General features: G+C 37.9%; 4 protein-coding genes, 2 long non-coding RNA genes and 1 pseudogene across 8 annotated transcripts; 5 read left to right on the forward strand and 2 right to left on the reverse strand.

Annotated features, from left to right (window-relative positions):
* Positions 1-14,362: 14,362 nt before the first annotated feature.
* Positions 14,363-20,091, forward strand: LOC120357012 (elongation of very long chain fatty acids protein 1-like). Its single transcript, XM_039446201.1, has 2 exons — positions 14,363-15,894; positions 16,119-20,091. Exons 1-2 carry the CDS (start codon positions 15,640-15,642, stop codon positions 16,281-16,283), a joined length of 420 nt encoding a protein of 139 aa, XP_039302135.1. The 5' UTR covers positions 14,363-15,639; the 3' UTR covers positions 16,284-20,091.
* A 9,341-nt stretch (positions 20,092-29,432) lies between these two features.
* Positions 29,433-33,412, forward strand: LOC105205138. Its single transcript, XR_851266.3, has 5 exons — positions 29,433-30,263; positions 32,300-32,486; positions 32,571-32,671; positions 32,764-33,006; positions 33,094-33,412. It is a non-coding gene; the product is annotated as an uncharacterized LOC105205138 (long non-coding RNA).
* Positions 33,413-39,278: 5,866 nt separating this feature from the next.
* LOC105205140 lies at positions 39,279-42,000 on the forward strand. Its single transcript, XM_026141210.2, has 4 exons — positions 39,279-40,402; positions 40,775-41,005; positions 41,072-41,186; positions 41,278-42,000. The coding sequence occupies exons 2-4, from the start codon at positions 40,913-40,915 to the stop codon at positions 41,469-41,471; spliced, it is 402 nt and encodes a 133-aa protein (XP_025996995.1). The 5' UTR covers positions 39,279-40,402; positions 40,775-40,912; the 3' UTR covers positions 41,472-42,000.
* A 10,591-nt stretch (positions 42,001-52,591) lies between these two features.
* Positions 52,592-54,536, reverse strand: LOC113005517. Its single transcript, XR_003269514.2, has 5 exons — positions 54,421-54,536; positions 53,921-54,037; positions 53,597-53,770; positions 53,071-53,195; positions 52,592-52,989 (listed from the first exon to the last, which is right to left on the reverse strand). It is a non-coding gene; the product is annotated as an uncharacterized LOC113005517 (long non-coding RNA).
* A 10,863-nt stretch (positions 54,537-65,399) lies between these two features.
* LOC105206713 lies at positions 65,400-68,793 on the forward strand. 2 transcript variants are annotated; one of them, XM_026132217.2, is made up of 5 exons: positions 65,400-66,786; positions 66,859-67,054; positions 67,373-67,632; positions 67,717-67,816; positions 68,129-68,793. In XM_026132217.2, the coding sequence occupies exons 1-5, from the start codon at positions 66,745-66,747 to the stop codon at positions 68,335-68,337; spliced, it is 807 nt and encodes a 268-aa protein (XP_025988002.2). In that variant the 5' UTR covers positions 65,400-66,744; the 3' UTR covers positions 68,338-68,793. The 2 variants fall into 2 exon arrangements, with proteins under 2 accessions (XP_025988002.2, XP_025987995.2); XM_026132210.2 differs by having other exon boundaries at positions 66,899-67,054.
* LOC105205139 (putative nuclease HARBI1) lies at positions 68,703-70,199 on the reverse strand. Of its 2 annotated transcripts, none has more exons than XM_039457900.1 (4): positions 69,938-70,199; positions 69,701-69,841; positions 69,355-69,592; positions 68,703-69,280 (listed from the first exon to the last, which is right to left on the reverse strand). In XM_039457900.1, exons 1-4 carry the CDS (start codon positions 70,117-70,119, stop codon positions 68,750-68,752), a joined length of 1,092 nt encoding a protein of 363 aa, XP_039313834.1. In that variant the 5' UTR covers positions 70,120-70,199; the 3' UTR covers positions 68,703-68,749. The 2 variants fall into 2 exon arrangements, with proteins under 2 accessions (XP_039313834.1, XP_039313831.1); XM_039457897.1 differs by having other exon boundaries at positions 69,355-69,622; positions 69,938-70,183.
* LOC105201357 overlaps positions 70,185-72,089 on the forward strand; it is a 2,075-nt pseudogene continuing 170 nt past the window's right edge.

Here is a 72,089-nt window from a genome sequence, read left to right on the forward strand (position 1 = left end):
AAACGCATAGTGATCAACGCGCGTCACAAGTTGATTTTGATACAAGCGCGCAAAGATAACAATTGCTTGACGGCCGATTCGGTGTTGGAGCCCTTGCTCCAATTGTTTAGGATTTAATGGCGCATGCCACATTTGTCATCGAGCAAGATAAATAAACTTTCGATGCTCCGCACATTGGAGAGCGAACGTTACCTGAGCATGGCTTTTCGCTCGTAGGATTTATACGAGTATCTGTTTTTGCAACGCACGACCAAGCATTCGTGGGTAATCAAGACCGCTACTCAGCCCGAGAAGCCGCGATACGTCATCTTCGCTCTGCAAATCAATTAAAAAGATATCATGGCCAAGGACACGAGCCAATTTGACCATTGCAATTTGACTAATGTGAAACTCTATCTGAACTCTGAGTGTTATCCGAAAGAGGATATGAATTTGGATTTTGGTAAAAACAGATGAGCTATTCTGTACGACATGTACGCGTGTTTCTGACCCTATCTCGGATATAAGAATCTCCAGCCGAGTAACGGAGTTTTTATATAACGTTCCATTCACCGTGATTGACTGCTGTCGACAAAGCGAATTGATTAAAAGCGCAACCATCGACGTGCGATTGGAATTCGAGACTAATACTAACGTGCCGGCAAATAATAGCGCCTATTGCCTTATAACACACGATCGCGTGATTCAGTATAACCCGTTGACAAACGTGCGCAAAATTACTTAATTTCACGCAAATATTTATTTTACGATACATCTACGTGAACCACAGTCTTCGTTTCGAGCGCAACATGTCCGTGTCGACGTTCGTGGACCTGCGAGGTTTTCTCCTTGGACGATTAAGTGGTTTTGTCGTAAAAGAATTCGCTGCTCTTAGAGGAGGAAACGTTCTCGCGCATTATATCTTTGACAGTCCCCAATCATGGGATTGGCTGATGAAATCCGAAAGATCCAGCGCCTCTTGGCTGACTGCTATGCATCATGGGCTAAGATGGGGCACCGACGGAGTGGTTCCGTATCGGAAAGCGAGGCAAGTGATTACAACTGCAGTATTGGGTACTGAAAATTATGACAACAAGGATGTTGTATACGTCAAGGGGCACGAGAAACGAGAATGGCTGAGGAAATTGATTTTGGACGATTGTCCAGAATACGAACGCATTGAGAGCATGGATGTAGATTATGAAGATGTGGATTCTTTCAATAATCTAGATAATACTAATACTTTTCAATGTGGACAACACCGTACAAATAAACATTGTGCTTTACAAAATGTATTCAAACTGCCACGTATACTGGGCAGAAGGTTTCCGCTAACCTCAATTTCCTACAAATGGATTGATGTAGCGATCAACGTGGGATCTGTTTCCTGCTTCGTGGAGATATCGCTCGACGATACATGCGGCAACCGGATTGTCCTACCATATAGATTGTGGAGAGCTCTGTTAGAGAAACGTGCAGATTTCGAGCGATTCGCCTAGTAAACCGAAGCACCATCGTTAACGATTCATGACCTTAATGTTGCAACTCGTGAAATTGCGTGACGAAAGTATTGTCAAGTTATCTTTACTTCATGCATGTATTTATCTTAAGCCTACAACCATGTTTTTCACGTTTAAACTAGAGCTCTGTGTGGAGCACGTATATTATACGCTGCATCAAAGCATTGCCACCGTGACTGAGAAATTTAAATATTTCGTAACTTTTTTGCGTCAAAACTTTGCCTTGAACAAACAAGACGCGACAGAATTATTGCGCAAATCTTACGATAAGAGTTCGCAAATTGAGTGCGAATTAATAGCCTACGCTATTGATACTATTATATACGATGCATTAATTATTTAATAGAATGATTGTACACAATGTATTACATATCAATAAAAAAAATGTCTTTTGAAACGTATGAAAAAAAGAGTTTATTTTGTTATAAACCTTTCCCACGTTACAATGCATGTTAATGTTACAAGTTGCGCGCAGTCTCTTATAGAATAGCCTTGACAGTGATTGCGTCAAGCGGACGATAACATTCCACAGGGAAGCATTGAGCATTGTCAAGGCCATGCCTGAGAGCTGTATCGGCAGAGCTGTATCTGCATCAGCAAATATAATTTGAATAAATAATATTCTATAACTTTTAAACGTTTTTTATTTCCTCTGTCCGCTGATTTCGCGCGCGAGCGCTGGCGCGGCGGCGGCGGCGGGCGCAGACGGCGGGCGCGGGCTCCGCGGAAATAGCCGCAAAAATCGCCGCGGAAATCGCCGCGGAAAATACGGGCCGCAGAAAAACGCCGCGGAATTCGCCGCGGAAAATCGCCGTGGTATTATAAAAATACATGTCGGTTCTAATTACGGGCTTTCCCCCTCTCCCACTTTTATACCGCACGGGTGACCCCCCATCCTTTCAATCAGTCCCACCTCTTGGTCAGTGAGTAATACCACCCACTACAACATGACGATCATCACCTACTCTTCCCACTTTCGGGTAGGACCGCAGGGGCTGACTCTCACGCGCGGTCAGTTCAGCGGGTTAACCCCCACCTCCCAGGTCAGACCTCGCGGATCACCACCTGTTTCGCGGTAAGTACCGCAGGTACCCTCGCGTCTACATCCCCCCCCCTCCTCGACCCACACCATCCTCATTGCCCCTGAGTTAGAACCCGCCTAGACTATCTACTAATGAACAGTGAATAATAAATCACGAGTGACAACAGCAAATAGCAAAATGGCTAATCTGCTCCGGAACTCCTTCTTTTTATACTCGATTCTGTCTGTTCGCGAACTGAGCTCTGTTCGCTTGAGTTCGGCGGAACGAACGGCTGGTTCCGTTCCACGAGAACGCGGGGTGTTGGCGCGAGACGAGGAGCACGGCTTCGATGCGTGGTTGAACGGAGAGCAAGCGCCGTAGCAAGCGCACGCAAGGAGAGTGAGCGAGAGAGTATGCGAGTAGAATGCGGGAGCGTGAGAAAGCGAGAGAATGCAAGAGCGGTTCGAGACTGAGTAAGTGGAGAAAGCGATAGAGACAGAAGGGATAAGATAAGCGAATGAGGTGATGGTGAATCAAGCAACACCGTTAATGATTGCACAGTCACACAAAGTTTATATTTCCTTTTAAAACAGTTTGTTGTTAATCGTCAGGTACAATTTTAAATTTAAGTTGCAGTTTACAGAGACGCCGATTCGCGCCGCACTCACTCACACCACTAGGTGAGGCTACACTCCGATGATCGAGTGACGAACGGATTAGTTATATAGTTTTAAACTGAGAAGTCGATTTTAATGAAGTCGTGTACACTGTAAGCACGTTCGTAAAATGTACGACGCTCCTTAGTTTGCACAGGAGTTTTTCGCGTAACCACGGAAATTCGGCTAAGTCTTCTCTATCGCACTTATAATAATACGTCTCAACCGCGCGCTTGCTAACTCGCTTCTGCCTTTTGGATTCGGCAGGAATTCTTATCCGCGCCCGAATTTGCCTATTCGATGGTGGGGCATCGTTAGCTTTACAATATCAGGCGAGATCGCCTTCTAGTTATCGGTATGCGGACGCGGAATTTGAGCAAACACGCAAATACGAGTTGTTGTTGAAACCGTGTCTTAAGCTGAGATATAATGCCACGAACGAAAGTCGTGGCCAAATATGAAATTTATAGAATGCGAGAAACTAAAGGGACGAACGTTCGCGTGATATTAAATAGAATTATCGGATATCTTTCTTACGATCTTTAACACTGCCTATGATTCATATGGGGTTTTAATCCCCAGATATATTATTTCTTATTATCGCCCACGCAATATTTCTCAGAATTTTGGCTTCTAATCTGTTTTTTATTTGACTAATCCATCCTATCAGTTAGGTTCCTTAGGAGATCGTTATCTATTAATTCTTGTGCGGCAGCGGTTTAGCATCGAAGGAGTCAATCATCCGCGTTTTAACACTTGCTTTCGGCGAAACCGACACGTGTCAAGCGTAGAGCAACCGTATTGACTCGACCAAACAATTCTAGCTTATTTACGCGGCTAAAGTGGACCACTTATTCGTGATCTCTGGTCGCTTGGCCGCATCGATTTTGAAAGGAAAGAATTGTTATTTCGCAGGACGTAACATATAAATATAAGGTGTAACGAACCGCCTTCCGACCCCCCCCGGACCGCCAAATCGTCCGAACCGTCCGGTCGAACATCCGCCAGACGGCCGTTAAACGGCGCATAGCGCCTAACAAATACACGAATATCGGAGCAAACAAGCGATCGCTCCCGCGCTCTCATCTTCGCGCGCACGCGCTCTCGTTCCCGCGCCGTCCGCAACCACGCTATACGCGCGTGGTCCGGAGCAAGAGACCCGAGATCGAGTGGCGGGGATGCTGCCGCCGGACCGCTCCGCCGTAACACGCCGCGCATCCCCCTCGCCTCGATTCTCGGATATATAAGGCGACGTTCGCCGGAGGCAGGGACCTGATCCGCTTCTGGCCGGTCCGCCGAACAGAAGTCTCCCCAGGTTGTCACTGAGATCGAGCGCCTCGGTCTCCGCTAAGTTACTTAGCTGGCAGCCGCTTCCGAGTCCGCTCCCGAGCTCCGCTTCCCGACTCGTCAACCTGGGCTCAAGTACACTTGGGCCCCGTCAAGTCACTTGACACGAAGGCGATTCTCCATCTACTCCGCCTCCCGAGTCCGACGCCACCTCACGTACGGGGGTACGGTGCTCCGTGCCTCCACCAAGCGCACTTGGCGTGAGGGGGTGTCCCCGGCGAACATTCGCTGTCTTAACCGCCTCGCGACGGTCCGCGCTGCGAAGCCGACGAGGAAACACGGATCCGTATACGCGCCGCACTCACCGCCCCCCGCGCCGCGCTACCACCGAACGTTACGGCCACAAAAACAAGGCCGCCGGGATTCGCAGAAAAACACGCGACTAAATTCCACGAACCGCGTCTCGCACGACAGGTGAACCTGTAAATAGATTCCCGCGTATATAGACTACGCCGAGCCGAATTTCTGTGTCACGTCCGTCCGCGCGCTTAACCGATTTAACTCCGGATATATGTATCGCGTCCGTCCGAGCGTCTAGGAGAATTAAGTTTGTGTCGCGTCCGTCCGCGCGTCTTGTAAATCTAAGTTCTACATGTTTGTATCACGTTCGTCCGCGCGTTCGAACACAAGGCTCTGTACCGCATCCGTACAACCGCCGATGTCAATGTAACAACGTCTAGTAGAATAAACACGTTGATATTTTCTACCTTTAAGAAACGTCTAATTCCTCCAAGCGACCTTTCGCACCCGATCCTGTACCGTCGACCGTCCGTGCGCGAAACACGGTCGTTACAATATCTTAAAAGAATTGACCAAGTTAGACAATCAAACAAACAATTTAGGTCTGGAAAACACTTAATCACACGCACGCACGCACACACGCACACATACACACACTTGTTGCACTCAAACAACACAATCAGATAATCAGTCAACACTCAAATCCGCTCTATTAAAGATAAAAAATTTAGAAAGTAAACTCAAAGAAGCAAATGGAAAACTCACCAACAAGATTGTTTGCAGAGTCAATAAAACACACAAAAATCTACAACAACGTATAAGAAAAGTAAAAAACTTAAGATCACGTATTGAAAAAAGTTTATTAAAGTTTTTAGAGATATTACATAAAGTAATTTTAATAATGATCAAATTAAATGGCTTCAAAATGATTTTTCTAAACTGGAGTATATAGATGGTCTGACGAAACAATGAAGAAAGCAATTTGAATAAAATTTTCTTGTACTACAACCGGTTATAAAGAACTTCTAAAATAAAAGATTCCTCTACCTTCATCACGCACACTGAGACGAAGTATGGAAACATTTAATTTTTATCCAGGAATATGTGATGACATGTTTGAGGTATTAAAAGAAAAAGTATTACACTTTCAAGATGATAGAGACAAGGATTGTATGTTGGCTCTTGATGAAATAAGTCTTGCATCTGGCGAACAACATGATATGTCAACTAATTTTCTCATTGGAAGTACTAACATTCCTAATAGTAATGGTAAATTGAATTTCTCTAATGCACACAGAACGCAGAAAAGTTTGTGCCGCGCGACAAAGAGCAACAGGGTAGTTAATGAACTTATAACTTTTCCATAATAGTGAGATTGATTATAACGTCGCCTTTTGCCACTCGGCAAACATTTCCACATCCTGTGTGTAAAAAAAAATTATATAAATCAGAATGTCAAATATTAATATTACTGATATTTTGTTTAAGGTGACATAGGCTGTTTTCTTTTTTGTACGCGAAAGTGGAGCAAAGTGAGCAAGAGGCGGTGAAGAAAAAGAGGCGGGAAAACTGAGAGGGCGACTACCCGAAATAAATCGCTGAATAATTGTAGAATAAAGTTTTTTTAATTTACTACACTCTTTTACGTTCAAACAGCGCAAATCTACAACGACGTGATCGATAGCAAAATCTTAGCTCGAGAGACGTATGCCAATTCTAATATAAAGTCCGTGTACGCGTCGATTATTAGTGAGCTCCGAGTTATCTCGCAAAACAACTGCGGAGCGCGCTTGATATTTGTACCATATATAGACAACAATTCCTCTCGAAAGATCCAGGCGTGAATTCAGTAAATACGAGGTGTGATCAAAAAGTAAGGTGACTTTACATTTTTATAAAAAAATATTTATTTATTGATCTAAAATTATGTTATCCCCTTCAAAATAATCCCCCTCTGATACAATGCATTTGTGCCAGCGTTTTTTCCAGTCGTCAAAATATTTCTGAAATGCACTTTTGGGTATTGCCTTGAGCGATGCAGCCTTAATCTCCTCAATCGTCGCAAATCTTCGTCCTTTCATAGGCCTTTTCAATTTTGGGAAGAGGAAAAAGTCGCAGGGGGTCAAGTCTGGTGAATACGGTGGCTGAGGCATGATGATAGTATTGTTTTTGGCCAAAAAAGTACTTACTAGTAACGACGTGTGCGCAGGTGCATTATCATGGTGCAGAATCCATGAATTTTCTTTCCACACTTCCGGACGTTTTTTTCTTATTGATTCACGCAAACGCCGCATAACCTCAAGGTAATATTCCTTATTTACTGTATGACCTTGTGGTAGGAATTCTTGATGCACAACGCCATGGTAATCAAAGAAAACTGTGAGCAAAACCTTCACATTCGAACAAACTTGGCGTGCCTTTTTTGGTCTTGACTCTCCTGGGCTCTTCCACTGGGATGATTGGGCTTTGGTTTCGACGTCATAACCATATACTCATGTTTCGTCACCAGTTATAACTTTTGAGCAGATCAGGATCATCATTGACGTCGTTCAACATGTCTTGGGCGATGTTCATGCGACGCTGCTTCTGATCAAAATTAAGCAGTTTTGGAACGAATTTCGCTGACACACGTGTCAGCAAAAGAAAACATTCGTTAAAATTGATTGGCATGAGCCAAACGATATGTTAAGATCATCAGCTATTTCTCTAATCGTGATTCGACGATTTTTCAACACAATTTCTTTCACTTCCTGAACATTTTCGTCGGTTTTTGACGTGCTGGGGCGTCCAGAGCGAGGTTCATCGTTAACATTTTCTCGGCCCTCTTGGAATAACTTATACCATTTATAAACATTTTTTTTGCTCAAAGTTGACTCACCGTACGCCACTGTCAACATTTCAAGAGTTTCTGAACACTTAATACCATTTTTTACACAAAAATTAATACAAACTCTCTGCTCCATTATTTTCAACAGCAAAAAGTCGCCGAGCACGCAAACACGAGTCTAACCTTTATGCCTCTCACATAAAAACAACACATGCTATATAATCAAAACTATGAACATATGATCGTGACGAGTGTACCAACACAAAAAAAAAAAAATATTTGAAATTAGAGTGTACAGAGCGCGCGAAATTCAAAAAGTTACCTTACTTTTTGATCACACTTCGTATATACAGGGTGATTCAAAATACCTATTGGTCCCGAAGCTGGCATATTCGTAATCGAATTCTGAGACGATTTTTCCTTTTGCAAAAATTTGTCCGGAGCTTAGTTTTCAAGTTACAATAAGAATTAGTTAGCGTATATAACGGGTCAGGTACAAGTGGTAGACAGGGGCGGCGCGACTCACTGTTACACGTGGGTGTTTCCGTGGGGCACCTCCTGCGCTCAAATGACTGACAAAAGTACATGGACAGCACATTCCTACTTAAACTTTCTCTCTCTCTCTCTCTCTCTCTCTCTCTGTCACTTTAATTATGCTACCCACATAGAAATTGACCTCCAGTGGATGTCCATCGCCCTTCCATACCTCTATGGGACGTCTATCTCCATGGTGGAAGTCAGATGGACGTCTATTAGAAGTCCATGAAACCTCCATACCTCCATGGGATTTTACTTCCATCATGGAAGTTAGATGGACGTCCATTAGAAATCCATGAAACCTCCATAGCTCCATGGAATTTTACTTCCATCATGGAAGTCAAATAGATCTCCATTAGACATCCATCCAACCTCTATAGCTCCATGGGATTTTATTTTCATCATAGCAGTCAGATGGACATCCATTAGAAGTTCATGAAACCTCCATAGCTCCATGAGATTTTATTTCCATCATGGAAGTTAGATAGACGTCCATTAGAAGCTATAAAACCTCCATAGCTCCATGGAATTTTACTTCCATTATGGAAGTCAGATAGATCTCCATTAGACATCCATTCAATCTCCATAGCTCCATGGGATTTTACTTCCATCATGGAAGTCAGATAGATCTCCATTAGACATCCATCCAACCTCCATAGCTCCATGGGATTTTACTTGTATCATGGAAGTCAGATAGGTCTCTATTAGACATCCATCCAACCTCCATAGCTCCATGGGATTTTATTTCCATCATAGAAGTCAGATGGACATCCATTAGAAGTCCATTAAACCTCTATAGCTTCATAGGATTTTACTTCCATCATGGAAGTCAGATGGACGTCCATTAGAAGTCCATAAAATTTCTATAGCTTCATGAAATTTTACTTTTATCATAGAAGTCAGATAGATTCCGTAAAGCATATAATGCGCATGACGTTATCCTTGTTGATCATTAGAAGTTAAACAAGGATAAAATGTTATATTACGTATATCATGCGCTCTCTGTACGGAATTTGATCATTATCTCTTTATTAAAACAATTATGCAACTAATTTGTTTATAACAATTATAACAACTATGACAATTAAAAAAGCGTCATATATGTTTTTTTAGTAATTTTTCTCGGTGAATCGATTGGCGCAATCAGTTCTCCTCTACAGTCAGTTTTGACAATTTGTTTATAACAACTAATTGCAAAATTAACTTTGGCAACGGGCTTTTTACGTCATTAATGTTTTTTCATGCTTTGATACTATTTCTAATTGTTGTTTTTTGACTGATTTGGCCATGGGCAGAAACAAGTTTTAATTATTTATATAATTTATATTAAAAATATCTAAGGCTAAATAAACAAAAGGTTAATAAGAGTGTTCGCGCGATACCCAAGACGCCAGTTTTTTCTTGTTCAAATCAGCTTTACTTCAAATACAACTTTTTATTAATAATCTCACAAGTGTACGTTTAGCTCAGTGTTAAGATACTAGGTTATCGTTCCGAAGATCTTAGGTTCGAATCCCGCCGGCGCCGATGCGTTTCAAAAATTTATAAAATAGTACATAATTGTAATTAGTAAATTAAAATGTTGTATGTGAAACAGTGAATACAGATTAAGCTATAAAAATAATAAAATTTGTTTAAAAAAAAATTTTTTTTACCGTCCATTAGATGTCCACTGAAGGTCCGAACTTCCACGGTACACGTCCATTAATAATCTAAGTAACATCTGCTGAGACTCCATAAAGCCTCTACTAATAATCCACGTGACATCGGTTTGTCATCCACTAAGGCTCTATGAACCCTTTATTAATGATCCACGTAACGTCTAATGGACATCCGTTGTTAACGTCTAATGGACGTCCAATGGACGTGCGCAATGCGGAACTGTGGATGTCTAGTGGCCGTCCATTGGATGTTCATGGGACGTCCACTGGAAGGTCCGTACTTCCACGGCAAACATCCATTAGACGTCCATTGGAGGTTTTAGTTCTATGTGGGTACATTTAACTTGTCAAATTTCGATCTGTCATCCGGCCGTCAAATATCGGGATAACCGTGAAATCTTCAAGTAAGTTTACATTATTATAATAAATGTACGCCCGCGAATAATAAAAATTAATGCAAATTAGATTACTTAAATGTGCACTTGCAAGTTAAAAGTAGCACTTTTAAAACGCACAAAAAGGGATAGAAAGAAGAGAGAGAGAGAGAGACGGGGGGGGGGGGCTTTGAACAAGTTTAAGCACGTTTACTTACGCACACGGCGATCAGTTTATTGTTTCCACGATGCGACAGTTCAATTTAAATTTGTCCTTCATCCAGATCTATCCCTCGAAGTTGTTTCACCACATTTACACTATTTACTCTGCATTTGATTGATAAACGCGGAGCTACGCGACGAACCGATCGATCGACTTTGACTTTGAAACATGATTATGGTGCGAAATCAACAATATTCACTGAATACCAGGAGGATGTTTTAGCGTATATAGCAGGGTTTGTTGCTAAACAAACAGAAAAAAAAAATGTAATTCCTGTATTGAAGGCTTAAAACAAACCGTATCACCGTCTCAGTTGCAGAAACGAAAACAATATGGCAAATTATTTAATGCGTCAGACAATGTTGTAAAAATTTGCAAAGCAGCAGAACATATTTTTAGAACAAATGAGAATATCTTACATTCTAAAAATGTTATGGAGAAATTAATAATATTTACAATAAAAAACCTTCCTGTGAATGATTTATTTACTGAAGTGGAGCATTCATTTAATCAAGCTCCATTAGCGGATCATAAAAATCAATTGATCCGAATTTTATTGAAAAAGTTTTTCATCCTTCGTCTTCACCATTATGCAGCCTTGAAGAATAATAAAATTGATCGAGTACGAGCGAAATTTACAAAATTTATTTTATTTAAAAATCAATAATATTGATATAAAATTATTACATTCAATTATTAACTTTTGACGTTTCATAGTTTAATTTCATCACTCCTTAATCTCCTTCATTCCCCTACTTTTTTATTCTACTTCTTTTTTCCCCACTATACATATTAATAGACAGAGAGAAAGTTACTGTTCGAAGTAGGTTGTCTCTTTCTAAAGTGAGGACATTTCCTTAACATGGGCAGAATAGGGAACGCGCAGTCTATGTATTATAATTCCAGTCTTGAGGCTTCTGTGGCCATTGCTATTGTTAATCGAGAGGGTTTCCGGATAGATGCCACGTGCGTGTTGGGCACTTTGCCGACGTTTCGCAAACGTTGCAGCTTGCATCATCAGGGCTGAGAGCTCTGATATTGAGCTCCCTTCGGTTGTGTTAGTCCTTATATATCCCCATTGCGCCCGGTGGGGGTTGGGGTGGGGAATTTGACTTGGTCAGCCAATTAGAGCATTTTGATTGACCGGCCGGTCAATTAAAAAACCCGGGAGAACGGTATGCCAAATAGGATTTACTTGAAGGCCTTTGTCGCGGTTGAGGTTGTCAGGATGTTTTAAGATTTCCAGACTTTCCCGATATTTTCTGGCAAAGTAGCCTTGTGACGGGGCCAACATGGTAGACTTATCATACTGCACGGCATGTCCATTGTATTATAAGTCTATGACTAGAGACGTGATGGTACAAATGCAAACCAGATACTTGATAGTCTTTTTTTCTTAATATAAATAAGACTGTTTTGACCAAATCAAATATTTTTAACAATAAATAAATCCATGCACATCTAGTAATCTACAATAAGATTACTGCATTACTTTAACAAAAATATACATGAAATTGATAGAGAGAATTACAGAGAAATACTAAATTTTCAAATTTATGAATAGGATACCTGCTGATGGCATATATTTTCTTATAAAAATGTTTAATAAATTATTATTATCTTTAATGCATTATAATTGTAAGAATAATCCGGACCGAGACATATTATTTTATTCGTAAATAAACCTGCATTAGTTGCTTCGTAAATTATCCACGAAAATTTGAATGATATTATACAATTGTATAAGCGTCTTTAATTTGTATGGTGGCTTGTTCTTCATGAATTTTGGCCCATAGACGAGCACAAAGTACAGATATGCGAATGTTATAAGTGGTATTTGATAAGCAGAATCTACGAACAATAGATCGGCTACTCTTGATTCTGAAAACCAAATTACTATGTTGAAACATTTTGCAAAACATATATATTTAAATATCACATGACACATATTTTATTAAAGAAAAAAAAACATTTATTATTACAACAGAAAGCAATCAATTATAAGAAGACATTGCTTTTCGGTCAATTTTTACGATTTACACATATAAAATTTAATTAAGTTTAAACTACAGTAATGTTTAAATTGGCAAAGGAATTACATGTTTACAAAATTAATTTATTAAAATTAAATCTATTTATTTATATATTATTGTTTATTAACAACATTAATGTTCCATGCATTTTCTCACGCTGAAACTGTTATACGTGCTATTTTACGTCACATTTCTTTTAAAAATTTTCGTAGGAGTAACTCATTTCTAAAAAATTGTAAATTGTTATAAGATATTGTTAGTAAATCTCAAATTATTACACTATCAAGAAGCACAGTCACGTCTTGCGCCAAATGATACGCAAAGTGATTGTTTATTTGAAAAGTTTTTGATAATACTCACCGAGCTCTTTCGTCCAATAATATAGCATGTCTTGTAAGAGATCTATGATAGATAATTGCCCTGTATCGTCTTTGAATCGTTACTTTTCTTATATAACAAAATATCACCGTTTAAATATATGTAGTATTATTCGTTTATCTTATATTGCAAAGCAACCGTATTGGCGTGATCGATTAGAACCGATTGTACCCACTCATCGAATACGCACGATCATTTCTACGCACTCGAGCTTTTATTTACTCTATATCTATACTTTGTACTTTGCTCTTCATTCCGCATATTAGATGAGTATAATCTTTCAATATGACTTTACTATATGTTGGCAACAAATGCTATTGTGATATATGTATACTAATTACAATTGGTTGCAACAATACGATTTTAATTTTACAATTAGCATAAGTAATTTTTAAAAACGATATTTAGTGGAGTAATTAAAAGAAAAGCAGATTTTATTTTGTCTATAACTTAAAATAAATTTTTCTACGATTACATTTTTTTAAATTGTAAATTGATGAAGCTTGAATTATTGCATTATATAATTATATAATTTTACTTTAATAAAGTTATAAATGAACGAACTTTTGTTATATAATAGTAACAATGATGCATAACAGACTGATTTTTGTATATCTTAAGTAATCATAATAACTACTTTAATTTTTATACAATCGAATTATGATAAAAATGCAACCGAAGGAGAAAAAGATTTGATAGATTTAAGATTCAAAATTGTAGAAGATACTAAGCATCATTGAGAAATACAATTTTAAAAATTGCTTTTAGCTTTAGGAAAAGCTCTTAGATGAATTAACTAAACTTAAAAAATAATTATTTTTTGATGAACTGATTTAAATTGTAATTTTTTACTTGTATTTTTAATTTTTTTAATTTAATTCCAAAAAATTATAGACTCAACAATCAATGGAAGTGCAACACAAAAACTGCTCTAGGTTTTGACAAAAAATTATTACATGGCTGTGGTTTCCTCCTTTGCGATCTGGGTCTGCACAAATATGTCTAATTCATAAGATAAATATACAAGTGAAAGAAAAGAAAAATATCTGTTAACGTTGCGGAGATTTAAACAAAATAATAGAAGATGCTAAACTAAAAGAATTGAAAAATAGGAGTTTGAAAATTGCTTCCAGCAATGGTTAAAACGCTAAGACTAATTTATAAAGTAAAAAATAAAATTAATCATAATAAAGAAATAGCTCAATCTAAATGTATCATTTTTTTAATGTGTAAAATTTTTTTAATATCCTATTGTTCAAACATAAATTTAATGCAAATATTTAAAAAAGAACATAACATATATAAAAATAGAATATGATAATTATGTACTATGTCATTATTTTATATACGCTTGTATAGAATTTCCGTAAAATTTATTATTTTTAAAGCATGTATGAGAAAATTTAGATGTTATATTGTTAAGATGTCCCTGTGGGCTCATTGTCGATGCGTTGCGATACGCGCGTTTCACTGTCATGCGCCCCCTGTCGTATTGGCTCGCGTCTGACTATCGAGTCTACCGATCTAGCTGCGCCACACACTCTTGTTCTGCTTGCCCGCTTCTACGTGTCGTCCTGTCCACCCGCAAATAAAGACCTCCATTTTTCTTGTGAATACGCTGTGTACGAATTTATCAAATCTGCCTCCACCCAGTGTGCTCTAACATATATATACAATTTAAAGTTTAATCTACTATAGAAAATACAAAATTTTTATCATAATTCGATTGTATAAAAATTAAAGTAATTATTATGATTACTTAAGATATACAAAAATCAGTCTGTTATGCATCATTGTTACTATTATATAACAAAAGTTCGTTCATTTATAACTTTATTAAAGTAAAATTATATAATTATATAATGCAATAATTCAAGCTTCATCAATTTACAATTTAAAAAAATGTAATCGTAGAAAAATTTATTTTAAGTTATAGACAAAATAAAATCTGCTTTTCTTTTAATTACTCCACTAAATATCGTTTTTAAAAATTACTTATGCTAATTGTAAAATTAAAATCGTATTGTTGCAACCAATTGTAATTAGTATACATATATCACAATAGCATTTGTTGCCAACATATAGTAAAGTCATATTGAAAGATTATACTCATCTAATATGCGGAATGAAGAGCAAAGTACAAAGTATAGATATAGAGTAAATAAAAGCTCGAGTGCGTAGAAATGATCGTGCGTATTCGATGAGTGGGTACAATCGGTTCTAATCGATCACGCCAATACGGTTGCTTTGCAATATAAGATAAACGAATAATACTACATATATTTAAACGGTGATATTTTGTTATATAAGAAAAGTAACGATTCAAAGACGATACAGGGCAATTATCTATCATAGATCTCTTACAAGACATGCTATATTATTGGACGAAAGAGCTCGGTGAGTATTATCAAAAACTTTTCAAATAAACAATCACTTTGCGTATCATTTGGCGCAAGACGTGACTGTGCTTCTTGATAGTGTAATAATTTGAGATTTACTAACAATATCTTATAACAATTTACAATTTTTTAGAAATGAGTTACTCCTACGAAAATTTTTAAAAGAAATGTGACGTAAAATAGCACGTATAACAGTTTCAGCGTGAGAAAATGCATGGAACATTAATGTTGTTAATAAACAATAATATATAAATAAATAGATTTAATTTTAATAAATTAATTTTGTAAACATGTAATTCCTTTGCCAATTTAAACATTACTGTAGTTTAAACTTAATTAAATTTTATATGTGTAAATCGTAAAAATTGACCGAAAAGCAATGTCTTCTTATAATTGATTGCTTTCTGTTGTAATAATAAATGTTTTTTTTTCTTTAATAAAATATGTGTCATGTGATATTTAAATATATATGTTTTGCAAAATGTTTCAACATAGTAATTTGGTTTTCAGAATCAAGAGTAGCCGATCTATTGTTCGTAGATTCTGCTTATCAAATACCACTTATAACATTCGCATATCTGTACTTTGTGCTCGTCTATGGGCCAAAATTCATGAAGAACAAGCCACCATACAAATTAAAGACGCTTATACAATTGTATAATATCATTCAAATTTTCGTGGATAATTTACGAAGCAACTAATGCAGGTTTATTTACGAATAAAATAATATGTCTCGGTCCGGATTATTCTTACAATTATAATGCATTAAAGATAATAATAATTTATTAAACATTTTTATAAGAAAATATATGCCATCAGCAGGTATCCTATTCATAAATTTGAAAATTTAGTATTTCTCTGTAATTCTCTCTATCAATTTCATGTATATTTTTGTTAAAGTAATGCAGTAATCTTATTGTAGATTACTAGATGTGCATGGATTTATTTATTGTTAAAAATATTTGATTTGGTCAAAACAGTCTTATTTATATTAAGAAAAAAAGACTATCAAGTATCTGGTTTGCATTTGTACCATCACGTCTCTAGTCATAGACTTATAATACAATGGACATGCCGTGCAGTATGATAAGTCTACCATGTTGGCCCCGTCACAAGGCTACTTTGCCAGAAAATATCGGGAAAGTCTGGAAATCTTAAAACATCCTGACAACCTCAACCGCGACAAAGGCCTTCAAGTAAATCCTATTTGGCATACCGTTCTCCCGGGTTTTTTAATTGACCGGCCGGTCAATCAAAATGCTCTAATTGGCTGACCAAGTCAAATTCCCCACCCCAACCCCCACCGGGCGCAATGGGGATATATAAGGACTAACACAACCGAAGGGAGCTCAATATCAGAGCTCTCAGCCCTGATGATGCAAGCTGCAACGTTTGCGAAACGTCGGCAAAGGGCCCAACACGCACGTGGCATCTATCCGGAAACCCTCTCGATTAACAATAGCAATGGCCACAGAAGCCTCAAGACTGGAATTATAATACATAGACTGCGCGTTCCCTATTCTGCCCATGTTAAGGAAATGTCCTCACTTTAGAAAGAGACAACCTACTTCGAACAGTAACTTTCTCTCTGTCTATTAATATGTATAGTGGGGAAAAAAGAAGTAGAATAAAAAAGTAGGGGAATGAAGGAGATTAAGGAGTGATGAAATTAAACTATGAAACGTCAAAAGTTAATAATTGAATGTAATAATTTTATATCAATATTATTGATTTTTAAATAAAATAAATTTTGTAAATTTCGCTCGTACTCGATCAATTTTATTATTCTTCAAGGCTGCATAATGGTGAAGACGAAGGATGAAAAACTTTTTCAATAAAATTCGGATCAATTGATTTTTATGATCCGCTAATGGAGCTTGATTAAATGAATGCTCCACTTCAGTAAATAAATCACAGGAAGGTTTTTTATTGTAAATATTATTAATTTCTCCATAACATTTTTAGAATGTAAGATATTCTCATTTGTTCTAAAAATATGTTCTGCTGCTTTGCAAATTTTTACAACATTGTCTGACGCATTAAATAATTTGCCATATTGTTTTCGTTTCTGCAACTGAGACGGTGATACGGTTTGTTTTAAGCCTTCAATACAGGAATCACATTTTTTTTTTCTGTTTGTTTAGCAACAAACCCTGCTATATACGCTAAAACATCCTCCTGGTATTCAGTGAATATTGTTGATTTCGCACCATAATCATGTTTTATATCCCAAATCAAATCTTTCGTCTCACTATCTTCCTTATTATAATTATCTTTTTCAGCATTTAATTTCAAGATAACTGTATCATCTTTGGGAGTGCAATTATCATTAAATATTATATTAGTGTTAACATGTGCATGCAGTTTTTTTAAAGCTGATTTAAATTGTCGTACTGTTGGATTATTGTTGCACCCACCAAATCGTCGAACACAAGCAAAAAATGTTTCGACGTGATCCTGGGACATTTTATATGTTAATAAAAATGTCATATGCTTTTCTGCAAATAATTGTTCTGCCAACAGAATTACTGATTTCAAACATATTATTGGTTCCAAAAACCCTGTCTTGTTTCTTGTTTCGAGTATAGGTTGATCATATATTTTCAATGATTCAATGTATTTAATAATTTTTTCTGCACTCATTTTCATGCTCTCCAAATTTTCTATGCTAATTGCTTGTTGGGTATATTTTTTTGTTAAAAGATTTCTTGAATTAAGCAAGTCAAAAATATCATTCATTATTTGATAAAATTCTGCTGTTGGCGTTGCACCTTGAAATTCTAATAGCTTAAAATCTTGTTCACAACTTTTGAGAGCATTAGCAACGCTGGAACTGAAGGTCTGAGCAACTAATCGTACTTTCATTTTTTCATTCTTAAAATCAATATGTCTGATTTTAGTCGCTAAATGAAGTCCTTGTTCTTGTTTGTTTACAAGCAAAATAAAATAATTCCATTTAATAATCTTTTTGTTAATATCTGTGAACCATCCTTTAGCAGCCAATGTATTCCTCATCAATTTTAACATGTGGCAAGCATCCAACATTACAGTTATGGGCTCTTGGGTTACAGGGTGTTCAAAATAAGTTTTTAATATATTAGAAGTTGTGATTTTAGCCCCTAGCTCTTGAACCATGGAAATATTCGTAGAGGTACCATCAAAAGTTATGTTGCAGATTGAAATTCCATGAGCGTGTGCAACATGTAATATATCACTCAATATATTATTTTTTTCCTTTTTTTGTTAACGTGTGGATGAAATAATAAGCTATAACGATTTTAAAATGTCTATTAATGCCTACTAGCATAAAAACTAAAACATTTGTTGCTTCAGTCAACAAATCGTTTTCACAGTCATCAGTGTTATCACAGTCATTATTTCCAATATCAACAAATCCATGCCATTGCTTTCCATCATATTCCATGTTTTCTAATCGCCATCTGATTACATGTTAACGAAAAATATAATTTCTTATTAACATTTTCAGCTTCTCGGCATAATTCCAACACATGCTTCAGCGCAGTAATTGAAATTCCCGGCTCATTATTAGCTGAACTTAACCATTTTCTGATTGTGCTTTGATAGGGCAAAGCATTCATAAATGTCTTCCTTACATATTCGTATGCTGCCGGCGAATAAAAATGTAGAGTACAAGCGAAATGTTTTAATTCATCTGAAAAAGAGCTTTGTTTTTTGTGTAAAATTTTGTTTATTAATTGCTGAATTAAGGGACAGGTTTTCTACGGAAGAAAAAGAAATAAACACATTTTAAATAAATACATAAAAAAATTTATATAAAAAATTTATATATAAAGTTAATTATACGATTGTCATAATTGTACATTAATTATACATTTTATTTGTCAAATATTCAATCAAGAGTATATATAATTTGATAGAGCTCTAAAATAACTTCCCTGATAGTTAAATGTTAGCAAATGTTGACAGATTGACAGCAAAGGACCACAAAGATTGGTGCGGGTTCCTTTGATCAAACATAGTTTGACCAAATTTGCTGTCAATCTGCCAACAGGGTTATTAAAATTAGTTTGTTTACATTCAATATATCCATAACAGAATCGGTCAGCAAATTTTTTTTTTTAACTCTTGAATTAAGTCTTTGAACGTGTGAACTTTTGTAAACAAACGTTTATTCTTGCAATTTAACAATATTTTTTCTCGTCTTAAGTCTTTCAATGCTACCGAAAATCGATTCCATAAAATTTTGTTTTTAAAATCTTCTTTTCTAAAAATACCAAATTCCTTCAGATAATGACGTTTTTTTTGGTGAAACACTATATTCATCACCATCGGAATAATTTTTCCTAAAAAAAAATATTAGCACATTATGACTGAAGATCTATTAAAAAAGCTAATAATAAATATAATAAATATATTACTTTTTCAAACATTTCACAGTTTCATTCATTGTTCTTAAAGAACCATCATCAATAATAGCATTTTCATCAACACTAATATTTTCTACTGTCTCTTTGTCACAATCCAGTTTAGCCATAGAGTCTTGGAAATTTCTAAATAACACAAAAATAATCAACATTTTTAAAACAATAGAAAAGAAAATTGATTTATATTTCATAATACTAAATTTGAATACTTTACATTGCAATGTTTTCAGTGGATTGGAAATATAATGTTGTGCCCCGGTGATGGCTCCAGGGACGTCGGTAGGTATATCGGGATCTTTTCAGCGCCTTAGGAGTTAGGACTCGTAGGAAGGGCCGCTCGGTGATCAAAGATACAACACTAGCTCGTTCCAACGTTAAGATAATGTATTTTCTTCAGTATTGCCTTCGTTACACTTGTAGTATGATTATGTATGTCGCTCGTTTTCTTGTTCTTCCCGGACGGCCCGGTATATATAGGTCGGCTGTTATCTCCGGATGGTGTTACAAGCTCGACGTGTAAGTCACGCACGGCGAGTAACACACCGGACAGCTGTTTGTCAAACTCTTCCGTCGCTTTCCGATTTTGTCGCGATATTTATACGGAAATTCGTCGTTTGGTTCGGCCAATCGTGTTCCTTGCGGTATGCAGCTCCCACGCTTAGCCGAAATCCGAATACCGGAAAGCGACTCAGCATTAGCTGGCGCAGCGCGATGGTGTTGCGGGCCGGAAGCCCGACAGACCATCAGCGTCTTTTCGATATTTCTAGCGTATGCGGAATTCGAGTCCGCTACGCGTATGCATAGCAATAGGAATCTTGATTTCCTGTTGCTATGCGTATAATTATCGTAGTTGTACAGGGTACAACACTCTTCCCCCGCCGGGAAAGAAAAACGAGGAAAAGGAGTTTTTCGCTTTTAACACCCCTCCCTCGCCGGGAAAGAAAACGGAAGCATGTAGTTTTTCTATCAATATTTACATTTTATAAAATATATTAGATCGATTTAGTATTTTTAGCTTGTTGGGTGTCTAGAAACGCGTGCTTTGTGTGCGTTTTAAAATTGATCTAGGTAAAGTATTATAATGCTTGTTTTCGTATTCTAACGTTTCTCTCTTTTTGCTCCGTTTCCTTTTTACAGTATATAATATTATCCCTATTGCAACTGCTACGATTATTATCATGGTAACGCTGCTTGTTGCCATAGGGTAAATAAAGTTTTTTGATTGAAAATACGGAGTGTCAAGACCCTCATTTAATTCTTTTAACTTAGTTTCTAAATTTTTTAATTTTGGATGGTCTTGCACTATTCTTTCTATTTTTATTTGAGACATATTCATTTTTTCTTGCGTTATTTCTTTCGGTAATGAAATATTGTAGTCTGGCATGTATGCCTCAATTTTTGTCTCGTTTAATATTTTAGGTGATTGTAGTGTTACCTCTTGTGTTATTAATTTGCAATTATTTTTTGATGTGATTTTACCTGTATTTTCAATCGTTTTCTTTATTTTCCCGTGGTCTTTACATTGGATGATTATTGATTGTTTTCTTGTTGTCGAGTATAACCATGAATGCGGGTTACCTAGAGGTATCCAAATTGTGTTATTAGAAGTTATGTATCTTATTTCGCAATTGTCGCTTTGTACTTTATTTTCTACGTATATCTCTATCTCGCATGTTGGACTTGTGTTTATGCGTTGTATTGAAAAGTTTTCTTCGCATAAGTATTTTCTATCTATATTTTTACATGTTTTTAGGTTGTTTTGCAAGAGTGTAATATATGAGCGTTTTTCTGTGTTAATCGCTATTACCGGATTTTTTATTTTAATGATAGCATATTGGTTTTCATTTCTTGGTATGGGTAATGCAATTACGTTAAGTATGCTATATTCCGTGTGTGAAATTAACGGAAATTTTAATATCGTAAATATTTTACCGTTATTATAGTATGCGTTTATTGTGGTTATTTTTTCGATTTCAAACCATTTATTTATGTTAATCCGAAATGGAAAATAAAGTCCTTCCGGTAATTGCAAGTTTGCTTCCTTTAGACTATCTATTACACTTGTTACTGGCGTTAATTGTGGGTGTAGTATCCCTTGTTTTATTAATACTAAATAGTCTGCTATGTCTTTTGTGTCACGTTTTAAATTTCCTAGTATCGCGTTAATTACTAGAAAGTGTTCGTGTATGTTATTTTGTCTGTCATTGAATTTTAGTTGTTGCCTTAAATTTTTCGTCACGTTTCCGAGGAGGTCTTCATTTTTTTGTATTGTTTCCTCGGTTTTATCTATGTGGGCTATTGTCTCTTGTAGTATCTTAATTTGGTTTTTCGTCGCGTGTTGTATCGTCTGCTGTTCGTTTTGTAATAAAGTTAATTGTTCGTTAATTAGTTTTTCGTCATTTGCGTCCATTGTGCCAAACAGAGATTTCGCGATGGTTCCTATTCCATCAATTATGCCTCTTTTTTCTATCCGTGATGGTTGATACATTAATTTTATTTTTTCCATCTTTTTACTTATTTCTTCGAAATCTCTTTTTGCTATTTCGTAGAGGTTGTCGCATGTTTCCTTGTGCGCGAATGCGAGTAGTTGGCACATGTTTTTTGTTTTTTGCATGTAATCATGTAATTGCTCTTGTCGTTTTATTAGTGAGGTAAAGTCTATTTCTATAACTATTTTCCAAGTTGATTCTAATGGGTGTAATTCTCCTAATTTTTCATAATATATTCCTGGATGGTGAGTGAATTCTTCTACTTCGTACGGCTCGTTGCTCGTTGATTCTCTTACATCTTCTGATAAGGTGGGATTTTGTTTCGTTTCCTGTACGCTGGTCCATATGGTGTATAACCTGTAATCATCCGGTTACATATTATCGTATTTTATTCCGTGGATCCTCTTCTTGGCACTGGTTGTGCCGTCTTTATGTTTTACTCGGTTTATCAGTCTTCTCGTCGCTTTTGTCGAGTGTCTGAGAAAATGTTTCGTCTCCCGTACATTGAGGCAATTTCGTTCGTTAGGGAGGAATCTCCTATAAATATATGGGATCGGTTTTCTCTTCCCGATACAGTGTGTGATTATTACGAGGAACTGTTTGAATTTGACGAGGTTCCTGGCGTGCTTCCTGAGCCTGGGCCGGAGGTACTCTCGGATGACGAAAGGTCGTCCGATGATAATTGTTCTCTGCATTCTGCAGAGACAGTTTTGTTAGACGATTTTGATTTTGGAGGTGCTCTTCCTGGCAGATCCTGGAGAGGTTCTGGTGAGTTTCTCTAAAGTCTTTGAACTCTCTTTCTCTCTCTTTTCGACTATCAGGTTCTTTTACCTGGTGTCGCTTTCCTCTGATAATTTTTTATTCTGCTGGTTCAGCTTTGATTATTTTTTCTTCTTGCGACTTCTGTTCTTTATTTCTTCTCAGTTGTTCTTTGACTGCTACGTAGTTTACATAAAGGAATATGTTTGGTTTAGTGCCTGAGCCGGATGTGGAGCTCGAAACGGGTGTTGTCGGGGATATCGGGGATCCTGGCGTGGATCCCGAGCTCTTAGAGCTGCATTTCGCCGCGGAAGTTCCTGATGAGGTCCGCGATGATGAGGAATTTCCTCATCTCCTAGACGTTCGTCCTTCAGATGATGAGTCGGAGGGCGATGGGGAGCTTGCCGATGATCCCATACTCGACGAGTTTCCCGATGACTTCGAGGGTGACGTTGGTAACATAGATTTCATCTTTCCCGAAGAAGTGAATGATGAACATAACGTTCAATTCTTGCTGGATCCGGATTTTCCTCCAATGTTCATTATGGACAATTCTGATGGGGAGGAAGACGAGGACGAGGTCCTCTCTGACTGAGTAGTTTACTATTATGAGGAAACGTTTAGCTTGTAGTGCAGTTAGTTATAGTTTTAGTGTAGTGACTTCTGTTTTATTTTGTACTTCTCCTTTGGATTATACTTCAATTTTTTGGACTGTGGATTACTCCTGGGTTATTGGATTTTTCCCATCCTTTTGGTGAGTTTATTATGTTTACGTTATTTTTTCTTTTGTATATAAGTATGTATATAGTTATATATAAATTTTTCCCCCTTTTTTTTTGGTTTTGTATTGTTATTATTATTATTATTATTATTATTATTATTATTCCGTATTTATTTTATTCTTGTTGCTCGCGTCGCGTTAACGATTTATAAATAATTTTAATCTGTTTGCGTGTACGCGTATTTCCTTTCGGCCTTTCTTTATCGTAAGATTTATGTCACTGTGTTTCTTGATCACAGTGTACGGTCTTGTCCATTTCGAGTCAAGTTTTTTCGATCTTCCTCGTCGTAGGGTTTCATCAAACAGTAATACTTGATCTCCTATTCGAAAATTTTCTTCTTTGGTTTTTTTGTCAAATTGGAGCTTTGCCTTTTGTTTTTCTTCTTTTAATTTTTCTCTTGCCACTTGATTTGAGGCTCTTATTCGTTCTCGCACTTCTTGTGCATAATTATCGTATGTATATTCTTGTTTCGGCGGTTTTGTTAACGCCGTGGGCATGGTTGCCTGATATCCGTACAATAATTCGAATGGCGTGAAGCCTGTTGCTGTGTGGGGCGTGGTGTTGTATGTGAACATTGCGTAGGGTAACCACTCGTCCCAATTTGTTTGATCTTCATTAATATAATGCCTTAGATACTCTGCTAAGGTTCTGTGCGATCGCTCTAATGCTCCATTCGTTTCTGGGTGGTAAGCGGTCGTCTGAATTTTCTCGATTTTTAGAAGTTTACATGTGTTCTTAAAAATTTCACTTGTAAAATTTGTACCCTGGTCTGTGAGAACTTTTTCGGGTATTCCGTGTTCCAGCACGATTTTTGTTACGAATTCTTTCGCTATAGTATTTGCTTCTTGATTGGCTAATGCAATTGCCTTGCTGAATTTTGTTAAGTTGTCTTGAAATGTTAGTGCGTATCTATGTCCGGATGTAGTGACCGTTAATGGTCCTACTATGTCTAATGCACATTTCTCGAATGGTTTTTTAGCCGTATCCGTTATTACTAACGGCATTTTAGTTTTTTGCCTTAATTTATTTTTTTGGCAATATTCGCATTTCGCGATATATGTCTCTATGTATTTTTTCATTCCGTACCATTGATGTTTTAATTTAATTCTCTCAAGAGTTCTTTTTACTCCCTGATGTCCTCCGAGGGGGGCATCGTGGTATTCATATAATATTTTCTCCTTTTCATCTTCGGAGTAATTTACGTGTCCTTCTTCATCTTCTTCGTTTTCTCCTTCCTTGTCGTCGTCATCTTTTATCGCGTTTATATGCTCGTCCGTTCGGATCGGATTTCGACTCAAGGCATCGGCGTTCTTATTTATTTTACCAGCCTTGTGAATTATTTCGTAATCATATTCTTCTAATTTAAGTCGCCATCTGATTAATCGAGAACCCGGATCGTTTACATTGAATAGCCATATCAGTGGTTTGTGATCCGTGATAATTTTAAATTTTGTACCGTATACATATGGGCGGAAATGTTTAACAGCCCAGACTATGGCCAATAATTCCTTTTCGGTCGTATTGTAGTTCTGTTCGGCTTTTGTTAACACTCGGCTTGCATATGCGATCGGCTGATCCTGGCCTACGATCCCTTGCGAGAGTATGGCTCCAATGGCGTAATCTGATGCGTCCGTCGTGACGATAAACTCCGCGTTGAAGTCTGGATACTTCAGTACGGGTGCCGTTATTAATTTATTTTTCAATGCATCAAATGCATTTTGTTGATCGTTCGTCCACTCAAATTTTTCTCCCTTTTTCATTAATTTTGTGAGCGGTTTGGCGATCTTTGAAAAATTTTCTATAAATTTTCTATAATATCCTGCTAATCCTATAAAAGCTTGAATTTCTTTTACTCGACGAGGAGTCGGATATTTGCTTACAGCTTCGAGCTTGGATGGATCTGGTGAGATCCCCTTTTCTGTTATAATGTGTCCCAAATATATCACTTCCTTTCTTAGAAATTCACATTTGTCAGGTTGCAGTTTTAGATTACTTTTCCGTAGTCGTTTAAATACTTCAATCAATCGTTTATTATGTTCTTCTAAACTCGAACCGTATATTACGATGTCATCGAGGTATACTAGACATTTTAGTCCTTGCAATCCTGTCAGAATATTATTCATTAGGCGTTGGAAGGTTGCAGGCGCATTCTTCAATCCAAACGGCATTCGATTGAATTCGTAATGTCCGTGCGCTGTCGAGAATGCTGTTTTTTGTTTATCATTTTCGGACATTGGGATTTGATGATATCCCGATGCCAAATCTAGTGTTGAGAAATATTTCGCATTTCCTAGCTGGTCCAAGATGTCAGTAATATTGGGTATTGGAAACGAATCTCCAATTGTTAAATCATTTAGTTTTCGAAAATCGACTACGATGCGTAATTTTGGTTTGCCTGACGCATCTAATTTTTTGGGGACTACGAGTAATGGCGCATTCCATTGACTCGTGCTCGGCTGTATTATTTCTTGGTCTAGCATGTTTTTTATTTGCTTATTTACTTCGATTTTATGTTTTTCGGGTAATCGGTACGGTCTGACATTTACACTTGCTGTATCCGCGCGTGTTTTTATCTCGTGCGAAACCTTAGAGGTGCACGTTAGCTGTTCTCCTTCTAAGTGGAAAATATCGCTAAATTCTTCGCAAATATTTAAGAGAGTTTTCTTCTCTTCTTCATTTAAATGGCTTATTCTCAAGAGGTTATTTATTTGCTCTTTTCTTGAAATTTTTGGTGCGTTTTTCTTCTCGATTTTATTTATTGATTTTTCGAGAGTATCTTCACATATTAATTCCTCGATTTTTACCTGTGGTGCTTGGATATCTATTTCTTCTTCCGTAGTATTTAATATACTCGCGGGGCACGTGAACTCATTTGGTTCTACCAAGCAGCATCCGATATAGACTCCTGCTTTTAATTCTTCTGATTTGATTATACCAATTTTATTTTGGTTTGTTGACACTTGTACGATAGTTTCGCTTCGTGGTTTTAGTATTATCCTTCGATATGGAAATAAGTTGATGCTTGTTTGGCCAATGGTCACTTTTCTCGATCCATAATCGCATGTCATATTATTTTTCCTGACAAAGTCGGCCCCGAGTATTCCATCGTACTCTAGAGGTTCGTTGTCTTTAATTACGTATACTGGGTGGCTTATTTTTGCATCTCGTACCTGTATATGTAGATACGTTTTCCCAAGTGTAGTAATCGAATTGCCTGTTATCCCAGTTAGTTTTATTTTTTCATCTTGTATTATAGTTTCATCTTTTAATGTCTTTAATTTTATAATCGAGATCGTTGCCCCTGTGTCAAACAAGAAAGCAATGTGATTTCTTTGGGCCTCTTTTACCGGCAGTGATATCATATCCAGCCCGGTATCTTCCCTTGGCGCGTGTCGCATGTGTGATACTCGATACGCGGCGGCGTTGCGCGACGTTATCTTATTTGTCTCTTCCTTCTCTTCTTCTTCGCTGCTTTGTGCCCGAGTTTTTAATGGCTCGTATTTTTCTGTTTTATTATTTTTACCGTCTTGGTATGTTTTTGTTTCTTTCGTTGCGATGCCTCTTTGATTGTTTAGCCACCAACATTCCTTGCGGGTGTGCCCCTTTTTCTTGCAATGATTGCAATATTTTTCGAAAGTATTTATGTGAGAGCGATTGTCCGGTCTCGGTAATGAGAAGCGGTTTGTATATCGGCTACTACGGCAGTCTTGTCCGTAGTGCCCGGTTTTCCCGCATTTTTTGCATTGCGGTTTTCTATACGAGGAGATCTGTTTTTGGTACTCTAATCTATTCCTTGGATAGAAATTCGGATTTCGATTGCCTGGGCCTTTAATTTTTTCCTCGGCCGTTGCGCCGGTTATCGCTTCGGCTAGCGTCGGATATCGCTGTGCGCGTACGAGGAGCTTGATATCCTCGTGCAATCCGGTTTGATAATTATGGAGGGCTTGTTCTCTAATGCTTTCTAAAATGGCTCGTTGTTGCTCTTGAGTATGCTCCTTGCCCTCTTCCATTGATTCGTACAGATCCATTGCCAGTTTATCTACTCGGCGTCCGAAGTCTTGTGCGCTTTCTCCACTTTTTTGTTTTAGTGAGTTAAATTCGATTTGTAAATGCGCAGTGCTTCGTTTACTTAAATATTCATTTTCTAGCTCTCTTTTTAATTGTTCGTAACTTCTTATATCCCGTGTTTGGAAATCCGTCATTGCCTTTCCTTTAAATTTTGTGCAGATCATGGCCTCAAGCAGTGAGTGCTCTTCTGCTGGGTGAATATTTTTCATAGCATATGAGCTAGCGTTTATAAATTCTTTTACGCGTTCTCGGGAAGTTCCGTCTATATCTGGGATCATGTTTCGAGCGTCTTTTAACGTTAAAAAATTAACCGTTGATCCTCTCTGATTTCTAATATCGTATACTGATCGGCCATAAGAAAGTTCGCGGGCGTGATCATAAAAACTCCTTGTTTCTTGGTTCGTGTCCCTAGGTGGGGTACTGCGGGCTTCGGGTACGGTTCCCGTGAAAGATACCCTGAGTTCTCTTATTTCGCGCAATAGCTCATGCATTAGGAAATTTTCTGTTATTGGCAAATCGTAAGTTGTTCTTGGCGTTGCTACGGGCTCGGCGTATTGCTGAGTTGTATCATTTTCTGCTACCTTGGCAGTTAGTTTTCTCGACGTTCCGACGGGAGAGCGTGCCGTTGTGGCGTCGGTCTGTTGTGTCGAGGTACCGGCTTGTCCGTCCATATTTAGTAAACTAAAGTCGTGTAATTTTATAGGGAATTCTCTAGTTGTTATAACGAAGTCTGTATCGTCTGTCTCGCTCGCCGTTTCGTTTAACACTTTATTAACTGCGTCGCGAATATCTTCTAACGCGGTTGCCGCGATTTCTATTGAGGACGATGATGAGTCTGACCTAACGTCGTTTGTTTTTTCGTCGTTACGTGTCCCTTCAGGAGCGCGTTTCCGTCTGGGCATTTACAAAAGAATTTTCTAACTTACAATAAAATCACCGTGGTCGCTCGCATGTTGTCGAGTGCCGCTTATCTGCTTCTCCTCAGCTGGCTCGGCTTGCGTTGCGCTGGCTGTTGAGGTAGGTCGGCGATCCTGATGCCTCGTTCTTGTTGACGTCTTCTGTGACTCTGGGTCCTCTTCTTTCCGTTGTGATCTCGCAGGTGTTGTCTCCGTCGTTGGGCGTGCTGCTTCCTGGCGCTTCCGCTCGATTGTCGTCGTCACGACTTGCGGGTGTACCGTCTTTTTGAGCGTGATCCCACCGCTGCCACCAAATATATGTTGTGCCCCGGTGATGGCTCCAGGGACGTCGGTAGGTATATCGGGATCTTTTCAGCGCCTTAGGAGTTAGGACTCGTAGGAAGGGCCGCTCGGTGATCAAAGATACAACACTAGCTCGTTCCAACGTTAAGATAATGTATTTTCTTCAGTATTGCCTTCGTTACACTTGTAGTATGATTATGTATGTCGCTCGTTTTCTTGTTCTTCCCGGACGGCCCGGTATATATAGGTCGGCTGTTATCTCCGGATGGTGTTACAAGCTCGACGTGTAAGTCACGCACGGCGAGTAACACACCGGACAGCTGTTTGTCAAACTCTTCCGTCGCTTTCCGATTTTGTCGCGATATTTATACGGAAATTCGTCGTTTGGTTCGGCCAATCGTGTTCCTTGCGGTATGCAGCTCCCACGCTTAGCCGAAATCCGAATACCGGAAAGCGACTCAGCATTAGCTGGCGCAGCGCGATGGTGTTGCGGGCCGGAAGCCCGACAGACCATCAGCGTCTTTTCGATATTTCTAGCGTATGCGGAATTCGAGTCCGCTACGCGTATGCATAGCAATAGGAATCTTGATTTCCTGTTGCTATGCGTATAATTATCGTAGTTGTACAGGGTACAACAGATTGTACATGTGTATTTAATTCACAAATATTTAACCGTCGAATCGCATCTTTTTTTTAGAAATGGTTTATCACAGAATTCCCGATAATCTTCAGCTTTGAAGTGTTGAGTACATACAATAAGAGATTTAACATCGGTTTTCTTTAACACTTGCAACCACTGTTTTCGTACGTTTGGATTCTTTGGCAAACTAAAAACATAATGAGTATTGCATGAGAGGAATGTGAACAATATTTTGGTTATAATAATTTCATATTTTCACCTATGAAAAGTAATATGCAAATTTTTCAACGATTGTTCCACTCCACATACACAACAAGAATGAACCATTTTGCTTAATAAATAATAAATAATAAACAACTCTATCAAATGCTATCAAACGTAGTAGGTTAGGTCAAGCGTAGTGGCTATATTGAATTTTTCCTCCACTACAGATATTAACAGACAGAGAGAAAGTTACTGTTCAAAACAGGTTGTCTCTTTCTAAAGTGAAGACAACTTTTCAGCCAAACGCGTAGTCTATTCTTACTATGTCTATGTCTCTAGTGTACTTATAGTGTGGTTATGTGCAAGATATTTGAATACTACTTTCATCGGAGTTATTGCCAACCAACCAACCAACTGCTTAATTCACGTGACAATGTATACGTATTACTTCCTGGCAACCTGTGGACCGATCGTCTATAAAACTATTGCACCAAAATGATGGATAACTATAGCACAAATGGTAAATTCTCCTAATTTTCTCCTAATTTTCTTCACATATATTTTTTATATCGTGAAATTTTTATTTTTTTTATTTTTATATATTTAGTTGATCCTCTGACTACACACGTGATTAATCGTCTTATCACAACCACAACAGAATAATGTACTCGTAATTTTAATAAAATCTGTTTTTCTTGTTTTCATTTCTAAAAAAAAAATAAAGGATAGAAGGGACTCGAAGCCTCAGAGCTGTCACGAAATATCAATATATATCATTTAATACTAATAAGGAATCTTTTGGAAGTATCCGCCTCAGATTTAAACGAGCCTTTCAGACGTTGTAGTACAAATGAAAATAAGGGACACATATTCTTGTATACGTGCTTAATCTCATTTTTAGGGGGTGAAACACTCCTTTGAAGAAAATCGGTTTTCTACTTTCGAAGTTTATATCATCGTAACTATAAGAGATAAAAAAAATTTTCTAATTAAAATATTTTGCTTATAAAAAGAAATAAAAGTAAAAACAAAACAGATGAGTGGTGGAACAAAGTGTAAAAACATTTAAAAAAATTGAAAAATGAATGGCTTCAAGAGTACTTTGTGACAGTGGTAAATAAAATGTTTTTAAATATTTTTTACACCATCTTAAACCATTAACCTTTTTTTTGAAAATTTTTATTTCTTTTTATAAACAAAATCTTTTAATTAGAACATTTTTTTCCTACCTCTTAAATTTGTGTCCGTATAGGAGTATACATACTTCGAATGCAGAAAACTGATTTTCTTCAAAGGGATGCTTCACCTCCAAAAAGTGAGATTGAGCACGTATAGAAAAAACGTGTGTCCCTTATTTTTATCTGTACATCATATTAAAAGCTTGTCAAGATCAAAGGAGGACACTTTCGTAGCGCACGGACTTGTGCGCATACTATATTTTTTTTCTCACTGTTATAAAGTACACTTCAAGCCATTTAACTCTCAATTAAAACATTTTTCTTTATCTCTTACAGTTTCGACGATATACGCTTAAAAAAAAACCGATTTTCTTTAAAAGAGTGTTTCGCCCCTTAAAAGTGAGCACGTATAAAAAAATACGTGTCTCTTACTTTTATCTGTGCTACAACATATTAAAAGCTAGTTTGATAATTATTCAGTTTATTTATTTCACGTCCGATTATTATGAAACTAGTCTCATTCGACGAGTTTTCACTTGAAACGAACTAATCTGGCAGAAAAAAGTGTCGCTCTGCCCCGTGAACCGAGATATCAAACGTTAAATTTGGCGATTGTGCAGAGTAGGATACATGTCATCTCGGCGTATTGTGACAAACTGCGCATGTGCTGTGATAGAAATGTGCACGAAATTTGAAATGTTAATCACTGCCACATCTACTACACTTGAATGTATTTGCCAGAACACTGTGTTGGATTAAGGAATTTATTAGTTTTTGTGCGATGTAGATTTTTTAATTAAAGCATTAATATAATTTATTTTATAAAATAAATTGTTTTAATGCCTTAATAAAAAATCTACATTGCACAAAAACTAATAAATTCTTTAATCTAATACAGTGTTGACATTTTATTAAACATTTTTATAATATATTTTTTAATTAATAGGGGGGAGTAGATAAAATATACATTGCATAATCAAGTGTAGTAAATGTGAGAGTGATGTAATTATTAATAAAAAAACATTTCAAATTTTATACACATTTCTATCACAGCGCATGCTCAGTTCGTTACAATACGCCGAGATGACATGTATCCTACCCTGTACAATCGCCAACTTTAACGCTTGATATCTCGGTTCGCGGGGCAGAGCGACACTTTTTATTACCAGATTCGTTCGTTTCGAGTGAAAACGCGTCGAATGAGACTAGTTTCATAATAATTGGACGTGAAGTACCTAAACTGAATAATTAGCAAATATTTTTTCCTCCAGCGTTTAATATTTTAAAAATTTAAAATATATTTTAATGAATATTATACGTTAAGGTATTATGAGAAAAATTCTCCATAAAGTATTTAGATACATCGCTAATGTTATAGATAGCAGAATTGCAATAATAACGATAATAACTCAGGGATTCTCCAATATGACGACCAATAATCTGGACGTGTTAATGAAGATAGGATTAAGTCTGCGCACGAAGGACAATCTTTTTTTAGTGCAAGATATTTGCAGAAAGTTAAAAATAAAATAAACTAGCAAAGACGTCGAAAAACCATTTCTAATGTAAGTTTTCAAAGTGGTAAAATTAATTAAAAAGATAATTCAAAACTTTTGGGAAATTAATTAAAAACAAATTTTCTCATACAGATATTCTAACCATGACATATTCCAAGAGATCTTGTAGATGTTTTATTACACAGAAGAGAATGCTTATATTTCTTTTGCGGCAGATTCATCTAACGCTATATGTCAGTGCGATTATTATGTGTTAATTAAATACAACTGGTATGAAAACATTGCATAGAAAGAATATTATTTTAATTAAAGTTTGCAAATCAAGGTAAAAGAAAAAATCGGAAGGGCTCGTACGACTCCAGATATTAAAGTTAAAATTGGCGAACGCATCAATCTCGAGAAATTCGAATGCATGACGCGAGTTCCTCGAGCTAGAGATACCTCGATGCCCAAGATAATGGTGAAGAAACCTTAGAGAGTGCGATGAACGATGCCAATAGGCGAAGTTTGTGAATGGCGCACTTGAACATGAAATCGTTACTGGGAATGGATTGCTCGTGAAATTTGTGTATGTATTTAAATAATAAAAATGGCAATAACTTAAACTTAATCGATTATTAAATATTGCTTTTATCATATGCGCAATTATTTGCAGTCCGCTGGTATTGGATGTATGCCAGTATCCCGACAAGTGTAACAACAAAAATGTACGAACTCGCACTCAGCAAAATAATAACGATGAGCTTTGAATTTTGCAAACAATCTGTGCAACTTTTGATCACCACATTGGAGTGATCGCCGCATCCCGGGACTCAATCAAATACACTACTGAAAAAAAAAAATAGGGAACACTTTTCAGACACCAAAAGTTAAGCTATCTTCAAATAACTGTAACTTAGTGAAAAATCGTCGTAGATAAAAAATAAAAAAAGCATTTTGAAGCTTGAAGATCCAACCTTAACGCTCTATCAGCAGATTTTCAAAATTCTTTTAACTTCCTTGTCTTATGCAATAAAAAGGCACACCCTGTTTTATTCCTTAAAATTACGTATTTTTGACACTTTGCAGCTTGACCAACAAATTTTTTTCGAATAATTCAAGTGAAGCTTCATAAACTACAACATTTTGCCTACAAAATGCTTCTTTTAAAATTTCTCTATGATTTTTTTTGACCGAGTTACGCAACTTTGAAGTTAAACTTCCATTTTTTACAAATGATATCCGTACTCCGTGAAAAATTATCGTAGACAAAAAATCAAAAAACCATTTTAAAGCTCAAAATTTCAACTTTAACATGTTATTAATGGTTTTCAAAATTTTTTTGAATTTCTTGGTACCATGCCCCAAAAAAGATACACTGTTTTTTCCTTGAAATTACGTATTTTTAACAGCCTGTAGCTCAATAAAAAATTTTTTCTCGACAAATCCAATGCAAGTGCCATAAAGTATGACATTTTCTCTACAAAATGCTTTTTTTTAAATTTTTTCTACAATTTTTTTTGACCGACTTACAAGACTTCGAAGAAACACATTTTTTACAGTATATTTTTCTGAAAAATGACGTTTACCGCCGATATTAGCATTAGCCGATGTGCATCACGTGGAGGTTGCCGGTCGGATTTTTGCACATCGTGTGTGTGTGTGTGTGTGTGTGTGTGTGTGTGTGTGTGTGTGTGTGTGTGTGTGTGTGTGTGCGTGTGCGTATGCGTGTGCGTGTGTGTGCGTCTGCGTGTGCGTGTGCGTGTGTGTGCGTCTGCGTGTGCGTGTGCGTGTGCGTGTGCGTGTGCGTGTGCGTGTGCGTGTGCGTGTGCGTGTGCGTGTGCGTGTGCGTGTGCGTGTGCGTGTGCGTGTGCGTGTGCGTGTGCGTGTGTGTGTGTGTGTGTGTGTGTGTGTGTGTGTGTGTGTGTGTGTATCATAACAGAGATAAGGACCCCACAGTTTGTCATTTCTGCAGTATTTAATGACTCCAAACCCTCTCTGCTGTGTGTGTGTGTGTGTGTTTGCGCGCGCGCGCGCATGAGTGTTCAATAGTGTGTATTTCCTCCTCTCTGATCAATTGTTGCTTACAAGCATTCTCGCATATTTATACATCTTGCAATACGATCTTGCGGAATGTTGTGCCAAATTTTCGTTAAAATTTCTCCCAATTCTCTAAATTTTGCGGTTGTTCTTCGCGACGCCTTAATCGTCGTTCTTGGCGTCGATGAAATAAACGCTATGATCGACGTTGCGTTATGCCAGTACGATCTTACAACGGCGGTTTTGTGATGGTGTGGGGTATATATTACTTACAAGACAAAGTGATCTAGTGATCCTGCCACCTCCGGCAATGACGGGTGTTTGTTATATCAACGATATTCTACGACCACACGTTTTGCAATTAAATCGAACCTGTCGGAACTTTATTTTTAGGCAGGACAACACTTGACCTCATACGGCGAATATAACGCGACGTTTTTTTGAACGACACGCAACTAGACTGTTAAATCCAATCAAGCACATTCGGGATAAAATAGAACGACGATTAAGGCGTCGCGAAGAACAGCCGCAAAATTTAGAAGAATTGGGAGAAATTTTAACGAAAATTTGGCACAACATTCCGCAAGATCGTATTGCAAGATGTATAAATATGCGAGAACGCTTGCAAGCAGTAATTGATCAGAGAGGAGGAAATACACACTATTGAACACTCATGCGCGCGCGCGCAGACACACACACACAACAGAGAGGGTTTGGAGTCATTAAATACCGCAGAAATGACGAACTGTGGGGTCCTTATCTCTACTGTGATACACACACACACACACACACACACACACACACATGATGTGCATAAATCCAACCGGCAACCTCCACGTAATGCACATTGGCTAATGCTAATGTTAGCGGTAGACGTCATTTTTTCGAAAAACGTGTTTCTTCGAAGTCTTGTAACTCGGTCAAAAAAAATCGTAGAAAAAATTTAAAAAAAGCATTTTGTAGAAAAAATGTCATACTTTATGGCACTTGTATTGGATTTGTCGACAAAAAATTTTTTATTGAGCTACAGGCTATTAAAAATACGTAATTTCAAGAAAAAAACAGTGTATCTGTTTTGAGGCATAGTATTAAGAAATTGAAAAAATTTTTGAAAACCATTAATAACATGTTAAAGCTGAAACTTCGAGCTTTAAAATGGTTTTTTGATTTTTTGTCTACGATAATTTTTCACGGAGTACGGATATCATTTGTAAAAAATGCAAGTTTAGCTTCAAAGTTGCGTAACTCGGTCAAAAAAAATCGTAGAAAAATTTTAAAAAAAGCATTTTGTAGGCAAAATGTTGTAGTTTATGAAGCTTTACTTGAGTTATTCGAAAACAATTTGTTGGTTGAGCTGCAAAGTGTCAAAAATACGAAATTTTAAGGAACAAAACAGGGTGTGCTTTTTTACTGCATAAGACAAGGAAGTTAAAAGAATTTTGAAAATCTGCTGATAGAGCGTTAAAGTTGGATCTTCAAGCTTCAAAATGCTTTTTTTCTTTTTTATCTGCGATGATTTTTCACCGAGTTACAATCATTTGAAAATAGCCTAATTTTTGGTGTCTGAAAAGTGTTCCCTATTTTTTTTTTTTCTTTAGTAGTGTATATGCTGATTGGATTAAGTGATCTCGCTACTAGATTCCTTAATTAGGTAGAACCATGGTCGAAATACATCTACGCAAGTAAATTAACTTTTATGCATCAATTTTTAGCATTTATATCAATATTTTATAATTTATATTGATAATTATGTTTCACATAACATTTTAAAGTATAATTTTTTACAAAATTTTGTATATAATACACATTATCTTATTTCTTATAAAAAACGCAAAAAAATGAAAGAATTACCTTATGGTATTATTATGTTAATGTTTATTTTTATAGACCTCGAGATAATATGAACGTGCGTAGGACATGCGTTTGTATGTTGTCAAATCTAGCTGTTAATGAGAGAAATGATACGAGTGAAGGGACAGCTTTCAATTTACGAAGGCATTCTTCGTTCAACTTTTTCAAAAAGGCAACATTTTATATAATATAGTTTCGGATATATTGTCGCTCTTAGCGGATCTTCATTTAGAAGAAGAAAAGGGAAAAGCAGAAGCTGGAGAAATAGATCTGGACGCTGATGGGTGGGGAAAAGGGGATAAACATTTGTCTTTAATATTAAAGGTCAAAATAATAAATTAATTTGTTAAACCTGAAATATACAATTTGATTTATAATTTTCCACTTTTTAATATTTCAAAAATATTTTCTTGTATTATTTCATTATAATTAGCTGTTGTGGACTGACAAAATTTGACGTCACTTGGACGACAATAAAGCTAATAAATATTTCTTTTTTTTAATCAACAATGTGCAACTTTGCATAAAATAATTGTAAAAATCACACGGGTTTATATATTTGTTTTTACCATTTGCTTTGAAAAAACAATTTTTAGAAAATTGCTGTATTTATTTTAATCATTGTTTAACTTTAATTTTTCGAAAATGTTTGAGTAAATTGCATTTTTTCTCTTAGTTAATAAAGGTTAATATCGAGAAGAATTTGATTAAAATCTATTAGTTTACCGACTAACGCTTCGATACCTCATATTGTATATTATTATATAATTCTATATTAATTTTTTTTTGTAAGTTTTGATTAATCTTTACGTGATATTTTGTAAAAACTGTTGAAAGGTTGTATTGAAATCAGATCAATAATCCTCACGCATGTAAGTTAGAGAATAAAAATAATACTCCAATATCTATACCCACATAACAAAACTTGATCCCAGGAGTATCCTGCGGATGTATGTCAAGGAATTTCTAATATCCTGAGGATGTGCTTAGATAAACTTAAGAGGTCCTAAGAATATCCTGTGGATGTCTGAATGTCCGCTATGTAGAGCCTTAGGATATCGTAATTCAGATATCCTCAGGATGTCTTTAGATAATCAAATTTGATCCTGAGGATGTCCAATAGATGTCTTAAAATAACTTTTAGGACTTTCTAATTCTATGAATTTTTCCAAAATATTTACATAAATATTATTGCACCACATAATTCCAATAAACCAAACAATATTTTTGTAACATTTTAAAAAACATTTTTTGCCAAAAAAAAATCTTGGGAATTTTCTTTCGCAAATTTCCAAGCGGTCACCTACCCAAGTTGTGACCGCGGTGGACAATGCTTGACTTCTGCGAACTGGATCCCTCGTGATGAACTGTGAACACTTTATGCTAATACATTTATATAACTGATAGGTTAGGTGAATATATATTATTAAAAAGATAAACCGTATAATTAAAGCATATTATTTATATAAATATATATAAAATTATAGTTTTTTAGTGATTTTTAAAAATGCGAAATAGCATCTGAAATAACTTTTTTTATTTGTTTAAATAAAAATGCAACTAGAAATATATGCCAATATAATATAATAATTAAATTAAATATGAAAAAATTATTTAAAAAACATTTAAATAACATTTAGAAATATTGTTTGCTCATTGAGATGTAAACCGAGGTTTTTTCATCCATAGACTTATTTTGTCTATCGATAATATTTGTGTTTCTCATTAGTACTGTGTTTAAGATAGAAATTTCGAACTTTCAAATCAAAAAAGCAAAAGCACAAGTTTTAAATAGTTAATATATGCTATTCAAAAACTTAAGTATTTACATATAGCTCAATGGAATAGTCTCACAGATGAAAAAATCATAGAGGTTATCAAAATCATACGCATTTGACGTGTTTATAATCCAGACGGCAAACCTCGTAGGGACATCCTAAGGACGTCCATGAGATGTTGTAACGCTCTAAACCTATCCCATTCACGCCCCTGGACATTCAGAACGGATTCAGGATCGTCCTGAAAACGTTTTGTGTTGTTAGGATTTGTATATTATTAATAATAAAAAAATTATTTTCTTAGATCAGAATAAGATATACTAAGGACTTTAATGACAATTACAATTGTCCTAAAGACATCCTATGGATGATTTCACATTTTGAATCAGAATAGGATCAATCCGATCAAAATAGGATATCCTAAGGAAATTCATTGCTATGTGGGTATATTCCATTAATTTTTATTACATTGTTGTTATTATTATTATTATTATTATTATTTATTTTGCCATATTAAACGCGCGTATTGTCATTTGTAAATCATGCATATGCACGCATATGCTATTGTAGCAAAATAAAAAACATTTATAAAAAGTAGGCGCTTTCTGGCCTCTCTACGTCCCTGCCCAGAAACCGTCCGAAATCCTCTTTCTGAATTTTACGGCCTAAACGTAGCACGGAAAACGTGATCGGAAAGAGGAGAGTGGGGAGGAGGGTATCCATAGAAATAACATCGCCGCTCGCTCCATGTCTATCACCGCGATGCTTTCTCTCTCTAACTGGTGGCCTAAACAAAGGACGGTCAAAGATCGATTGTCCGTCTTTATTTAACCAAAGAGAAAATCGAAGGTTTGAACTAAAACAATCACGTTAAAAGAGAAAAAAAGAAAGAGAGAGAGAGAGAAAGAGTTGCATTAAAATTCAAAAAAATTAAAAAAGCTAATTTTCTTAAAAGTATAATTTGAAGACTTTTTAGTAATAAAGAATTTTGTAAAAATAAAAAGATGGTATATTTATTCGTGGAAAAACATTTATTTCTTCATCATATGATGCAATGTTAATTACAATTATTTTTTAAGTACTGCGAAAAATAAAATGTTCTTTTATTAAAAAACCAAATTATCTCTGTTATTGTTAAATACTTTTTTTATGTAAAAATATAAATATGCAAAATATGGGCATAAACGTATTGATATATATGTATTAATATCAATGTTAATCTAAATAATTCAGACTAAAATAAATAAAAAATTACGCAAAAGTAGACGTAATTAATCATTTGTGCACATTTTCGAGCCCTGTTGTGGATGCAGCACACGCAATACGCGTCAAATTTTATTTAAGCAAAATGGATGCTAGCACGGACAACAACCCACATCCATTTCTCGTGAAATGGATGTGGATTGTTGTCCGTGCTAAAATCCACACTGTTTTTAACGGCGGGTTGCAAAATGAATGTGACATGTAGTTCTCATTCTGGCCAGAATGGATGTGCGTCACTAGTACGGGCGTTTCGAAGCATTATAGGAAAAAGGCCGCCGTTGCCGCTCTCCGGTTCTTCTCTGCTAGCGCGATGATGCAACACGCGATTCGCGATACGAATCGCGAGATTAGAATTGTCTATTTATTCACACAGACGCAATGATGTTTTTATCTAATATATGTTTTTACGCGACCAGCAAATGAGTTATTGAAATTCTACAAGTATTATAAAGCAATATAAGACAAATATTGTCAGTAACGAGTAAAATAAGGTAATGTAAATATCAAATTTTTATTAAATTAAGTCATACAAAATCTAATAAAGATATTTAAAAATCTAATGGCTTTACATTTTCTTTTACTCGTTATTGTTTTTACATATTATTTTATATTTGCTTTTCATAATACGAGCTTATTACTTTTATTTTTATAAATTCTATATTATTTTTTAGAATACTAATGATGAGCAGTAAACAGCGAAAACGGTTTTTACTTTATTATATCTTTTACAAAAGAAAGGTAAAAAAATTGATACAAATATGAAGTAACTTATAGTTTATTTGTGGATTAGATTAAAAAAAACTAATATAAATGAACGAAAACGTCGATGGTGGGTTTGACCTATTAATCAAAAACGTTATGTACAAGGTGATGACTTCATTACTTTATTGAAGAAATGAGACTTTATGATACAGAGGTTCATTTCCAGTATACTCGTCTTACTATTGAAAGTTTTGATAATTTATTACGTATAGTGGGACCCAAAATAGAAAAGATATCAACACATTATCGAGATCCTATATCGGCACGTAGCAGGTTATATTTAACATTGAGGTATGTTTTAATATGTTATTATGTTTTATATACTATGGTTAATATATATTAACAATAATAATAAAGAAAATACCATTTCTCGGTCAAAGCAAATCTTTGGGTGCTTAATATTTTTATATAAATTATTATTTCATATTACTTTATAATTATATTTTTTAACTCCAATCACCATATTGACATATAATTTATAAAACTGAAAAATGTATTAAATAATTTTGATATGAAAATGTTACTAATCACTAATATTTATTTTGACAGAATAATGTCACTTTCTCTTAATTCTTGTATTACTCACATATCTATGATATTCTATGTAAAATTGTATATGTATATTTAATGTTACGTTATTATATTTAGTATCATTTATTATAGGTTTTTGGCTACTGGAGACAGTATGTCTTCTATTGCCTTTGCTTATCGAATAGGACACAGTACTGTTTCTATGATAATATCAGAGGTATGCGAAAGCTTATGGGATGTTCTTCAAAACGAATTATTTAAACCATCCGAATGTGGGTGGAAAAAGTTGCAAAAGAATTTAAAGATTATTGGAACTTTCCGAACTGTATTGGTGCTTTAGACGGTAAACATATAAATGTTAAGGTAATCTATACTATGTATTCAATAATGTGGTTATGCAATTCAATATTCATTAACATTTTTTTGTAGGCTCCACTACATACTGATTCAGTTTTTTATAACTATAAGGGGAATCACAGTATTAATTTAATAGCAGTAGCATCGGTACCATACAAATTTTTAATGGTAGACATAGGTGGAGAAGGTCGGCATTGGCAGAGAAATTTTCAAAAATTTTGTAATAAATTACAGATTGCAACATAATCAATTATACGTACATGCTCCAATTATTACAGAAGGAAAAGCAATGCCTTACATGTTGCTTGCAGATGAAGCTTTTCAATTAAACAGTTTTACATTAAGATCATATCCAAGGAAAACATTGACCAATGAGCAAAACATTTTTAATTATCGATTGAGTCGTGCACAAAGAGTCGTAGAAATTCGGTATTATGCTGGCACGGTGGTGTATTTTTTTAAAACTAATTAATACATCTTTGAAAACTACTGAAAGTATCGTGAAAGCTTATTCTTGCATAATTATTGTATGGACAAAGTCGGATATTATAGTAAAGGTTTTGCTGATAAATTTTGTTATAATGGACAACTTATCCCTGGCAAATGGAGAACAATGGTACAAAATTCTGGTATAAGATCATTACGAAATGATGGCAGTAATACTCATTTCCGTTTTGCAGCTGCTATAAGGAAAAATTTTAAAAATTACTTTTTAGATGAAGGAGCAGTTCCGTGGCAGTGGAACTTAGTTCACGGATGGTGATCCACGGATGGTAGTTCACAGAGTGTAAATATATTTTGAAATAGGTTAGATTACGTTTTATATCAAATGCGTATGTAAATGTGTGTGTAAAAAATATAATATAATTTAGTAAATTCGTGCATTAAATACACTGCCCCTACTAAAAATTTAGGAAAAATTTACCAAACTTTAAACGCTTGTAAAACAAGAAATATTTATGATACAGGGCTGTTTCAAAAAAGGAATTAAAGCTTGAAACCAGTACTTTGAGAAACTTTTAATGCCGATTAAGTGGCATGATTAATTTGCTAATAGCCGATGATAGAACAAAAACTTGCAAAATCGATAAATAGAACGTACAGTTGCTAGAATTGTGTGGAGTGAAGCAGTTGACGTAACTCAATGAGGTAAAAAGCGCGTGAAAGTTTGAATTTTTCCCTTTAAAATGCGATTTTGCGGAACTTGATACGATAATTTTTTACTAAGTTATGCCAATTTGAAAAAAAGTTGTTTTTTACGAGGTAATAATGAATTATGAATTGCAATGTCGCCGTTATCAATGTAAATCACTACAATTCTGTCCAAGACATGTTGTTGGTTTGAAAACATATCCGTGTGTGTGTGTGTGTGTGTGTGTGTGTGTGTGTGTATGTGTGTGTATGTGTTTGCATACCACAAGAATAAGGACCCCGTGGTACGTCAATTCCACAGTATTTAAAGATTCCAAACCCTCTTTGTGGTGTGTGTGTGTGTGTGTGTGTGTGTGTGTGTGTGTGTGTGTGTGAGGGGAGTATGTGTGTATTTGCATACCACAAGGATAAAGAGCCTGTGGTTCGTCAATTCCACAGTATTTAAAGACTCCAAACCCTCCTTGTGGATTGTGTGTGTGTGTGTGTGTGTGTGTGTGTGTATGTGTATGTGTGTGTATGTATTTGCATACCACAAGGATAAGGACCCCGTGGTTCGTTAACTCCTCTGTCAGCAGTGTCCCGAATTTGTATTACACTGTGTTCAGATACTGTCTCAAGCGGTTGTTCGGGACACCGCCGACAGAGAGCCAAGCAAAGAAGCTCTCTCATAAGAAAAATTTGCATACAATGCATTAAATGTAATTATCACATCCGTGGAAAATCTAGCAGATTTTTGATTGTGCCAAAATCCTTAAAGAAAATCTTCATAAACTTGTACTGTGTCGGGAAATTTTTTTCCTTGATTTTTTCCTTTTGAGACGTTTTGTGCGACTTTAATTTAAATTATGCAATGTCTCGTCCGGATGGATAACTCATGTAGTGCGCTCCCCTGCGCAAGCATTAACAGGCGATTTTAAAAGATTGAGAAAGCGCGCGCGTGTCGCGCCACCGCCGTGCGCTCGGGTCCCCGCCGCGCGTGTGCTTCATTGTTTTCCTGTTGTGCACAGCGTTAACAGTGCGTTTAGTTTTTGATCCTTGTTAAGAATAGTTTACTCTAGCCAGATGGGTAAATCCGATCGTAAGTCAAGGAAGAGAAAGAGGTCCGAGTCTAGAGACCGTTTTGCAGGATTGGAAGATAAGTTATCGCATCTTATCGAGATTTTATCCAGGAGTGAGGTTAGGGTCCCCCGCGGCTCTTCCTCTTTGTCATTTTCGCAGTCGGAACAGACGTCCCAGGAGGTTCGGGAGGTAAGCGACGAGGAAACTTCAAGGGTCAGCTTGAAGGATGAAAGCGACAATGATCCGGAATCCATCTCGATAGTTCGAGAGAGGTTGAAAGATCCATACGTCTCAGGTGTGTATGACATCCCAGTTCCGTATACCGGACAGAGGAGTTGACACAACCTTTTCCGACTAATCGGAATACCCCCTCGGTTTTGCAGCAACAGTGATTGACCCGTCGACGGAACAATCACCTTCTTTGCCTCCTCCGACAAACGCTGCGGCCCCGGCTTCCACGGGGCCTGACGAGGTTTCGGTGGATCTTTCCAAGGATCTGTTCGGATTCAGAGGCAACGGACCTTCGACCTTGGAACAATATGGTCAGCCAGAAATGGACTGACCTTACCCGTAAGGGTTTGCCTACGAGTCAGCGGGAGGTCTTACTCAAGAAGTATTCTCCCCCCGAAGATTTCGCTTTCCTCAGGGCTCCCAAACTCAACCTTGAGTGTAAATCGGCATTAAAAAACAATGTCATAGTTAAAAGGGACGAGTACAGCTGTTTAAATCAAAATCAGGTAGGTACCGCCCTGTTCGCCTTAGGAGAAGCAATATCTGACCTCCTCAGACCAGAAATACAGCAATTTCTCAACCCGGACGTTCGAATGGCAATTAGTAAAATCGCTGACGGCGCTCAGCTCTTGGCGGATCTTTTCTATCGCCTCTCTTTGTCAAGAAGAGCCCTGATAAAACCGGCCTTTAATACCTTGGCCAAGTCCACTGCAGACGCCATTCCAGCGGACAATTTTCTGTTTGGCTCTTCCTTTGGTGAAGAAATAAAAAAGGCAACATCAATGGAGAAATCGGCCAGGGATATTGTTAGCACATCCTTGACGATCTCCAAGAGGGTGCAGCAACCGATTAAATTACCGGCACAGACGGCTCCATCCACGTCGGGAAACTCCCGAGCCCCTGCTTCGAAAACGAAACCGTCGGCGACAAGGAGAACAGGGGCGTCGAGCAGCAGTCGCCGATCGTCGGTCTATCAGAGATCGAGGTCGAGGAGGCGTTAGTTGACAGCCAGGTAAACATTGCTGGCAGACTAAGCTCTTTCATTTCAAAATGGATGAAAATTACGACCGATCCCGTAATCTTGCAAGGAATCTGCGGTTACAAGCTGCCTTTTAGGCACCATCCCCCTCTCCAGGCATCCGAGCCGTCAATCCACCTTTCAGAGACAGAAGTCTCAATATGCCGTCAGGAAATCGCTAGACTCTGTAGCAAAGGTGCGATAGAGCCAGTATCAGGCTGTGAAGGCCAATTTCTGTCATCCTTTTTTGTAGTCAGGAAACCTTTCGGGAGGTGGAGGTTTATCCTTAATTTAAAGGGCTTGAATAAATTTATTATTGCTCCACATTTCAAAATGGAGAATTGGAAGACAGTCATTCGTCTTCTTTCTCCAGGTGACTTCCTCGCCTCGGTCGATCTGCAGGATGCCTACTATCTTGTACCGGTCTGTCCGGAGCATAGGAAATTTCTCCGATTTAAATTTCAAAATCAGCTTTTCCAATTCAGGGTTCTGCCTTTTGGCCTCGCTTCGGCTCCTTATATTTTTACAAAAATTTCAAAGCCTGTAATATCATCCTTGAGAGAGAAGGGCTTCCTGTCAGTCGTCTATCTGGACGACTTTCTTCTTCTTGCACCGTCTCACGCGGCATGTATACGAAATATTTCTGCAACCATAGATCTTCTAGCTTCTTTGGGATTTTTAATTAATAAACAGAAAAGTGTTCTTTCTCCATCGAAATCCTGTCGGTTTTTAGGCCTCATATTCAATTCAGAGCAGCTCTCCATTTCTATACCTTTGGACAAAAGAAATAATCTTTTACAATTAACTCTTTATTTTTTAAATATTAACTCTTGCAGGATTCGACGTTTTGCTAGCTACATTGGATCTCTGATTTCAGTCTGTCCAGCGGTGCAATATGGAATTCTACATACCAAGAGATTGGAGAGAGCAAAATTTTTAGCCCTCGCAGCTGCAGAGGAAAATTTTGAGGCCCGTATGGTCCTGCCGGAATCAATTAAAGAAGATCTATGGTGGTGGCAAGCAATCTTCGAAGACCTTTCCCAGTGTAACTTCATTCGCTCAGGTCACTTCAGCTTAGAAATTTTTACAGACGCCTCCCTAACGGGCTGGGGAGCCGTTTCGGGTGAATCTCGCACCCATGGGTTTTGGTCTGCAGAGGACAGACAAAATCACATCAATTTCTTAGAACTCCTTGCCGTCTTTCACGCTTTGAGATGTTTCGCATCTCACCTAAGAAATTGTAATCTTCTAATAAGACTAGATAACTCCACCGCTCTTTCATACATAAATCGAATGGGGTCAATTAAGTTTCCCATCTATCAGAGCTTGCTCGCAAAATTTGGGAATGGTGCGCAGAGCGCAATCTATATATTTATGCCTCGTATATTCCATCGGCCCAGAATTTTGAAGCAGATGCGGAATCACGCGTTGTCTCAGAAGAGACGGAATGGTCCTTGAGCCGAGATTCTTTCGATAAGATCGAGTCCTCTCTAGATCCTTTCGACATCGATTTATTCGCTTCATCAATAAATGCGAAATGCCCACGATTTGTGTCCTGGTTTCCAGACCCGCTAGCTTTTACAGTGGATGCATTCTCACTAAATTGGAGTGAGTTTCGCTTCTTTGCATTTCCCCCTTTCGCTTTAATTCTGCGAGTTCTTCGAAAGATCATTACGGACAGAGCGGAAGGAGTCATAGTGGTTCCCTGGTGGCCCGCTCAACCTTGGTTCCCACTGTTTATCCGTCTTATTATCGATCAACCAGTCTATCTCGAGCCGAACATTAATATGTTAACATCTCCTTTCAGGGAGATTCATCCGGCTTGGGACAGGATTACCCTGGCAGCTGCGAGATTATCCGCCAGGCCTTCATAGCCAAAGGTACACCGACATCGGCAATGGAGGTAACACTTGCGTCCATCACGCAAGCCACGAAGACTCAATACTCCAGGCCGATTAAACTTTGGTGGCTTTATTGCAAGCAAAATCAAATTGACTGCTTCTGTCCATCGCCTTCGGCAGTCCTAGAATTCTTATCAATATCAGCTGCCAGTAGTCGATCCTACTCCAGCCTAAATACGGTTCGTTCGGCCGTTTCCTTAATTTCGGTGAACGAGATAGGTTCTCAGCCGCTTGGAAGGAGATTCTTCAGGGGGATTGCGGCACTAAAGTCGCAACGTCCACGCTACGACTTTATCTGGGATACGGCCCCAGTAGTTACCCGCTTGGCCTCTCTATATCCCCACGACAATCTCTCACTGGAATTACTCTCAAGAAAGCTTGCAACCTTGCTTGCACTCACAACTGCTCAAAGGTTGCAGACATTGGCGGCAATACAAACTTCGAATATCTCCTTTGCGGATTCTTTGGTTATTAAAATCCCAGCAAGGATCAAAACTTCCGGAGTCGGAAAATATCAACCCTTGCTTGTTTTTAAACCCTTTCTGGACAAACCGGAGCTATGCCTTTTTTCCATAGTTAAATCTTATCTGGACCGCACGCAGAGTCTCAGACGGGGAGAAATAGATTCTCTTTTTATCTCTACTCGTCCACCGCATAAACCAGTCACTTCTCAGTCCCTGGGTCGGTGGATTAAGACCGAACTAGCAGCTGCGGGCATAGATACTTCCATTTTCTCGGTCTACTCAACTCGCCATGCTTCGACCTCTCGAGCGGCCAGCAAAGGCATTAGCTTACAGGAAATCCGTAGGACTGCTGGCTGGAGCAGTTCCTCCGAAGTCTTTGCGCGCTTCTATAAGCGCCCGATAATTAGCGAACCGGCCTTTCAAGCATCTATTCTTAATCCTACATAAGAATTTTTATTAAAAATATTGTAAGCCTAAAGAAGTTCAAGTTATAACACACTCTTTCTATATCATTAAACCTTAACTAGACAAATCTGAGGCTTTAAATATCTACATGAGTTATCCATCCGGACGAGACGTTGCATAATTAATAAGTTGAACGAACTTACCTAAGTGAAGTTCGACTGTAATTATGCTGTCTCGTCCGGATGGATAACTCCCTCCCCTCCCAACCCCTCTTTCAGATTTGTAGCTTTAAAAATATGAAGCACACGCGCGGCGGGGACCCGAGCGCGCGGCGGTGGCGCGACACGCGCGCGCTTTCTCAATCTTTTAAAATCGCCTGTTAATGCTTGCGCAGGGGAGCGCACTACATGAGTTATCCATCCGGACGAGACAGCATAATTACAGTCGAACTTCACTTAGATAAGTTCGTTCAACTTATTAATTATAATTAATTTTTTTGCCTTCGAATTATTGATTAATTATGACGACAATAGATCCTGAAAAAGCTGCCTAAGTTGCTTTAATTGAAGATGGCAAAATTCGAAGGTATGTTGCTGAAGCACTTGATTTGTTAGTGTCTACTGTGCAACGTGCTTACGCTAGGTACTTAGACACCAATTCTTTCCAGAGAAGGTCTAGTTCGGGACGACCTCGATGTACCACAAATAATGATGATCGATTTATTGTTTTTAATTCATTAAGAGATAGACATTGAGCAGCTGTCCAAATTCAAAATAATTTAAGGGATGTCCACAACACGAATGTATCCGTTAACACTGTTCGGTGAAGATTAGCGAAACAAAATCTGTTTTCGCATAAGCCAGCGACTGTGCTTTTGCTTACACGTCGTTATCGTGTAGCTCGACTCAATTTTGCACATGAGCATAGAGACCGGACTTACGCAGACTGGAGCAAAGTACTCTTTAACGATGAAAGTCATTTTTGTCTTTATTCTTCAGATGGACGAGAACGAATTTATCGTCGCAGTAGAGAACGTATTGCAGATTGCACTGTAAGTCAGAGACGTAGCTACAATGGAGGCGATGTAATGATTTGGGCAGGAATTTCAGCGAATGCTCATACAGATCTGCATTTCTTTGACAGGAACATAAACGTAGTTGTATACGTGGAAGAAATACTCATTCCATACGTTGTTCTGTACGCACCCTTTATTAGAGATAATTTCTTGTTTATGCAAGACAATGCTCGACCACACATTGCGAGAAGTGTGCTTGATTTCTTGGACAAAGCTGGCATAAACCGACTCGATTGGCCAGCAAATAGTCCAGATTTAAATCCCATAGAACACTTATGGGACAACCTTAGTAGGAAAATACAAAATCACGTACATGCTCCTCAAACACTGCGAGAACTTCAAAGAATTCTTGAAAACGAGTGGAATACGATAACGCAGGATGAAATTAAAGGACTAATAAGAAGTATGCCTCATCGTATGAATGAAGTAATACGCGCACGAGGAGGTCATACTCATTATTAGTGCACATGCGCGCACGCACACACACATACCACAAGGAGGGTTTGGAGTCTTTAAATACTGTGAAATTGACAAACCACGGGGTCCTTATCCTTGTGGTATGCAAATACACACACACACACACAATCCACAAGAAGGGTTTGGAGTCTTTAAATACTGTGGAATTGACGAACCACGGGGTCCTTATCCTTGTCGTATGCAAACACACACACACACACGGATATGTTTTTAAACCAACAACATGTCTTGGATAGAATTGTAGTGATTTGCATTGATAATGGCGACATTGCAATTCATAATTTATTATTATTTTGTAAAACACAATTTTTCTTCAAATTGGCATAACTTAGCAAAAAATTATCATATCGAGTTCCACAAAATCGCATTTGGAAGGGAAAAATTTGAACTTTCACGCATTTTTTATCTCATTGAGTTACGTCAACTGCTTCACTCCACACAACTCTAGAAACTGCACGTTCTATTTATCGATTTTGCAAGTTTTCGTTCTATCATCGGCTATTAGCAAATTAATCATACCACTTAATCGACATTAAAAATTTCTCAAAATACTGGTTTTAAGCTTTAATTTCTTTTTTGAAACACCCCTATATCATAAATATTTTCCCAGCAAACACAGAAAATAATAGTTATATAACTTGTGTGTGTCACGTTATATAACGAATTTTTACAATCTAGCAATATTGTAGTTATATAAAATTGAATTGTTGATATTACAACACAATAACAGTCATATAACTGCCGCTTATCAAGTTTATATAACAAACATTTTATTTTAATAATATAACTGTTATAAAATTGAATTATTAATACGACTCCTCCCTGCCAAAAATGTGCGATTAAAACCGATTAAAACGGAATCCTTTTTAATTGATTTTAATCTGTTTTAATCGATTCCATCCACGAGCAGATTAAAAAGTAATCGGTTTTAATTATATACGAATCGTAATTGATTTTAATATCGCTTTCGTGAATTATTTAAGTATAATGCATAATATAAAATTTTTAAAAAATTTTAATTTATTTGCATTAAGACTCCTAAATACTTTCAGCGACCACTTTTCAAAATCCTGATATTAGTAGCGAGAAATGATATGCTGAAACGTTGAAAATTCTTGCGTGCTATTTTTTAAATAAAAAGCTATTTTGATAAAATAACATTGTACATCATTTTTACTAACTTGTAAAATTGTTCGGAAACTATTTTTTTCTTGTCGGTTGTCAAGTATTATTAATTGCCAAAAAAAACATAGCTTTCGGACAATTTTACAAATTTGTTAACGTGATTTATAGTGTTGTCATCAAAATATCTATTTAAAAATGGTACATAAGAATTGTTAGCTTCTCAACGTGTCACATCGCATTAAAATTTGATTTAATTATAATTTATAAAATTCTGTAATTTTGAATTGAAATGAATTTAACAAGTGAGTTCTGGCGCCACCACTAGGTGGCCACGCCGTGAGAGATTTTCTCGTGAGTCGAGTGCGGTCACATGCGTTATATCTAGGCGCCACGACGGCCGACTCCCCAGCTCATACTTCAGTGAGACTTTTAGGAGCCGCTTATTGTAACCTCGAAACGGATACTCGCTCTCACTTTTTTCAAACATGATGTGTATGTGTGGAACGCTGTTCCATATAAAATTTTATATTTTTATGTGTAAATAACAATTTGTATTGTTATTTAATTTTGTACTTAAATGAAATGTTTAATTCAAATTTTATCTTTTTTTAATCCTTGTTAACGAAAAGGATACAAGAAATATTTTTTGTAAATTAAACATTTATTACATTTACATTAATGTATTTTGTTTTAATAAATCTATCTGGCTTTCGATTGAGTTTTTATTTTCAATCGGTTTTAATACTATATTTTTGGTGCAGAAATCCCGATCGATTCGGATTACTTTTTTTTTTATCGGTTTTAATCGTACATTTTCGATAGGGCTGTATAACAAATATGATACAACTGTTATGTAACTGTTATTTTTCTTATGAGTGGGAAATTACAACTAACATGGACATTACATGTAACGCGCATGTTATATTGCGTGTTACTTTTGATTTTATTTTATTAACATTGCCGTTATGTAACTGTGTTTGCTGGGTTCTGTTTTACAAGCGTTTAAAATTTGCTAAAGTTTTTAGTGTACCGCTTTTTTTGGTGGGTAGTGTGTAACGTTACGTCTCTCCGCCGTGCCACCACTCCGGTCCAAACGCCGAACGCAACGCGTAAGACCGAGCACGTGCACGCGCTCAGCTAAGCTTGCCGTGATCTCGCGCTACCATGCGTGTCGCGCGCCACGTTCGGCAAACGCTCCTACTCCGGCCGGCCCTACCGCGCGTGCTGATTGGTACTTGCGACCGCGCGGACCGCTATATAAGCCGGCAGCGGGCAGCCGAAATCAGATCGCTCCGAGCCACCGATCTCGAACCTACTCCGCTCCTGCGCCGGGTATTCTTGACGCTCCTTAGCTTGGGCATTCTCAAGCACTTCCTCGGGAACGGGCATTCTCGTCGGTCCTAACGGCTGGGAATACTCGGCCGATCCCATCCTCCGTCCGCGACGGGAATACTCGTCGTCTCCTCGGCTGGGTATTCTCGGCCAATCGAAACCGTCCGTCCCGCAATTCCGTTCTCGGGGATTCTCGAGACCAGCACCGTCATCGGGAATGCTCGACGCCGTTCTCCGGCTCAATTCCGCAAACCTGTTCTCTACGGGGTGACAACATTCCGCAGGGAGAGACCGCTTAGGTCTCCACCGTCGACCGCTCTCGCGTATCGCGGAACTATCCGCTGCACCGAACACTTCCGATTCCACGATCGCGACCGACCGTCGCGCGGGCCAATCACGGCCCGTTTAACCGTAAGATAAGTTAGCCGCTTCACGGCAACTCCGACCGTTACTTCCGAGCGCCTGGCGCATAATGCCTGTCCGCCCGTTGCTATAATTATCCGAGTCCGTTCTTTAGTATTAAGTGACACCGCGAATTATATTTTCTTGTCCGTGGAACCGATTATTGTTTAACCGAGCAATCCCGATTGCTACCTCCGAGCGCATAGCGCATGACACGTATCCGTCTGTTTCCAGAGTTGCTAAAATCCGTTTATTCTAAATGTCTAGATATTAAGTACGCCGCGAATACATTGTGACCGTGCTCTTAGTTTCACGCGGGCCGACGATCGCGCAATTAAGCACTCCAGTGCCGTAATACTAATCGTGGAGTTCAGTATTATCCGATAACGATATCGGAACCTTATGATTCTTTTGTACTAAACCATAGCAAAATATATTTAAACTATTTCGTTTTCACTACCAAACCACAGCGTTATCATTGGACACGAACCCGGACATCCGGCGAGCACATCCGAGCAACCGATCCTGAACATAAATCCCGTAACCTCCGACACCGAGAAACTACCAGCGTTACAAGTGTATTTTGGAAAGACGATATCTTTATTACCTTACAATATATATATATATATATATATATATATATAACATCATTATATATATTATACAATATTGTTTTTATTTATTGTAATTTATCTTAATGAATTTGTTCGTGTCAAAAGTTTTATTTTCTATATTTTTAAGAAAAATTTTAAGAAATTGAGTATTTGTAAAACTGAACTTAAAAATAAAAATAATTTAATAAACTTTATTAATAAAATTTAAAAAATAAACAAAAAATTTTTACATTGCACTTAGTTTTTTTGTTACACTTATACTTTAATATTGTTTTAAAGTATATAAAAAAGTAATAAATATTTATTTTTGGTGTACACTTATATTTTTATACTTTAATACTGTTTTAAAATATATGAAAAAATATTAAATATTTATTTTTGATGTTCTTCAGCTTTTTTTCCAGTTTTATAAACTCACTCATAATATTATGCGTTGCTTCTAAATAAAATTGTCTGTTAAATTTTTTTAAACGTGTTTTAATAAAATTACAAAATGCAGCTGCTTTACTTTGGGGTTGTGCAACTTGTCCCATAATAAACTCTTTGAATCTATCAGATTGTTCTGTAGACGACTTTTTGAAAGCATCCGATTTCTTCCTTTTCTGTGAGTTGCTTGCAGACAACAAAGGAGTTGAACTTCGACTGGATGGCGATGAAGGAAAAAAGTCTCACATTGCGCAATTTTAGTTTTTGATGACCATGCTAATGTACTGATACATTAATTTCTATCTCTATCTATTGCAAATATAATAATAATAGAAATATCATTATAGATCTCAACAGATAGTGTCATGAAAATAAATATAAAATAGTTACTTTTTAATAATGTTGGAGATCTGCTTTCTATACATATCTCTTCTATATAGCTTTTGTCTGCATTCGATTTTGAATAACATTTAAATTTATTTAAATCTGTAATCACTTGTATATTGCTGAATGTTCTAAAAAGATAAGCAAAAATAGTTTTATACAACATATCTGTATAAACTTAACTCTAATTTATTCTAAATCGCTACCAGTTATTATGAAAATAATACTACTAATACAAGATATAAAATACAAGATGTAATTAAAAGCTCTGACCAAACTTGAATAGTAGATACTATATGTATAAAGTATTATATATGTATATATACATGTGTAATACATACATACATACACATATCAATAAAAAGTTCATATACACAGAAAACTTTTTTTCAAGATTAATTTTATATAAATTTCGTTTAGAGATATAATTTAATAAAATATGATCAAATCTTTTGATTGCATCCTGTATATAGTAATAGAAATAATGAAAATTATTTAAACAAACTGATATCTTTCAAAGTTTTAAACACACCTTCTGTGTTCTGTGATCGGTTTTAAAAATTGCATTTGTTTATGATATTTCCAATTTGTTATTTTCTTTGTGGCTGCACTACCACTTGCAATATAACTTCTCTCATTTTTATATTTCCTCAAAAATGTATCACGTAAATTTTGCTATTTTTTTGGAAAATTTTTGAATCTGCATCTTTTTGAGGAAAAATTGTATATTAATATATGTTATATTATGTATAATATATTAAGTAATAAATGCTAAATAATTTTTAAATTCATAATATAAAATCTATATAAAATATGCAATATAAAAAAAATATAAAAAGAATCTAGGCATACATACTGACGGCTTTACCAACTTTTTCCCATGATTTTCGAATTGTATTCATTCCTCTCATTTTTATATCTAATCTATGATCCCATAAACACGGCCTCTCTTGCACTTCTAATATTAATATTTCTTCGAACACGTGTGAGTTTATTGTTAAAAAATCATTATCGGGTTGAAAATTGTATATATGAAAATTATTTACAATAATAATAAAATTGTGAAATGTTTAAGAGAAAGACAAGGAACCGTCACAGCTGAATTTTCCATCTTAGTTCTAAATAAAACTGTATTTAAGACTAAAAATAAAACCGCCGTGCAATTTGAAAAATGTATTATATATAAGATCACATAAGAAATATTATGCATTAAGAGCTTGTTTCGTTCCTTAACTGTTCTCTTCAATTAATTGTATTATAAGTATTTATTTAAAGTGACTATTAAAATAAGTATTATCATTAAGTAACATGCCTAATCTTTAATTCTTTAATGAATTGATTAATATTTATACTTACATCAATATTTTCTGTATCAAATTCTCCTGCTTCGTCTAAATATTCGTAGTTTTCACAATCTGACATGTTTCTTATTATCTTTAAATTCTTTATATTTTTAAATTTCTTTGTGCACGTCTTGTGTCCCGTGTCTGCTGCAGTCTACCGGTATCTGTAACGGGATTCTGTAACTCTTTAGCGACAATTCGGTATCGTTATAGCGTCGTTACGCAGATATTATACATGATAGAAAAGCTGCGCACCGACACTGTAACGATACCGAATTGTCATAACGAGTTAGAGAATCCCAGCCCTGTAGGCCTATTCTCTAACTTCATAACGACAATTCGGTATCGTTGCAGCGTCGTTGCGCACAGAATATAAATAGTAGAAAAGCTGCGCAACGACACGTAACGATATCCCTAGCTGTCGTTAAGAGTTACAGAATACGCCTACTGCCCGTGTTGATTTGTTATTTGTGTCGATTAGAGGATTAGGTTGGGTTGTGTCATTGTGGAAGAAACAAGGTGTGCTCGTTTCTTGAACGCATTTTTGTCACGTTCTGCGTAGTGACTGAAATCCGCCATCTTACAATCATAGATATCAAACGCGCGTAATTTTGATTTTACGATGCTGTCGTGTGCAATAAAAAATTCTAAAAATAATTTTTGAAACACAAAAAACAAAAAATCAGTTTTTTGACATTTCCGAAGAAAACAGAAATAATCGAGAGGTAAAAAATTGTATGCAAAAAAATGTTAACCCTAAAATTGGTATGTACACATACGAGTACTTTCGTTGATATGATTTATTCATAGTTAACACACGATATTGTAATTAATAAAATATAATTGATACTGATTTATTAAATGTATTATTGATTTGTGTAGCTCGTGTTTGTTCGGAGCATTTTCATCATACACAATTTAAAAATCAATTGTGGTTAAAAGATTTAATCGGAGAATCTGGGAATGTACGAGTAAAACTTAGACATGATGCAGTTCCAGTGGAAATCGTAGAAGACAACAAAATTTCCACGGATAACGATTTGGGTATACATATAGTCTATTTTCAATATTTAAAATGATTATTATAATATAAAACATTTTAAGCGACGTTTATAATATATACCAAAATAGTACTATTATCTTCTACCATGCCTTCTTATGTATTAAATATATTCTCAGAAACAGATGTTGCAAAGCCTGCTGCAGAATGTAATCCAGATACGGATTATGTTGCATCGACTTCTGCATATCGAGCCGCATTGAACTGTGCAACTCAAGCCGCACTGAATACTGAATAGTCGTTCCTAACTTTGGTACGTTTTGTCACGGTATTTCATTTGTTTCCTAATTACTTATTACTTAAACCAGCAACACGATACGTTTTTGCTTGCTAGATTGATTGCGAGTAAAATTCTAGAAATGCACTATACAGCAGACAGTATTTTTTAAATCTATTTTTCTATGTACGAGCAATGGGAGCAGCAAATGATAGGCCAACAGCATTGGACATTCGCTACAGACTTTGCTGGTACATATTAGGGAAGCATTCTGTAAATATTTTTACTGAAGGAAACAATACTACTGCACACAATTCCACAGTAGATGAAACTTGTCTGACCAGTGGCATTGACGTTGATTCAGAGAAAGAGTCTCCGACTGAAGATGACGTCAAATGTGGAATTCTTAATGTCACAAATTTTCAAAACAAGTTACTTGATGATCATAAAATAGATGTTGGTAAGATTTTTTCTTTCTCATAAAGACTTGCATTCATAGTAAAATAGTGATTAATCAACCTTGAATCGTTCAAATCCCGTATAATCAAAAAAAGCAATTAATGGTTTAGTTTATACCGATCGTTTAATTAGTACGAGTAACAAACGAGTACTAAATTTGCTTCTCCAATTGGTTTAAATCATTTGTTTATTATTATTATTATTATTATTATTATTGTAACGTTACGCCGCACCGCCACTCCGGTCCAAACGCCGAACACAACGCGTAAGACAGAGCACGTGCGCGCGCTCGGCTAAGCTTGCCGCGATCACGCGCTACCATGCGTGCCGCACGCTGCGTTCGGCAAACGCTGCCACTTTGGCCGGCCCAACCGCGCGCGTTGATTGGTACGTCCGACCACGCGGACCGCTATATAAGCCAGCAGCGGGCACCCGAAATCAGATCGCTTCGAGCCACCGACTCGCACCTACTCCGCTCCTGCGCCGGGTATCCTCGGCGCTCCCTAGCTTGGGTATTCTCAAGCCCCTCCTCGGGAACGGGCATTCTTGTTCCAACCATCTCACGACGGGCATACTCGTCGGTCCTAACGGCTGGGTATACTCGGCCGATCCGATCCTCCGTCCGCGACGGGAATACTCGTCGTTTTCGCGACTGGGTATTCTCAGCCAATAGGAACCGTCTGTCCCTCACGTCCGTTCTCGGGGATTCTCGAGACCAACACCGTCGTCGGGGATACTTGACGCCGTTCTCCGGCTCTATCCGTAAACCTACTTCCCCCGGAGTGACAACACCCCGCGGGGGTGAAACCACTTAAGTCTCTAACTTCGACCACCCTCGCGTATCGCGGAACCGTCCGCTGCACCGCGCGGTGTCGATTCCGCGATCGCGACCAGCCGTCGCGCGGGCCAACCACGGCCCGTTTAACCGCATTTTAAGTCAGCCGCTTCACGGCGACTCCGATTATTACCTCCAAGCGCATAGCGCACAATACAAGTCCGTCCGCCAGTTCCTTTAGTTATCCGAATCCATTCTTTTGTTTCAATATTAATTTACGCAGCGCATTATATTTTGTCCGGCCCGACCAATCGTCGTTCTTTTACTTTGCGCGGGTCCGATTATTGTTTAACCGAGCACTCCAGTGCCTGATTATTACTTGTGTATTTCAACTATATCTAATAAATATATTGTTACGTTTGTATCATCGTACTCAATACGGAGTTCTCATTACTACCAAAAAACCCTGGCATCCGGCAAGCACACCCGAGCAACCAATCACGATATCCCAACGCAACGGAAGATATCCCGATATTTTCGCCGCACCGGAAAAGTACCAGCATTACATTATTACATTATTGTAATAATAATAATAATAACTATAATATATATGTAATAAAAGAATGTATGTAGTATTAAAAAATAAAATAAATAAAGTAAATATATACTTAATATAAATTTCACCTTAACTTATTATTTATTATTATACAAAATTATATATTTTTAATTTTTATGTTTTTAATATTTTTAATATATTTATAATATTTTTTATGTAACGCTGGTACTTTCTCGGTGTCGGTTACGGGAATTTGGTTCAGGATCGGATGTTCGGATGTGCTCGCCGGATGTCCGGGTTCGTATCAAATGATAACGCCGTGGTTTGGTAGTGAAAGAAAGAGTTAAATATATTTTGCTATACTTAGTACAAAATAAAGTATGCCGTCCCGATATCGTTATCGGAGAATACTGAGCTCTACGAATAGTGTTACGGCACTCAATTGCGCGGTCGTCGGCCCGCGTGAAATCAAGAGAACGGTCACAATGTATTCGCGCGGTACTTAATATCTAAACACTTAGAAGAAACGGTCTCGACAGCTAGGTAAACGACTGACGAGTACTTAATATCTAAACGGAACGGACTTTAGAAATTCCGGAAACGGACGGACAGTGACTATGCGCTCTGCGCTCGGAGGTAGCAATCGAGGTTGCTCGGTTAATAATCGCGGACAAGAAAAATATGATTCGCGGCATCACTTAGTGTTAGGGAACGGACTCGGATGAGTCGTGCGATATACGGACGGATTCGGCTTACGCTCTACGCGTATGGTATCCGTGTTTAGAGTGGTCGCGCGGCGGCCAACTCTAATGCCGTGCTCGGGGCCTGAATGGCCCGTGCGGTTGACCGGTTACGGTCTCGGATGCGACGGCTCGCGGCGCGACGGACAGTTTCGCGCTGCGCGAGGGTCGTCGCCGGTGTCGGCCTGGGCGGCCTCATCTCGCGGGGAAAACTCCCCCACGAGGTACGGTAAGCGGACACAGGAACGGTGTCGGCGCGGACAGTCCCCGAGAATTCCCGGGGACACTCGGAACGGTCTGGTCGGAATAGAGGGACGACGAGAATGCCCGTCGTCCGGCTGAACGGAACGGATAAGCCGTACGGTGAGAATTCCCGCCGCACGGTGTAACGGATGCGGATTGGACCTGACCGGACGTACGAGAATACCCGTCGTCCGGCTGAACGGTCTGATTGGCCGCGCGACGAGAATGCCCGTCGCGCGTCGGAGCGGATCGGAGCGGCCGAGCATACCCGGCCTCGGGGACGACGGTTATACCCGTCGCGGGAAGGCAGGAACGAGTATGCCCGTTCCCGAGGAGGTGCTCGAGAATCCCCGAGCTAGGAGGCGCCGAGTATGCCCAGCGCTGGAGATGATCCGGGAAGATCGGTTGTTCGGAAGGATCTCTCTTACGTTGCCCACTGCCGGCTTATATACCGTTCCGCGCGGCTGGACGCACCAATCAGCTCGCGCGGACAGGCCGGATAGAGTGAGAGCGCTTTCGGAACGCGGCGCGTGGCGCGCCGTTCGCGCGCGGTAGCACGTGGTGGTCTTACGTAAGCCGTGTGTACAGTCGTGTTCATTATAGTTGCGACACTTTTTCTTCAATGCGTTTCTGAACGCGCAACTATAACAAGAGCTGAGAACATTATTGGTTCTTACTTATGGATCCAACCAATTACGTTTGCCGCTCGTTGAGCAAGGCTACATTCCAAAAACCATCAAAGAAAAAGTGTCGCAACTATAATGAACATGACTGTACGCGCGTGGGACTTACGTAAGATGCACGTGCTCGGCTGCGGTGCGTCCGGCGGTTGGTCGGTCTGGAGTGGCGGCACGGTGGAGGGGCGTATTGTTACAAATGGTTATATGTTAATTACTTGTTTTTTACTGGTTCTATGTTAATTAATATGTTAACACTCATTTATTTTGTTATATTAAATGTATTTATTCTAATTATGTTAATTACATTACATTTCTATATTCAAGTTTAAATTAAAAAAAAATATATATATATATAGGGTGATTCAGAGCGATCCATGTGTCCCTGTAAAGACGTGTTCTTGAATAAATTCTGAGACAATTTTTCCTGTATGAAAATTTTGTCCGACGCTTACTTTTTGAATAATAAGAGGATAAAGTTAGCGAATCACGGGCCGTGTACATATGGTAGACAAAGGCAGCGCAACTCACCATACGATGCGGGCGCTTACCCGTGGACGTCGTCTGCTTCGAAGTCTTCTGCTCCGATGTTGTCTGCTTCGGATCCGGTTTGGCCGCTCTCGCTGTAGGCAGTCTTAGTGCGTTTGAAATCGGTTAAGCCCGTATCAGACTACGCATTGAAAATTGAAGATTGAAGATTAAAGATTGAGCTTTGGCCAATCAAAATAAAAGGAGTTAAAATTTCCTTGTTTTGATTGGTCAAATTTTAATCTTTAATCTTCAATCTCAATCTTCTGGGTCGGAATCCTCGGTGTGTTCGGTATCCCGGCTGCAGTGATCTGGTTTCAGGTCTTATACATGCACTCCCCGATGCCATTTGCCGGTTGCGTCCCTCAGATCTACGATTACTGAAGAGAGGATTTTGCGCACTTCCATTGGCCCGTTGTACTTTGGAGCCAACTTTGCGTTGAAAGCGTCTTCTCTTTTGGACGACGGGTGTTCGCGCTTCCAGACGAGGTCTCCAACCGCAGGTTTCCAAGCACGACGTCGGAGTACTTCTCCTGTCTGTTGAACGCACGGGCTAAGTTGGTCCGTACCAACTCGTAAGCGTCCCTTAATTGGCGGTGCGTGGTGTCCGGTGTGGTGTCCGGTGTGGCAGCAAGTGCGTTTTGGCGATGGTGTTTGCGAGGTGGTTCCGACAACTCTTGCCCGTGGTTGAGGTAGGCTGGACTATACCCGGTGGCCTCATTATAGTCAAATTGCAAGGTTGTGAGGTGTTGGTCCTAGTCCCGGTGGTTTCGTCCAACAAATTGTGACACCATGGTCTTGATAGTTTTGTTGGTGCTGCTCCACCGGATTACAATGGAAAGCGTAGGCGGGCGTAGTGCGGTGTTGGATTCCGAATTCCTTACACAATTATCTCATCTGTCCCGAGATGAATTGCCGGCCGTTGTCAGAAATTATATTTGCGATGCATCCGTGGCGGTAAACAGTTTTGTCCAAAAGTTGCTGGGCTATTGCGGGGGTGGTGGCGCGGCGCAGCGGGCTAAGTTCCACCCATTTGTGAACCGGTCCTGTATCACGAGCATCCAGGTGTGTCCGTGCGATGACCGTGATAATGCTCCCACCAGATCGACGGTCACTTGTTCCCACGGAATTTCCACGTGGGCGGTATGAAGAGTGCCGACCGGTCGGTCCTGTGAGCTTTTATGCGCCAAGCATCTTGGGCACGAGCGCACGTAGCGGGCTACGTCGGCGAACATTAGGGGGAAATAGTATTTTCTCACTGCTTGTGCGATGGTCGTCGCTATGCGAAGGTGCCTGGCCGTGGGCATATCGCGCACTTGGTGTAGTATAGCGTCCCGGTCCTCCCTTGGTATGCACGCCTTCCACTGCACGTCCGCCGGTTTCTCGCAGAAGTTGGTGAAATGCAAGATGTGCCGAAATAGCTTTCCCTGTCGGATTTCATACCCTGGGAAATCTGAGGGGCGTTCCCGTACGCGGCGCAACTGGCGTCTGTACCATGCGCACGCGATAGGTCTGCGGACGCTACTCACCGCAGGCAGACGCAAGAGAGCGTCGGTAACTTTATTAAACCGACCCTTGCGGTACTTGACGTCGAAATTAAATTGTTGTAACTCGAGTGCCCATCGCCCGAGGCGTCCCGTGGGGGAATCGAGGCGACACAGCCACTGGCGAACCTGGTGATCTGTGACCACGCTGAACTCATAGCCCTTCAGGTAGCCACGCATGTGTTGGATCCCCCACACGACGGCCAGGCACTCAAGTTCGGTCGCACTGTAATTTTTTTCGGTTTTATTGAGGGAGCGACTAGCGTAGACGATCACGTGTTCGCCGTCCTCAAAGTATTGCGACAATACCGCGCCGAGTCCGTTCGTGCTTGCGTCAGTTTATAGAATAAATCGGCGTGAAAAATCCGGGCAGGCGAGCGTGGGGGATGAGGTGAGGGAGTATTTGAGAGTACGGAAGGCGGTTTTCTTGTCCTTCCCCCATTGCCAGGTGGCGCTCTTGCGGGTCAGGCGGGTGAGAGGCGCGGTGTCGGTCGCGAAATCGGGTGTAAATCGCCGATACCACGATGCCAGGCCGATGAACTGGCGTACCTGTCTGATGTTTGTAAGCGAGGGCCACTGTGTCACAGCGCGTATTTTGTCGCGGTCTGTCCAAATTCCCTGCCTGTCGACTATATGTTCTAAGTATCTTAGGCTGTTTACGCAGAAACGACACTTCTCAGGGTTTAGCTTTAGTCGGGCATCCCGTAGTCGTCGGAATACTTCCGTTTGATGTTGAAGGTGTTCGGCAAATGTCGCGCTTATGATAATTATGTCGTCGAGGTATGCAAACACGTTTGGTTCTAGCTCTGGGCCTAATACAGTCGAGTAGTCGTTAGAAGATGGCCGGGGCTGAATGCAGCCGGCATGACCGTGAACTGCATGAGTCCCTGGCCCGGGACGGTGAACGCAATCACGGGCTGACTCTCGGGCGATAGTGGCACTTGCCAATACCCCTGTTGGAGATCGAGGGTCGATAAGAACTGGGCACCTTGTAATTTGTTGAGGGTGGCGGTGATGTGGGGCAGGGGATACGCTTCGCGCTCCGTGACCTCGTTTACTTTGCGAAAGTCTATTCAAAAACGCGGCTTGCCGTCCTTTTTCCGTATTTTAACGACGGGAGAACTCCACGCGCTGGTGGACGGTTCGATAACTCCGGCTGCTTCCATGGCGCGCACTTCGTTGTCAATGATTTACTACATCGCGGGGTTACGCGGTCAGTATCGTTGCTTTATTGGTGTATAGATCTTTACGCGGATCACGTGGCCCGGTCGGTCGGTCCCCGCACGGTGCCAAACTTTGGAAGCTCTGAGTCGAGGAAAGCTCGAAGTTTCCGTTCCTCCTGCGGGGTGCGGTGAACGATGCCGGTAGCAATTGTGTACGCAGGTCATGTTGGAGTCCGAGCGGGCGTGTTAGCGGAAAAAGGGGGAATAATTATTCCCAGTTGGGCCCATAGGTCGGTGCCGATTAGCATCGGGCTGTCTAGTGTCGGCAGGATGTGGAAGCGATGGCGTAGCCGCCGCCCCGGGACTTGTATCGGAATAGTGACCTGTCCGGGAGTGGTGGCGGCGGTGCCATCTGCCAGACTGATTGTTTCTTCTTGTGCCACTGGTCAGATCCTCATGGCTTTGATTAGCGTTACCTCCTGCGGTGGCAACGTTGATCATGGAAATCTCGGACCCGGTGTCTAATAGTGCGGTGATGCTGTAGGACCCCACTTGGACCTGCAGGTGTGAGTCGGGACTGGTACCTTAGCTGGACGCGGGTTGGGAATCGAAATCATTGGCCCTGGCCGCTGCAGCGTTTCCCGGCCGCGGGTGGCAATCCTTGGTTAACATGACATCCTTCCCACACTGGGAGCAAAATTTTTTAGGCGGTCCTTGGCAGTTGAAGCGATTGCGGCCCCGCTGTTTGCATCGCCAGCAAGTATTGGCGCGACCGTACGGTACGTCAGTAGTGGAGGCGCTAACTTTTCGCTTGTCGGCTCTACTTTCGGCCTCCTGTGCTTTTGTAATTTTCTCGTATTCCGCCACTTGCTCGGCTAGACTGGCCAGGTCGGTGGTCTCGTCCAATCGTACATAAAGCCTATACTCTGTAGATTTTCGCAGAGGCAATCTACTTTTTCGGCTTGAGTGAAGCCTCCGGCGCGGCGCATCATCGTTAGCATTGCTGTTGCGTATTTGGCATAGGTTTCCTTTGCTTGTTGGTGTCGCACTTGTATCTCTTTGGTCAGCTTATCGGCGGAGCAAGTAATGGCGACGTAAGGCACTCAAGAAGTCCTATCACGTCTCTCAATCTTCTCTCTCGTTCCTATACCAGGCGAGAGCATCCTCCCGCAAGAGTTCGGGTAGTCCGGCCTTCATTTGCGCGTCACTAAAGAGGTATTCTTGTTGGAGATTAGTTACACGCTCAAGAAACGATAAAAGGTCGCGTCCGTCAAAGTGACAACCCTATTTGCGAATTTGATTCATGGTTTTGGCGTGCGCGTTCTCGGTCGCAATTTTCGATAGAAAGGGGTTCGCGGCCGCGGCGTCTGATTCGTTAGGCGGTTCGATTTGCCCGGGCATTGCAAGGAAACGTTGTATTACTCGGTGGCGGAGTTTGTCTAGCGTACCGATAGTCTCGATTTGATAGGTTTGGGCCAAAACCTCGAGCTGTTCTTTTCGTAAACTTTTTACCCAACTGGTCAGCAACATTTATTTTCAAATACGGTCACGATATATCGGTTTAAAACGGTTCCTGTTTAGGCGCCATGTAACACTGATACTTTTCGGGTGCGGATAGGTCGCTTGGAAGGGCTCGCCGGGTGCTAAGGTTTTCAGCAATAATGACTCCGTGGTTTGAGTGTAATGATAGAAATGTGTAAATATATTCGTTCAATGTAACTTAAGTACAAAAAAATAACAACTTCGTGATTTACAAGGGGAGGGCCAAGTGAGAGACCCCTGGATTTTGATCCCAATTTTTTTAGTTATTCTGGAGACGAAAAAAAAGTTTACGTCTCCCGGCGTTTCATTGAATAGGCCTTAGTTTCGAAATAATAAATTTGCGAAAATTGGCCAAACCGCCGCGCGCCATATGAGCCTTCCCGGTAACGGTTCTCGCAACCAGTGCAGTCGGCTCCGTGCGTTAGGTGCTTGCTTCACAATCGTAAGATCCGGGTTCGCTCCCGGATGTGTGCAATATTTTTTTTCTTTTTTTAATAAATGTATTTATTTATCTTGATGATATTAATATAGTATGCAAATTTCTAAAATAGAAAATTCAATTTAATATCATTTTCTAAACTTCAATTTAAATTTAATTTGAAGGGAATTTGAATTCAAGTAATAATATTTGAAATAATAAATAGGTAATAATAATAATAATAATATATAAGTTATTTGAAACGGATAACATATAAAGGCAACGTATCTAAATTTTCAAATTGTTTAAATTTAACACTGGTAAAAGAAGTGGATATAAAATGGTAAATAAACGAGAGGTTTTTATCTTCTTGCAGGTATGTAGTCGGTTATAAAGCCGAAATTCTTTCACGTTTTGTCCTTGCTGCGCAATAACTTCTGCGCAACTCGACGCTTGCATGTAACTGCACCTTCAGGTAGGGCTTTTAAAAAGTTACGGTTATAGTTAGGTGGTAGGAGGAGACTAATTGGCATCTGCCCTAGCCAGTTTGCCCTTGCAAACAGCCGCAGCTACATGCGCAGCTATTTCTCGATCAAAAAAGTTTTCAATGTGAAAAGTTGTAACAATGGCAGAAAAAGAAAATATTTTTCAACAAATTTTAAATTAAACAATTTGAAAATTTAGATACGTTGCTTTTATATGTTATCCGTTTCAAATAACTTTTATATTATTATTATTATTACCTATTTATTATTTCACATATTATTACTTGAATTCAAATTCCCTTCAAATTAAATTTAAATTGAAGTTTAGAAAATGATATTAAATTAAATTTTCTATTTTAGAAATTTGCCTACTATATTAATATCATCAAGATATATAAATACATTTATTAAAAAACGAAAAAAAAGAAAAAGAAATATTGCACACATCCGGGAGCGAACCCGGATCTTACGATTGTGAAGCAAGCACCTAACGCACGGAGCCAACAGCACTGGTTGCGAGAACACTTACCGGGAAGGCTCATATGGCGCGCGGCGGTTTGGCCAATTTTTTCGCAAATTTATTATTTCGAAACTAAGGCCTATTCAATGAAACGCCGGGAGACGTAAACTTTTTTTTCGTCTCCAGAATAACTAAAAAAATTGGGACCAAAATCCAGGGGTCTCTCACTTGGTCCTCCCCTTGTTAGTTATGAAAACTCTAACGGTGTAGATATCTTTAATATAATTCAATTACAAGGAAACCTAAATTGTTAAATGTTTGATTAAACAATATAAACGGAAACGGTGCGCATCGGCGCGGAAGAAAGTGCAAAGATGTTCTCTTTGATAGAACTCCGATACGGAAACAAACTAAATGACTAGAGCGTTCGGTTAAATTACCTTACGGGTCACTCAAACAGACTCGGATACGTTGATAACATTTTAAGCGGAGTTGCCGTGAGGCGGCGAACTCGTGAAGCGGTCAAACGAATCACGATTGGCCTGCGCGACGGTCGGTTGCGATCGCGGAATCGACGGTGCGCGGCGTAGTGGACAGTTCCGCGATACGCGAGAGTCGTCTTCGTTTAGAGACCTAAGTGGTCTCACCCCGCGGGGTGTTGTCACTCCGTGAAGGTAGGTTTACGAATTGAGCCGGGGAACGGCGTCGAGTATCTCTGACGACGGGGTTGGTCTCGAGAATCCCCAAGAACGGACGTGCGGGACGGACGATTCCTATTGGCCGAGAATACCCAGCCGCGGGAACGACGAGTATGCCCGTCGCGGACGGTGGACGGGATTGGCCGAGTATTCTCAGCCGTTAGGAACGACAAGTATGCCCGTCGTGAGATAGTTGGAACGAGAATGCCCGTTCCTGAGAAAGTGCTCGAGAATACCCAAGCTAGGAAGCGACGAGGATACCCAGCGCAAGAAAGGAGTAGATGCGAGATTGGTGGCTTGGAGTGATCTGACTTCAGCTGCCTTCTGTCGGCTTATATATTGGTCCACGTGGCTGGACGTACCAATCAACGCGCGCGGCCGGGCCGGCGGAAGTGGGAATGCTTAGGCCTGTTCTACAATAATCGTGTGTCGCTGTCGGGTGTCGTTAGTCGCTTGTCGCACGTTGGATGTCGGATGTGAATACGACTTGCTATTCTACAATTGAGGGTGCGTTCCACTTATCGCCCACAACGCTCGCAACGCCTGAAAACCCGTTCCACATAACGACCGCGACGATTATGGTCGCGTTCACAACGTCATAGATGACGTCATTACTCGCGACCGCATCGAGCTCACGACGCTCATGGTTTATCGGTGGGTCAGCGCGGTCGTCGCTTCTAGTCTTCTGCTACGTGGTTAGAAACTCATCATTAAAAACTTTTCATAATGGAAAAGGTTTCATTATATGATCCAGAAAAAGATGTAGTTGTAGATGTTTATCTTTCTCCGGAAGATATTTTACGTGCGCAACGAGGTAAGTGACATATTTTTTTTAAATGTTGTAAAACTACTTTTTTTTAAATTAGCTTAAAACCTTACTTTATAGAATGTGCTATATTTTAACATAATATTTTCTTGGACTTTAGATATGGCCTTTGCAACGTCTTTATTAAATGCAGCCACAAAAGATAAAGAATTGACAGAAAAAACAACTATCGAACCAGACCTAACCCAACAAATCACTGAAACAAATACCGAAACGAGTGCCGAAACAGAAACTGAAAATCAAAATGATGACACTGGTATGTTAATTAAATAATTTGTTTATTTTGTTTTAAATTAAGGCCCTTAGCAGAATGGTTGACTTATAATTTTAAAATAAATGTTACGATTTAAATCTTTGTCTTTAGTAACGCACAATAACTTTCTTGTGTCTCAAATCTTAAACTAAAAAGAGATTTTATTCGTAACTTAAGACTTGAGACACAAAACAGTTATTGTACGTTACTAAAGACAAAGATTTAAGTCGTAAAACTTGTCTTAAAATTATAAGTCAACCATTTTGCTTGGGCCCTAACATTGATTAAACCAATTGATCTTATGTTTAATGCTTATTTTAGGTTCTCTATATAGATGGTCAACAGCTGCTGTATTGCTATTGTTAGATACATATAAAACATTCGAAGATAAATTTTCTAGTGGAAAATGTTCACAGAAAAAAATCTGGGAGGAAATTAGTGATGTTCTTGCTGAAAAAGGACATATGATCACGGGACCACAATGTGCAGCGAAATTGAGAAGCCTGAAAAAATCTTATAAAAGTGTTAAGGATCACAATAGTCGATCAGGCAGTGATAGGCGAACTTGGCAGTTTTATGAGGTACAGGAAAACTTAGATTAAACTGTAGTGAAAAAAGTTGATTACAAATTCTTTCCATTGCTTTAATACATATGTATTTTGTAGATTATGGATGAAATTTTTTCAAAAAGAGCTTGGTGCTCACCAATCGCCGTTGCATCATCAACAGGACTTTCCATTAAGCAGGACAAAGGGCCTACATCTGGTAAATTTAAACATGAACTATCTATATTGTGGTTTTTATATATTAGTTGGAAAATTACTTTTAAGATTTTTTTAATTTTATTGCCTTATCTAATTATTTTCCTAATTGTCATACTGCATTTATTCTTAATTTTAATGATAAGTATGTAAAATATTAAAATTTTATTCAAGTATTTAGGATTAAATTCACAGTTTTTTTCAGACCTCAGTATATGTTTGTCTCATGTATTACGTCGAACCATACGTGAGATAAAAACATACTGAGATCCGAGTAACTTATAAATTTAGACTTTAATAAATACTTTTTGTGTAGATTCATCAACAGAAAATCTAGTCCTAAAGGAAAGAAGTCTTAACAGAAAAGAATCGTCAACATCTAAAGAAAACATATGCAATATTCTTAAGAAGAGGCTTATTCAAAAAAATGAACAAGAAGAAGCAAAAGCCAAAAGGCATAAAGAAAGAATGGAAATGGACGAGAAATTTCTTCAAATTTTGACCAAAATAAGTGAGAAACAGTGAGTGCTTTATATTTAAGAAACTAATATTTTTCCGTTGATTTTTAAAATCATCATATTAAAACTCTATTCTATAAGATGTAACTTTACATTTTTCGTATTTTTTGTTATTTAAATTTATTCAAATTTTATTTCATTTATATAGTTTACTTAAAATGTTTATTTCTAAGCATAATATATTAATAATGACATTGTTTTGTGTGATATAAAAAAATATTAATTTTATTCGTCTACGAGAGTTAAGACTAATGTTCAATATATATCTTTAAGACTAATGTTCGTTATATAATAATAGCTGTGTTATCACATAAGTTTACATTATAATTATAACTACATCTGTAATTAGGTTAAAAAATGAAACGAATTTTATGTTTTTATTATAATATTTTTAAGTGTATTTTTATAAATTTGTAAACTTATAACTGTAAAGAATTCATAATTAAATTTCTTTTGGCAATTCCACCAGCATTTTGGTTTCCTGGAGGCAAAATAATTCCTTGATTTCTGTCATGTTCTGATGAAGTTGGAAGTATGGTGATTACTTCAATTTCATCACTTCTTAATGTACAGATATTGTGGATCACACAGCATGCAATCACATATTCTGCCATTAGGTCTACTCTTGACATAGGTAGACAATGTAATAAACTCCTCATACGCCCTTTTAAGAGACCGATGCATCTTTCGACTGTCACTCTGGCTGCTGACAAGCGATAATTATAATTAATCTGTTTCGCTGTAAGATGTCCATTGTCTCTGTAAGGAGTTAATAAGTGTTGATGAATCTCATATGCGGCATCTCCCAATATGTGACTATCAGCTGGAAATTTCTCTTCGTCATTCAAATAATTTGCTACCTCTGATTGACGAAAAACTCGCTGATCATGGACTGAGCCCGGATGGCCAGCATAACAGTGTGTGATCAACGTTCTGTGATCACACACCAACTGTAAATGAAAATGCAAATGTACAAAACCAAACATTTCTAAAAGACTAATTGTGATCAATAGATATTTATTACCTGTAACTGTATAGAATGAAAACCTTTACGGTTGATATAATCGACAGAGTTTTCTTTTGGCGCATCAATCCGAATATGGGTACCATCTATGGCCCCAACAGTTTTTGGAAAACTACTGCTTTCCTCAAATCCTCGCATAACCTTTATAGCTAGATTACCAGTAGGCCATTTAATAAATGTGGAAGATTTTAAGAAAAGTCCATGTGTGACTCTTCGTACAGCTCGAAGTGCAGTTGCTCTTCCAACATTAAATCGGTCGCAAACAGATCTTTAAGGAAGAAATTTATTAAAAAATGTTTTTGTTGTAAATTAAAAATTTTATTCATTATTTTTAATTTTTCATTACCTGTAGGAGTCCATGGTTGCCATTTTCCAAATAGCAATCATTAATTGATGATCAGGTGGGATCATTGGACATCCTTTTATTTTTCTTACTAAATAAGGTAGAAGCATTTCGAAAAGACATTCAAACGTCGCTCTTGACATTCTGTAGACAAGAAAAAAATGTTAATATTGGCAACTGTACGTGTTAGCACATATGGATATTTGAATAAAATGTGTAAAGTTGCGTATTCTTACTAACCTAAAATGACTTTTAAATTCGTGTCCCATGTAATTATTTACAACATTAATGTAATTTGGAATTCGCGAGCGAAATTTACGTTTTTTCTTTTGTTGATACAACACCCACTCGTCATCAGAACTTGAGTTTTCAGATTCTGATTCGTAAGTTCTATAGCGCTGTGTAATAATAAAGACCTCCATGACGCACTGTCACTACACAAAACTCGTTCCACTTAAGATTTCGACCGTAGCGCCCACAATCTAGTGGAACGGCAAATATTGCGGTCGTGGTCGTTGCAGGCGTTAAGTGGAACGCACCCTGAGTCGCAAGACGAAATATACACACAATGGATAACGTAACATTAAGTGTTTATTTCAATTTATTATTAATTTGGATACAAATTACAAGAATGCAGTTACTGATAAAGAAACGTAAAAAGAGAATAACAAGAAAATGGTAGATAAAACCCCATATTGGCACAAATATGAGACAAAGTTTTGGTGCTTATCAAAACTTGTTTGTGTATTTTAAAATAAACGATCACAAAGAATTTTTTAAACTTACACAAATGTCAGTGCAGTAGTTTGATTATTTACATGATTTAGTAAAACCAAAGTTGCGGAAAAAAAGTCTCAGAGAACCTTTATCAACCGAAATACGTATTGCAGTGACATTGAGGTTAGTTTAATGATGATTTTCTATTTCCAATACAAATACCAATACAAATATAATTTATTGATATTTATTTATTCTAAAAATTTTTTTATTACAAATTTAAATTTATTTTTAGCTTTCTTGCTCATGGTGATAGGGTAAACTCTATGGCTTTATTTTATCGGATACAAAAATCAACTGTGTATAGCATTATTCCTGAGGTTTGTAATGCTATATAGGAAGTATTGCAACCAATATATCTTCAATGTCTTCAAGAAGAAGATGAGTGGATAAAAGTGGCAGATGATTATAATAATATGTGGAATTTTCCTAATTGTATCGGAGTGATTGATGGTAAGCACTGCCAAATTCAAGTTCCACCAAGATCAGGCAGTACTTTCCATAATTATAAGGGACATTTTAGTCTTGTATTAATGGCTATCGTAGATGCACGTTATCGTTTTATTTGGGTTGACATCGGAGATTACGGTAAATGTAAATTATACAATATTATCAAGTACAATTTATTTGAAAGGAAAAAGAACTTTGTGAGAAATATATACATATTTATATTACAGGTTTGGTGAATGATGCTGGAATCTGGTTAAATACTGCAATAAAGCAAGCCTTTGAAAATAATGCTCTATCTATGCCAGAAGCCTATCCTTTGCCTAATACAAATTATCGACTTCCATTTTATCTTGTTCGTGATGAAGGCTTCCCTCTGAAAACGTATTTAATGCGTCCATATGCAAGGAGAAATTTACAAAATGAACAAAGAATATTTAATTATCGATTATCAGAACACGTCGAGTTGTCGAAAATGCTTTTGGTATTCTTGTAACGCGTTGGCGAATACTACAAAAACCTTTAGCTCAGAAATTAGATACCATTGAGAAAATTTTACAAGCCATAACTTGTTTGCATAATTATATTATAAGCACCAATTTAAGTACTAATTATTTCCATGAAGGAATGGTAGATCAAGAAGGAGTAGATGGCGAAATAATACCAGGGAGTTGGCAAAGTGAAATAGGAGAAAATAATTTCATTAATCCTTTAGGACGAGTTGGTGCCAACATTGGTTCAACTGTAGCTATGAAACAACGAGATAATCTCGCTAAATATTTTGTTTCAGCAAAAGGAAACGTTCCATGGCAGTGGAAGCATATATAAAAAATTATTTCGTGTTTCCATTGTGTCTTTATTGATGGTATTGAATATACAATGTCTTTTTTTTGTAAAGTAATGACAAACAAAATTTTGTAAATTCTTTTTTTAATAAAAATTAATTATACATAAAATTTTGCACAATTTAATGCATGTTTCTAATGTCTTAACAATCTGTCTGGTTCTGGGTATAAACCAACGAAGGAATGGAAGATATAATTATCGCTACTTAGTCTTTATTGGAATATGCTATTTAGTCTATTAAATGTACTTTAAGAATTTATTTTCAGTTTTTACAAAATATAAGATAGGTACACTTTTGCAGAAAGTCTTTAAATTATATTCA

The sequence above is a fragment of the Solenopsis invicta genome, chromosome 2, assembly GCF_016802725.1.
Source record: "Solenopsis invicta isolate M01_SB chromosome 2, UNIL_Sinv_3.0, whole genome shotgun sequence".
NCBI classification, from domain to species: domain Eukaryota; kingdom Metazoa; phylum Arthropoda; class Insecta; order Hymenoptera; family Formicidae; genus Solenopsis; species Solenopsis invicta.

What these genes read in the sequence shown, in the direction of transcription:
- LOC120357012 (XM_039446201.1), top strand. Translation starts at nt 15,640, where the DNA reads ATGTGTCATGTGATATTTAAATATATATGTTTTGCAAAATGTTTCAAC. An exon ending in TGGATAATTTACGAAGCAAC is followed by an intron (nt 15,895 to 16,118) that starts TAATGCAGGTTT and finishes ATCTTATTGTAG; the next exon opens with ATTACTAGATGTGCATGGAT.
- LOC105205140 (XM_026141210.2), top strand. Translation starts at nt 40,913, where the DNA reads ATGTGGGTGGAAAAAGTTGCAAAAGAATTTAAAGATTATTGGAACTTT. An exon ending in GTAAACATATAAATGTTAAG is followed by an intron (nt 41,006 to 41,071) that starts GTAATCTATACT and finishes ATTTTTTTGTAG; the next exon opens with GCTCCACTACATACTGATTC. An exon ending in GGTAGACATAGGTGGAGAAG is followed by an intron (nt 41,187 to 41,277) that starts GTCGGCATTGGC and finishes CAATTATTACAG; the next exon opens with AAGGAAAAGCAATGCCTTAC.
- LOC105206713 (XM_026132210.2), top strand. Translation starts at nt 66,699, where the DNA reads ATGGAAAAGGTTTCATTATATGATCCAGAAAAAGATGTAGTTGTAGAT. An exon ending in AAATCAAAATGATGACACTG is followed by an intron (nt 67,055 to 67,372) that starts GTATGTTAATTA and finishes TGCTTATTTTAG; the next exon opens with GTTCTCTATATAGATGGTCA. An exon ending in GAACTTGGCAGTTTTATGAG is followed by an intron (nt 67,633 to 67,716) that starts GTACAGGAAAAC and finishes TGTATTTTGTAG; the next exon opens with ATTATGGATGAAATTTTTTC.
- LOC105205139 (XM_039457897.1), bottom strand. Translation starts at nt 70,119, where the DNA reads ATGGAGGTCTTTATTATTACACAGCGCTATAGAACTTACGAATCAGAA. An exon ending in GAATTTAAAAGTCATTTTAG is followed by an intron (nt 69,842 to 69,937) that starts GTTAGTAAGAAT and finishes TCTTGTCTACAG; the next exon opens with AATGTCAAGAGCGACGTTTG. An exon ending in GCAACCATGGACTCCTACAG is followed by an intron (nt 69,623 to 69,700) that starts GTAATGAAAAAT and finishes TCTTCCTTAAAG; the next exon opens with ATCTGTTTGCGACCGATTTA.